This window comes from Nicotiana tabacum, chromosome 6 (genome assembly GCF_000715075.1).
Source record: "Nicotiana tabacum cultivar K326 chromosome 6, ASM71507v2, whole genome shotgun sequence".
Lineage (NCBI taxonomy): Eukaryota > Viridiplantae > Streptophyta > Magnoliopsida > Solanales > Solanaceae > Nicotiana > Nicotiana tabacum.
This window is the reverse complement of record NC_134085.1, coordinates 710-72,798: the sequence shown is the minus strand read 5'-3', so window position 1 is coordinate 72,798 and position 72,089 is coordinate 710. Positions and strand designations below refer to the sequence as shown.

At 37.4% G+C, this 72,089-nt stretch overlaps 3 protein-coding genes across 3 annotated transcripts; 1 reads left to right on the top strand and 2 right to left on the bottom strand.

Moving 5' to 3' along the window:
* Positions 1-42,018: 42,018 nt before the first annotated feature.
* LOC142181500 (uncharacterized) lies at positions 42,019-43,247 on the bottom strand. The gene is made up of 4 exons (XM_075254399.1): positions 43,191-43,247; positions 42,789-42,853; positions 42,629-42,686; positions 42,019-42,459 (listed from the first exon to the last, which is right to left on the bottom strand). The coding sequence occupies exons 1-4, from the start codon at positions 43,245-43,247 to the stop codon at positions 42,019-42,021; spliced, it is 621 nt and encodes a 206-aa protein (XP_075110500.1).
* An 18,300-nt stretch (positions 43,248-61,547) lies between these two features.
* On the top strand, positions 61,548-67,721 carry LOC142181445 (uncharacterized). The gene is made up of 3 exons (XM_075254360.1): positions 61,548-66,484; positions 66,567-66,929; positions 67,099-67,721. The coding sequence occupies exons 1-3, from the start codon at positions 66,329-66,331 to the stop codon at positions 67,111-67,113; spliced, it is 534 nt and encodes a 177-aa protein (XP_075110461.1). The 5' UTR covers positions 61,548-66,328; the 3' UTR covers positions 67,114-67,721.
* Positions 63,226-63,936, bottom strand: LOC142181498 (uncharacterized). Its single transcript, XM_075254395.1, has one exon. It carries the CDS (start codon positions 63,934-63,936, stop codon positions 63,226-63,228), a length of 711 nt encoding a protein of 236 aa, XP_075110496.1.
* Positions 67,722-72,089: the final 4,368 nt, after the last annotated feature.

Here is a 72,089-nt window from a genome sequence, read left to right as displayed (position 1 = left end):
CCATGCCTAATATAAACAAATACAAGATTCCCCCACACTAAAATTTGTCTTGTCCCCCCTTTATATTAAATAACTATATCACAACCCACCCCATTTTATTTTGTCCCTCATGCTTCACATAAAAAATTACAAAATGTTCAATTACCAAACTACCCCATCAGCTATAACAATCAATTAATCAAACTTAACCAAAATATAGACAATATGATAAATTTCTAACAATGTTCAAACAATGAATCACATGAACATGATTTCTTCAATATTTCAACAACAAATCACATGAACATGATTTCTTCAACATTTCAACAACAAATCACATGAACACAAATTGAACAACAAAGAACAACTAAAATTTGATTGAACAATATTTTAGCAACAAACAAACCTATTTTCAGATTCAACAACAATAACAACAAACAAGTATATTCAAATTTCTAAATTCAACAATATTGAACTTAAAATCAACTCTAACAACATGACAACAAACAATTCCTATATTAAACTTAAACAAGATTATAAGACAAATTCAAGAAATAATCATAAATGATAAACAAGAAATCAAGTTATACAAATTTCGGATTCAAGATCAACCAACAAAGTATGAACTTGAAAGAGTCTATTTTAAAAACGACGGATTCAAATGATTAAACCAACAACTTCCCTATTACAAATAAATTATTTTAGGCAAATAACAAAACAAACTTAAGAAGAAATAATTATTAATTTAAACTTCAACTTAACAATATTAACAATTTATGAAAAAAATACATAGAACACATGAAACAAATTAATTAAACTTCAATTTGTATCTAACCAACATTAAACTAACAACTTTTAACTAAACAATAAACAAGAACGATAAAACAAACATGAAACAAATTGAAAAATTAATTAATCAAAGTTCCATTTGAATCTGAAAATTTAATCAACAAAACATATGAACAAACTAGAAAATTATTTCAACGATGAACAAACAAAACAAAAATTGAATCATTTATCGATTTCGGATCCAAAAAATAGCAAACAAAATATGGACAGAAACAAAACTTAGAACAACTAACCGTAAATGACCAACGACGAACTCGAACGAACTTTAAACGAATCCAACGAAACTTTGACATAAACGGACTTGAAGACGACGAAGCGACAACGAAACAATAGCAGCGAAGAGGACGATGAAGTGAAGCAGCAAATAGCTGGAAGAAAAACACAGCAGCAGTGGCGACGCGGGCAGCAGTAGCAACGCTACTCAACTAGTGGCAGCGATGGAGACGACGATGCTCGTTTGGACGAAGCTTTTGCTTAAACAGTAGCAGCTGTGGTGAAGAAGGTTGCAGCAGACAACAATGGCGGAGCAGGCAGCAACATGAAGAGAAGAGACGCAGCAACGCTGTAATGCAGCAGCAAACGCAACAAGAAGGAGAAGCAACTGATCGCATCAAGAAAGAGTAGACGATGCACGATGGATGAGCTCAAACTTGACGATGACGAAGCTCGATGGATGAGGGCAGCTATGGAGGTGTTGGTGCGTGTGTGTGTGAGTGTGACGGGGTGAGGGGGAAGGGCTGGAGGGGGTGGTCGTTGGGGGTAGGGCAGCCATGGATGGAGCTTGAAGATGGTGAAGGAGAAGAGAGAAAGAGAGAGGGGGGTGGCGGATGGGTTAGTATTTTTTAGAGTTTTCTTCTTCTTTTTTTTTTGTTTTGTGTTATTTGTAAGATAATAGGGGTGTTGGGTTATGGACTGGGTCGACCCAGTTAGAAATGGACTGGGTCGTTTGGGAAGATTGGGCCATTTTTTGGGCCTATGGCTTGAAATCGAAGAAGAGGCCCAATTCCGACTTTCTTTATATTTTCGCTCTCTTTTCTTCTTTTATTTCTCTAAAACTAAATTATAAAAAATACTTAAATTATTATTAAGAAACTAAATTAAGTTATAAAAGCGCAAATTAACTCCCAATAACAATTAACGCACAATTAAGTAATAATTAAGCATAAAATTGTATATTTGGACATTAAATGCTAAAAATGCAAACGATGCCTATTTTTGTAAATTTTTATTTTTTTTAAACAAACTTAATTACTAACAAATTGTAGAATTAAATCCTACATGCAAAATGCAACATATTTTTGTATTTTTTATTAATTTAGCAAATAAACATGCACAGACAAATACGAATAAATACAAATAATTATTCAAAATATCACAAAATTGCACACCAAGGAAAATTATTTTATTTTTTTGAATTTTTTGGGAGTAATTCTCATATAGGGCAAAAATCATGTGCTTACAGCTGCCCCTCTTTGCCCGAAGACACGAAGGGTTTTCGTGCAAAGATAAAGCGAGCGATTTTTGCCCATCCGAGTACTCCGTGTGAAGCATTTTTTTTTTGAAAACGATTTGACCGAACCTTTGCTTCAAAGGTTTCCTACATATCCTGGGCTAAACAAGAATCAGGTCAATGTAGTTCGGGAAGTTTTGGTAGTTGGGACTACCGTGGGACTGCAATGTTACTGTTGTTGCATGCTATTACCACTGCTTACCGATCTCCTTGTTACACCGTGCTTAAAAGAAAACAAGAAGCTAGGCTATACTGCAATTTTTCTTGTTGCCTTGCTTTTTTGTCTGCTTGCATTTTTTCCGGTGCTTTTCTTCTTTTTGACACATGCACGTGAGTTTGTGCTCGGACCTTTTGTTGCAACCTTCTGCTTCCCGGAACCGGGGATTTTTATTGTTTCCTGCTGGGGATTCATATTGTAACCCTCTGTTTTATTGTCCTCTGACTTGATCTTGAAATGTATGCCTCTGTTCTATGGGCGGGGCTCCCAACTTCAATACTTGAAATTAAAGACTGAAATGTATGCCTATGTTATCTGGGCGGGCTCCCAACTTCAACTCTTGAAATGTAAAGACTGGAATGTATGCCTCTGTTATCTGGGCGGGCTCCCAACTTCAATGCTTGAAATGTAAAGACTGAAATGTATTCCTCTGTTCTATGGGCGGGCTACCAACTTTAACACTTGAAATGAAAAGACTGAATGTATGCCTCTGGTATCTGGGCGGGCTCCCAACTTCAACACTTGAAATGAAAAGACTGAAATGTATGCCTCTGTTATCTATGCGGGCTCCCAACTTCAATGCTTGAAATGAAAAGACTGAAATGTATTCCTCTGTTATCTGGGCGGGCTCCCAACTTCAACTCTTGAAATGAAAAGACTGAAATGTATGCCTCTGTTATCTGGGCGGGCTCCCAACTTCAACGCTTGAAATGTAAAGACTAAAATGTATGCCTCTGTTATCTGGGCGGGCTCCCAACTTCAACACTTGAAATGAAAAGACTGAATGTATGCCTCTGTTCTATGGGCGGGCTCCCAACTTCAACACTTGAAATAAAAACACTGAATGTATGCCTCTGTTATCTAGGCGGGCTCCCAACTTCAATGCTTGAATTGAAAAGACTGAAATGTATGCCTCTGTTATCTAGGCGGGCTCCCAACTTCAATGCTTGAAATGAAAAGACTGAAATGTATTCCTCTGTTATCTGGGCGGGCTCCCAACTTCAACTCTTGAAATGAAAAGACTGAAATGTATGCCTCTGTTATCTGGGCGGGCTCCCAACTTCAACGCTTGAAATGTAAAGACTAAAATGTATGCCTCTGTTATCTGGGCGGGCTCCCAACTTCAACACTTGAAATGAAAAGACTGAATGTATGCCTCTGTTCTATGGGCGGGCTCCCAACTTCAACACTTGAAATGAAAACACTGAATGTATGCCTCTGTTATCTAGGCGGGCTCCCAACTTCAATGCTTGAATTGAAAAGACTGAAATGTATTCCTCTATTATCTGGACGGGCTCCCAACTTCAACACTTGAAATGAAAAGACTGAATGTATGCCTCTGTTATCTGGGCGGTCTCCCAACTTCAACACTTGAAATGAAAAGACTGAAATGTATGCCTCTGTTATCTGGGCGGGCTCCCAACTTCAACACTTGGGATGTAAAGATTGAAATGTATGCCTCTATTATCTGGGCGGGCTCCCAACATCAACACTTGAAATGAAAAGACTGAAATGTATGCCTCTGTTATCTGGGCGGGCTCCCAACTTCAACGCTTGAAATGAAAAAACTGAAATGTATTCCTCTGTTATCTGGGCGGGCTCCAAACTTCAACTCTTGAAATGTAAAGACTGAATGTATGCCTCTGTTATCTGGGTGGGCTCCCAACTTCAACACTTGAAATGAAAAGACTGAAATGTATGCCTCTGTTATCTGGGCGGGCTCCCAACTTCAATGTTTGAAATGAAAAGACTGAAATGTATTCCTCTATTATCTGGGCGGGCTCCCAACTTCAACTCTTGAAATGTAAAGACTGAAATGTATGCCTCTGTTATCTGGGCGGGCTCCCAATTGCTAACTTTGAAATGGAATATCTCTATTCTCCAGGCAGACTTCTGACTTTTAAAATTTAAACTATGTGTCTCTGTTCTTCAGGCGGACTCCTGACATCAAACTTTAAAAGTATGTCTCTGTTCTCCAGGCGGACTCCTGACTTTTAAAATATAAGCTGTATGTCTCCGTTCTTCAGGCGGACTCCTGACGTCAATCTTGAAAAGTACGTCTCTGTTCTCCAGGAGGACTCCTGATTGCTAAATTTGAAATGAATGTCTCTATTCTCCAGGCGGACTCCTGATTTTTGAAATTTAAACTGTATGTCTCCGTTCTTCAGGCGGACTCCTGACGTCAAACTTGAAAAGTATGTCTCTGTTCTCCAGGCGGACTCCTGATTGCTAAATTTGAAATTGAATGTCTCTATTCTCCAGGCGGACTCCTGACTTTTAAAATTTAAGCTATAGGTCTCCGTTCTTCAGGCGGACTCCTGACATCAAACTTGAAAAGTACGTCTCTGTTCTCCAGGCGGATTCCTGATTGCTAAATTTGAAATTGAATGTCTCTATTCTCCAGGCGGACTCCTGATTTTTGAAATTTAAACTGTATGTCTCCGTTCTTCAGGCGGACTCCTGACGTCAAACTTGAAAAGTACGTCTCTATTCTCCAGGCGGACTCCTGATTTTTGAAATTTAAACTGTATGTCTCCGTTCTTCAGGCGGACTCCTGACGGCAAACTTGAAAAGTATGTCTCTGTTCTCCAGGCGGACTCCTAATTGCTAAATTTGAAATTGAATGTCTCTATTCTCCAGGCGGACTCCTGACTTTTAAAATTTAAGTTGTATGTCTCCGTTCTTCAAGCGGACTCCTGATTTCAACAACAACTTAGGAGGAAATGCCTCTCCTATGGGTAAAATAAACTTAGGAGGAAATGCCTCTCCTATGGGGTGAAACTAAAACAAACTTAGGAGGAAATGCATCTCCTATGGGTGAAACTAAAACAAACTTAGGAGGAAATGCATCTCCTATGGGTAAAACTAAACGTAGGAGGAAATGCGTCTCCTATGGGTAAAAATAAACTTAGGAGGAAATGCATCTCATATGGGTGAAACTAAATTTAGGAGGAAATGCCTCTCCTATGGGTGAAACTAAACTTAGGAGGAAATTCCTCTCCTATGGGTAAAAACAAACTTAGGAGAAAATGCATCTCCTATGGGTGAAACTAAACTTAGGAGGAAATGCGTCTCCTATGGGTAAAAGTAAACTTAGGAGGAAATGCATCTCCTATGGGTGAAACTAAAACAAACTTAGGAGGAAATGCCTCTCCTATGGGTGAAACTAAACAAACTTAGGAGGAAATGCATCTCCTATGGGTGAAACTTTAATGATTTCAAACTAGGAAGTGCGTCTCCTATTAATGAAATCTTCACTTAGGAAGTGTGTCTCCTATGCGTGAACCATTTCCTTCTTCCTGAATTATTTACTTACCTTGTGTTGTCTTCCCTCGAAACTGCTGGGGATTATTTTGCTGGGGATGACTTTTCCTTTTCTTCCTTACCCACTCTGGGTTGCCCGAAACTCTGTCGAGGATGCTTCTACATCTCGATGATCCACTGGGGATAACACTGTTGTGGATAACTCTGTTGAGTAAATATGTCATCTTACTCCTTCCAAAATTACTTCCTTTTGAGTAGGATGTTTCATTCCTCTGCAAACTACTTCCCCCTTTTTCTTTCTTTTTTCGTTTTTTTTTCTCTTTTTTTTTTTCTTCTTTTTTTTTTGAAATGAAAAGACTGAATGTATTCCTCTGTTATATGGGCGGGCTCCCAACTTCAACCAACAAATCACCATTCTGTTCTTCAGGGGGGCTCCTGACTTCAACCAATAATGTCAAAAATAAAACGCCATTCTGATTTTCAGGGGGGGGCTCCTGATTACTTAAAATTTGAATTGTATTCCCTTATTCTCCAGGTGGGCTCCTGATTGCTGATACTTCTATTGTATTCCCTTATTCTCCAGGTGGGCTCCTGATTGCTGATACTTCCATTGTATTCCCTTATTCTCCAGGTGGGCTCCTGATTGCTGGGGATAATACTACTGGGGAAGTCTCATTTCTTCCCCTCCTTCAAATTCAATTTTTTTTTTTTTGTTTTTTTCAACACTGCTGGGGATAAAAGTGTTATCTTCTCGGGATAACGTTGTTGAGGATAACGCTGCTGGGGAATTTTATCCCTTCAAATTGATGTTTCATTCTTCTGGAAGCTGTTGGGGATGATAATGGCTTTTTGCTTTTCTGAGCACAAGTGTCATCCTTTTATTCTGTCTGCTGGGGAATACTTCCTCCATTGAAACTTATTATGTTGGGGCTGGTTCAAACACCACTTCCCTTGAGACTGGTGCTATCTTTATTCTTCCTCGAATGGGTACCTGACTTCCAGAAAATTTTCCAAATGAAAGGAAAATTTTCTGCCCCAGTTTGACAGTCTCCCTTATGGCATGCATTTCTGTCATCAATGCCATTTCCTTTACCTGTTTCAAGTCAAACAAAATTTGTTAGTTTAAAACGTGGTGGTTGGTTGTGATACTCCTACTAGGATGGCTTTTCCTTTTCTCCTTCCTTGCTCTGCGCTCCACAACTTGTTGGGGATGATATTATTTGCTGGGGATAATCCCTTTCTGCTGGGGATATCCCTCTTCTTTTGTGGCATAGCTCGGAAACTTGCATTTTTCCGACCTTTTAGTCTCGCATGAATTTCTCCAAATCATGCTCACTGCTTTCCTTGCTTTGTTCATGGGCCTTGGCCTTGAGGTTTATAACCTTGGTTTTGGCAAGGATATCCCTCTTGACACTCGTCAATCCTTTTGCCAATTCCCTTTTGCTGGGGATATCTTTTTTGACACTGGCCTCGCGCTTGTTCCTTGCTGACTATACCACTTGGATGTACTAGTCAGATCTCATCTTGCATATTTGGAAAGCTGATGGCATATTTTGAAGTCAATTCACACTTGTTCTGACCAAACAGACTCTATTGGGGATTTTTCTATGAAAGGAAAAAGATAAAAGGGAACAGAATAAAAAGACAAAGGAAAAAGGAAAAAATGACTCTTTAACAAAAGAATAAAAATCTATCAAATGCAGATACCGACTCTAATGGTCATGACATGCGCATGTGGCCTATCCTCTACCGCCAATCATCTTTCAAGATCTTCAATTGGAAATTCCCCATCTGATTCTCAATCTTATTCGACTTGTAGTGCCCGAAGGATTTTCACTATCAAGTCTCTCTCATTTTGGGTTTTTTCTCAGCTTTCATCGCCTTATGGTGTCCGTGAAATTTTTCACCGATAAGACTCACTCATTTGTATCACTTTCCAGCTGGGGATTTGGAGTGTTGCCAGTATGACTCTCTCTGCTGGAGATTAGAGTCCTTTCTGCTGTGGAACAGAATGTTATGTTCGCCGGTAAGACTCTCATTTGTCTGACTTGGCATCTTTTGCAGACTGGTCAGAAGGTCTTTCTTTGGACCGTAATGTGGGTTTTTGGATAGGCTAGAAATAAAGGGTATTAAAGGCTCAAAAACAAAATAAATTTGGGGTTTTAAAATTACAACCTTCGGAACCAATTTGTTTACAACAAGCGCAACCCTTGCCCCAGTTTCTTGCCTGGGGATTATTTAAAAAAAAGTTTAATTTATTACACCATGCATACCATGCACATTATGACCATTATGCACCCTATGACCGAGCCATGAAGCGCCTACGTATCCTCTTTGAGGAATCAGGTCAAACGTAGTTCCCAATTCCTCTGTTTTCATTTGACTTTTTTTTTTTGTTATCATTTTTCTCTTCTTCTTTTTTTCGTTTTTTTTTTTGATTTTTTTTTCTTTACCTTCCATGCTCGTATTTCCTAGTCGTTGCTATTGATTCCGAATGAGGGGTATGAAAGAAAATAAATAAGGCTCAAAGGGGGGTAACGAAGGATAAAGTGTTTAGATAGCAGAACAAAATGCCTTCGTCATTCCAGTCTTCAAAACATGCCAAGTGCAAACAACACAATTGATCATAGATTTATAGTCTCTTCCGATGGTGCTGGACTTGACAATTATGTTAAACACTTGCTTTTTCATTTGTCATTTCTAAAGCACCGTTGGGCGACACTCTCACTCTCATGAACGACCCTCATGCCAATTTGGCGAATCTTGCATTTAACGATTTTCTTTATGTTTTACTTGCAACAGTTCCACATGACTCGGGCTTCAAATAATCTCAAACCGTTCTTATTTTCTTTAAATGTTCTGATTGCCTTTCCGGGGTTTTATGATTAACTTTAAAGACTAAGCCCAAACTGTGTGCGCATGTCATGTTACTAGAATCGGCGCTGAACAAAATGATAAAAGGATCAAACAAAAAGATGAATGGAAATAAAAAGGACCGGATTTTGCATTAGATTACCGGTGAAATGGTTTGATTGACAAGACAAACAAAACAAACCAGAATAAAATTTTAAACAAACTGGACAAAACTTAAACAGACCGCTTTGACGAAATGAAAAGATAAGAAGGTTTGACACAAGACAATATCCGGATTACAACCCTAAGAATAATCCAGACAACAGAAATGACAACAAAATACGCCACCACAAGCTTCTCTCTTGCTAACCAAGGAACGGAGCGTCCTCCTACTTTATCAAAATTGGCATCTTAGCCACTGAGCTTCGCATCAGTATTGTCCAGACCATTGCCAGCTTCAATATCATCAACTTTAGTCAACAAGTCCCAATAGGATTCGAGTGCTTCTATTATCAGGCCTGATCCCCACAAAGTGAGATTTTGGGTCTTGTATTTCCGGCTTACCACAAACCAACCACCTTAACTTTCTTTGTGATTCAAAACAAAATAGGTTAGAATGGACTAAGTCGGTCCTCATTATTAACAACATCTTTTCCTCTCTTTTTTTCATTTTCTTTTTCATTTTTTTTTTCGATTTTTTTTCTTCATTTTTTCTTTTCTTTTATTTTTTGATTTTTTCATTTTTTTCTCATTTTTTGTTGTGGTCGAATCTTATGGAGATTGCCTACGTATCATGACCCCGCATGAATCAGACCGAGCGTAGTTCGTGACCAATAAAGATAAACAATACTCAACATTTTTTTTAATTTTCATATTAAAACAAACTGGGCTTCAAAGGTTTAAAGATGACCTACAAACTTGAAAATCAAACAACCCGCATATTCTAATCAAAAGATTTACAAACTCAAAAACAAACGGCCAGCTTCCTTTCCCCGTTTGTCAAATGCAACCAAACGGCTATTTTTGCAAATGTGGCCCCTTCCAATTCTCACATGAATTTTGAGGCCGGAGAGGATTATTTTATGACACTTTACCAACTTGTCCATTCTTTTACGAAAATAACCTTTTGACAACTGAAAGATACTCTAAGGCTATTTCGGCAAGAACGGTTTAAGACGCGGCCGAAGCTGGCTCGGCTTATTATGACAAAATTCAAACGGTATTCACCTGACCGCCGACTCTTTGTTTTTTTTTTCTTTTCAAATTATAATAAAAACCTGGTGTTGCAAACACGGCCCTTCAGCGCCTTGGGGACGAAGATTTATAGGGTTGTGTGGGTCAACTAGACCAAAATTCCTAAACATGACCCAAAAGTGGTTGTTATGCAAAGTCAGCCTTCCGGCGTCCCCTTCGGGAACATTCAGCTATGTCTTGATAAAACAGCGTCACCCGACTTCTTAGAAATTTGACATATATATTTTTGCTATTTTTTTTTTGTAAAAGGGGAAGTTGGACATCACCCGACTTATTTACGACAAAATTAAAAATCTTGACATGTTTTTTTTTTGTTTTTTTTTTATTTGTTTTTGGCTTTTTTAGCAAAAAGGGGGTTGGACCCGATGAGGGTTGCCTACGTATCTCACATCCGGTGAGAATCAAACCTGCGTAGTTCGGGCAGATTAACCGAACTATTTTAAAACATGACTCTTTTCCATTTTTAATTTTTCCTGGCAAGACAATCTATTTTCCTTTGCTATTTTTGAAAAAGACAAAATAACGATTTTTTTTTTCATTTTCAACAAACAATAAAACAATCTATTTTTCCAAAAATAAAAGACTCTTTTTTTTCAATATTTTTAGTAAAACAAAATAAAATATTTTTCTCTTTTTTTTTCTTCAAAATTTCGGCAGAGTTTCGCCAGTAATTGGTCATTGATTTTTTCTAAAATAATCAATTAACCCTCTAACTGATATATTCTTTTTCCTTTTTTTTTCTTTTTTTTCCTTCAATTTTCCAACATTCCCGAGATTCAGAAACTGGTCAACATGCAAGTTCGAAACAAATATATATACAGAGCAAGTAGGATGCATCAGAATGGTCTTTTCATTTCAGGTTGCTAGTCCTAGACGGACCCAACCTCTGTGTTGAGTCCCCTAAGTCAAATGCAACGTGATGCAAATAAGCGTTCCTACTAGAGATCCGTCATGAGGTTTCGTTATACTAGGTTTATAACCTGGGTATATGTTCTAGACTGTGTACCCGAGCGGACAACTCGAGTCGAGGAGGGGGCAACTTACCGGGAACCAAAAGGCCATCCGGCTTCGTAACTTGTCCGACCTCTTTCTTATTTCAGGGTATAACACTAACAGAATAGGGAGTCTCAACCAGTAAGCACATCCCCGGAGGTGAAGAGAGAAGGGTTCGGCACAGTTTATATATACAGTCAAATAATATCAAAGCGGTAAAAGCAGCATTTAACACATTAGGCTCAAACATGTAAAAATCAGATAAAGCCAAATATAACAATTTATCTAAGCTCGAATCTCTAACCCCGAACCAGTGGTTCTGGGTTACCAATAAAACTTTTATCCCCAGGAGAGTCGCCAGAGCTGTCACACCTCCTTTTTCCATACCTGCGAGGGTATAAGGGAGTTTTTTCCAATTAAAGGACAATCGAAACGAGATTTGTTTATTTATTTCAGAGTCGCCACTTGGGAGATTTAGGGTGTCCCAAGTCACCAATTTAATCCCGAATCGAGGAAAATATTCGACTTTCCAAATGAAGTCTGCGAACCAGAAATTCTAAGTAAGGAATTCTGTTGACCCAAGGGAAGGTGTTAGGCACCCCCGAATCTCGTGGTTCTAGCACGGTCGCATAAACTGTTGTAATGGCTAAAATATCTTATTTTAATACATGTTCAAAAACTATTATTATTATTATTATTATTATTATTATTATTATTATTATTATTATAATTATTATTATTATTATTATTATTATTATTATTATTATTATTATTATTATAAGAATGTGAACATTGTTTAAAACATGTCTTTGGATTACATCACATGAAATGTACCCGCAATCTGGAACACATTTTATTTAATGTTTTGGGATTTGGATTTGGGTCGCAAAAATGCGCACCCGTGTTTAAGAATGTATTATTATTAACATCGTGCCTAAAGCGATTAACGTATTATTATTCATGGTTAAGACCGTGGAATTCACTAAACAGTCCATCCCGAATTCTAAATACTCAATTAAACATTTATTGAGGTCCCCGCAATTGGTTCATTTTATTGGGCGAGGCTCATCTCATTTATTTTTAAAAGACAATCCTAAAATGCCTACATTATTTTCTATTAAATTTGTCTCTACAAAATAAAATAAAAAAAATTTTAATTTATTTACATGCTGAAATTAACCAATAATATTTACTCTAAACAATATTTCTACCAAGTTCCTACTAAATGGCATATTCGTTTGATTTTTGACTCGACGAAGTTACTACACCATTTATTTATTTAGGCAATATATGCAGATAGTTCAACTGTTAAGCTATCGTCGAATGTTCCACTATGTGTATTAAATAGCTACATGATTCTGATTTTTTGCAAGCTAAATAATTTGTACATACAAATAAAAATCAGAATATAATTAAAGCTAATTCAGAATTTCAACTCTTCATTTTTCGTATTCATGCTTCATATTCGGATTACAATAACCAGCTTTTCAGTTGTGTACCTGATATTGGAAGCAAAAGAAAATGAAGATGAGAATCAGCAGCAGTAATAACAATACAACACAGCAACAACAGCCCAACAACAGTAACAATCCAGTAACAGACCGGTGGAGTAGTAATCCCAAAACAAATGCTTCCAACTTTTATGAAACCACAACAATTAATGCTGATTTCAAACAATGAAAGAAAGCAGAATATTTTTTTTTGTTTTGTTTTTGTTATTTGAAAGATTAAATATTTTTCGGAATTTTTCTTTCTCTTAAATGTTCAGCCTTTTTTTCTCTCTTATTTTCTTTTTGTTCCAGATTCGTTCCTCTCTTTTTTCTCTATCTGTGTCCTCCCCAAAATCTGATTTCAAGACTTCTACTTATATCTCATCCCATAAATCTTTTAATCAATTAAAATCAACCCATTTTCTCTACCAAACCCATTATCTTCCCACTCATCCCCATTACATTAAATAAATATATCACACCACCCCATTATATTTTGTCCCCCATGCCTAATATAAACAAATACAAGATTCCCCCACACTAAAATTTGTCTTGTCCCCCCTTTATATTAAATAACTATATCACAACCCACCCCATTTTATTTTGTCCCTCATGCTTCACATAAAAAATTACAAAATGTTCAATTACCAAACTACCCCATCAGCTATAACAATCAATTAATCAAACTTAACCAAAATATAGACAATATGATAAATTTCTAACAATGTTCAAACAATGAATCACATGAACATGATTTCTTCAATATTTCAACAACAAATCACATGAACATGATTTCTTCAACATTTCAACAACAAATCACATGAACACAAATTGAATAACAAAGAACAACTAAAATTTGATTGAACAATATTTTAGCAACAAATAAACCTATTTTCAGATTCAACAACAACAACAACAAACAAGTATATTCAAATTTCTAAATTCAATAATATTGAACATAAAATCAACTCTAACAACATGACAACAAACAATTCCTATATTAAACTTAAATAAGATTATAAGACAAATTCAAGAAATAATCATAAATGATAAACAAGAAATCAAGTTATACAAATTTCGGATTCAAGATCAACCAACAAAGTATGAACATGAATGAGTCTATTTTAAAAACGACGGATTCAAATGATTAAACCAACAACTTCCCTATTACAAATAAATTATTTTAGGCAAATAACAAAACAAACTTAAGAAGAAACAATTATGAATTTAAACTTCAACTTAACAATATTAACAATTTCTGAAAAAAATACATAGAACACATGAAACAAATTAATTAAACTTCAATTTGTATCTAACCAACATTAAACTAACAACTTTTAACTAAACAATAAACAAGAACGATAAAACAAACATGAAACAAATTGAAAAATTAATTAATCAAAGTTCCATTTGAATCTTAAAATTTAATCAACAAAACATATGAACAAACTAGAAAATTATTTCAACGATGAACAAACAAAACAAAAATTGAATCATTTATCGATTTCGGATCCGAAAAATAGCAAACAAAATATGGACAGAAACAAAACTTAGAACAACTAACCGTAAATGACCAACGACGAACTCGAACGAACTTTAAACGAATCCAACGAAACTTTGAAATAAACGGACTTGAAGACGACGAAGCGACAACGAAACAATAGCAGCGAAGAGGACAATGAAGTGAAGCAGCAAATAGCTGGAAGAAAAACGCAGCAGCAGTGGTGACGCAGGCAGCAGTAGCAACGCTACTCAACTAGTGGCAGCGATGGAGACGACGATGCTCATTTGGACGAAGCTTTTGCTTAAACAGTAACAGCTGTGGTGAAGAAGGTTGCAGCGGACAACAATGGCGGAGCAGGCAGCAGCATGAAGAGAAGAGACGCAGCAACGCTGTAGTGTAGCAGCAAACGCAACAAGAAGGAGAAGCAACTGATCGCATTAAGAAAGAGTAGACGATGCACGATGGATGAGCTCAAACTTAACGATGACGAAGCTCGATGGATGAGGGCAGCTATGGAGGTGTTGGTGCGTGTGTGTGTGAGTGTGACGGGGTGAGGGGGAAGGGCTGGAGGGGGTGGTCGTTGGGGGTAGGGCAGCCATGGATGGAGCTTGAAGATGGTGAAGGAGAAGAGAGAAAGAGAGAGGGGGGGGGGGTGGCGGATGGGTTAGTATTTTTTAGTGTTTTCTTCTTCTTCTTTTTTTTGTTTTGTGTTGTTTGTAAGATAATAGGGGTGTTGGGTTATGGACTGGGTCGACCCAGTTAGAAATGGACTGGGTCGTTTGGGAAGATTGGGCCATTTTTTGGGCCTATGGCTTGAAATCGAAGAAGAGGCCCAATTCCGACTTTCTTTATATTTTCGCTCTCTTTTTTTCTTTTATTTCTCTAAAACTAAATTATAAAAAATACTTAAATTATTATTAAGAAACTAAATTAAGTTATAAAAGCGCAAATTAACTCCCAATAACAATTAACGCACAATTAAGTAATAATTAAGCATAAAATTGTATATTTGGACATTAAATGCTAAAAATGCAAACGATGCCTATTTTTGTAAATTTTTATTTTTTTTAAACAAATTTAATTACTAATAAATTGTAGAATTAAATACTACATGCAAAATGCGACATTTTTTGTATTTTTATTAATTTAACAAATAAACATGCACAGGCAAATACAAATAATTACACAAAAATACCACAAAATATCACCAAAATTGCACACCAAGAAAAATTATTTTATTTTTGAATTTTTTGGGAGTAATTCTCATATAGGGCAAAAATCACGTGCTTACAAAACTCATTTGCAACCAATAGGTTTACATCCAGGAGGAAGATCCGATAAAATCCACGTGTTATTTGACATGATAGAATGCATTTCATCTTCAATAGTTTCACGCCAAAAAGTGGCATTATGTGAAGATATTGCTTCAGCATAACTTTTAGGATCTTTTTCTATCAAATAGACTTGAAAATCAGGTCCAAAATCTCTTGGTTTAATTGATCTAGAACTACGTCTTGGTTGACTTTCTTCCAATGATTCAACTACTTTTCTTTTAAGAGGAGGTGTAGAAGAACATGTATCTTGTTTTGGAGATCCTTCTTACTTAGGAAAAATATGCTCAAAAGGTTAGCATGTACAGATTCAACAATTGTTCGTGGACTTGGAGTTTCAAGATTTAAGAATCTATAAGCCTTACTGGTTAACGAATAACCATTAAACATATAATCAATTCCTCTATAGCCAACCTTAGTCATATGTTGATCTGCTAATTTAACATGAGCCAAACAACCCCACACTTTAAAATAATTAATATTTGGCTTTCGATTCTTCCAAAGTTCATAAGGTGATGTATCAAATTTCTTGGAAGGAATTCGGTTTAAAATATGACAGGCTGAAAATGAAGCTTCAGTCCACAAATTTTCAGGCACATCCGATCCATAAAGCATAGAATTAACCATTTCTATGAAAGTCCTATTTTTTTCTTTCAGCTATACCATTTTGTTGTGGTGTGTAGGATGTAGTCAATTGTTTCTCAATACCTTCTCTTTCACAAAAATTAATTAAATCTGAACTCAAGTACTCCCTACCTCTATCAGATCTAATTGATTTAATTTTCGAACTCAATTTATTCTCAACTTCTGCTTTATATGTTTTGAAAGTCTCAAAGGCATCATCTTTTGTTCTTAATGAAAAGACATATGTATATCTGGAATAATAATCAATAAAAGTAATAAAGTATCTCTTTCCATTACGTGACAAACAATCCATCTCACGAATATCAGTATAGATTAATTTCAAAAGTGTGGATTTTCTTTGAACCGACTTAAAAGGCTTTTTTGTTATCTTGCAATTACTACAAGTAAGACACTTAGCAATATGATTTTTTCCACAAGTTTTAATTAGTCCATGATTTACCATAAGTTGAATGGATCTAAAATTCACGTGACCTAGACGTTTATGCCATAAATCCAAAGACTCCACAATATAAGCAGGAATATTTTCATTATCAATATTAAGTTTGAACATGGCATTTGTGGCATAGCCTTTTCCCTCAAACATACCATTTTTAGATAAAATAAATTTATCTGACTCAAAAATTATTTTAAAACCATGCTTCGAAAGTAGTGTACCTAACACCAAGTTCTTCCGAATGTCAGGAACATGCAATACGTGTTTCAACGTGACCATCTTTCCGGAAGTAAACTTCAACTCAACAGTTCCTTTTCCTACAATCTTAGTAGAGGACGTGTTTCCCATATACATGACTTTATCGTCCCCCACTAATTCATAGGTCTTAAAAAATATTTTGATCACCTAATATGTGAAGATTGCACCGGTATCTATCCACCATTCGACTTGATTTTCTGCTACAAATGCTTTTGTGACCATCGCTACAAGTTCATCATTTATATGGTTGTTGACTTTTCCTTTCTTCTTTTCAGCTTTAAGAATTTTACAATCACCAGCATAGTCACCAATTTTATGACAATGATAACACTCACTTGACTTAGAATTAGCACTAGTACGCTTAAAATTTTTACTTTTCTTTATCTTTGTAAATTTCTTGTTATCTGGTTCCCTTTTGGTTGTTTTCTCTTCAACCACATGAGCTTTCATGACAGGTTGCTTGAAAATATTAGTGTCACGATTTCTAGTCTCTTGTTCAATTTGCAAATGTTGCAACAATTGTTCAAGAGTCAAATCTTCCTTCTTATGTAAAAATTTACTTCTGTACTCTTTCCAGAGTAAGCTTTGAAATAATAGCACTGACATGAAAGTTTTCATCAAGATTAATTCCAGAAATAGCAATTTTATTAGCGATAAACTGGAATTCTTGCACTTGATCAGTGATTGACTTGTCATCAATCATCTAGAATTCCATATAATTGGAAACAAGAAACTTCTTTGAGCTCGCCTTTTCTGCCAAATAAATAGCTTGAATAATATCCCAAAGTTCTTTGGTAGATTTGCACTTGGCAGAATATTGATCATAATATTTGTTGGTCATTGCTCCAAGAATATAATTGCATAAATAATCATCATCTTGCCACTTAAGATTTTGTTCTCTAATCGAAGTAGCCTCATTAGTTGCTACCTCAGAATTAGGAGTATTGGGATACGGTTGTTCAAGAACATATGTTAACTTCAAACGCCGTAGAAAGAATTCCATCTTTCCACGCCATCTAGGAAGTCTTTGCCATCAAATATTTCAAAATTTGGATGTGACAAAGATGGAACACCATTCGAAATTGATGTAGTAGCCATAGAGACAACTATCTTCAAATTGTTAGAACAAGAATTACAATAATATTAGAAAATAAACTTGCTTGGCTTAGACGCACGTAGAGAAAATGTTTCTTGAAGATAGTTGGAGTCTCTTCCACGAGCAAACGGAAGAATAAATAACAACTCTATCTCTGGGATACAACTAAGCCACATAACAAGTAGCATTCAAGAATGTTGCTCTTCTTTTCATGAATCTATGATTTCACCATTTGATCTATGTCTAATATAGTATTTTAAGGGAAAAGTAGTTTGTGAATTGCTTGTCTTTTTCAAAGAAAATCAGCCCTATTTATAGGCTAAAAACTCTTGAAAGATAAGTTTATCATTTAATAAGTTTATGAATATATTCATGAATTTGGAAGATCAAATGTATTTGCTAAAACCAAAACGTATGTAGTAAATCAACAATGAATTCACATTTATTCACTTTAAAAAATAAGAGCCTTTTGTAAATACATTAATTTATCAAATACATTGTTTCAAATTTATTGAAATACTTATTCCAACGCATCTAACATGTGGTGAATTGGTCTCGTAAAGAAGAAGAAAAAGATGAAAGGCACATAAGTTGGATTAAAAAGCATTATACCTACATGGAACCTTTTGTTTCTGAGTCCCCAAGAGCTAAGCTATCCGACAGGACGGGACGGCCCAGTCCCCGCCCGGCCCACTAAAAAATAAAGGGACGGGTTTTATGCTAAAAGGGACATGGGATGGAACAGGCTTCTGATTTTGTTCTGGTGGGCCGGCTTGTTAAGGGCCCGGTCCCGTCCCGTCCCGGCAGCCCGCTAATTATTAATTTTATTTTAAAAAGTGCCCGTTGGCAACGGCCAAAAATAGCCCCTACTCCCTCTAAATACCACTACCTACCCAAACTTTTAATTTAACCCCTAAGTTGATTAAATTATACTTTGGTCCTATTTTAACTATAAATACCCTCATTCTTCTTTATTTTTCCCCACAAAAATCTATCATTCTCTCTCAAATCTCTTACATTCTATCTATCTTCTTCTCTTAATTTTCTCATAATCAACTACATTTCAAGTATTTGCGCAAATTTTCGGAACAAGTTTTTCAAGCTTCAAATTAATTCGTCAAGTATTTGGAGCAATTTTTTGGGCAATTTCTTCAAATTTTAATATTTAATCAAAATGAACTCATTCCATCTCTTAATGTTTATATTTAATTTTGGCATATCTTTTAGTGCTTAATTTTTGTGTTTACGTGTTTAATTAATGTGTCTAATCTTTGCATTAATTTTTGCATATATTTTCGTGTTTAAACTGTGGCTCCTAAAAAAGTATTTGGCATAACCAATCTATTTGAAAAAGTAGTAAAGGTGCTAGTTGTAGTAATCATAATCCTCCTCTCAGAGTTAGAAGATATATAAATGAAATGACTCATTTTGATGAAGTTTTATTTATCCAACCCTTGTATTTTATGATATTAATCTAGGAGAACAAATAGATCATGAAACTTTACGAAGACAATTTGCCAGATATTAATTTTAATAAGGAAGAAGAATTAGGTAAAACATCCACTAGTCCAGCAACACAAGCTCCAACTCAGAAATAATATCGGTCTGGAGCTTTACCCCTTGTACCTCCTATAAGGGGTGAGGCGAAGGCTGAACGTAAAAAAACATCACTGATATTTGAACATGATAAAGTTGATTTAGTTGCAACTTGTGTAAAATGTAAAGCACAATTTGCACATGGTAGAGGTGGAAAATAATGATGATCCGATAGGTCATTTTGAGTTCTAACCTTTATTTTCATGTTCCGAGATCTTGATTAGCTCTGTTTAGTATTTTTCGATTTACGTGTGCAATCTGTGTATTTTTACGGAATGTTTTTATGTGAAAAATTAAAGAAAATATGAATTTTAGTTTTAAAAATGAGTTGAGTTGACTACGGTCACATTTTGTATAAACGATCCCGGATCGGTATTTTGATGATCCTGGTGGGTCCGTATCGTAATTTTGGACTTAGGTTGTGATGACCCAAATGGTCATCTTGTATTTTAGAATCCGAATCCGGGTTTCGACACATTGAAAACTACATTTTCTTTTTCCTCGATTTGTGTGCGTTTTGGAAAACTTTTATATGAAATTTAAGAATAATATTGAATTTGGCCTTTAAAATTGATTAAATCTGACTTCGATCATCAATTTTGGTAAATGAATTCGGACCCGTGATTTGATAGTCCCTAGGGTCCGTAGTAAAATATAGGACTTGGGCATATGCCCGGAATTGAATTCCTAGGTCCCTAGTCCGAGAAAAGAATTTTTAAAGAAAATTATTTGCTGGAAAACACAAAGATTTTTAAAAATTGAATAATGTTGGAACTTGATGGCATCGGGCCGGTATTTTGGTTCTGGAGCCCGGTACAGGTCCATTATAATAATTAAACCTTGCCAGTAAAATTTGGTAAGAATCGGAGTTGATTTGACGTGATTCGGACGTCCGGTTGTGAAAATAGAAAATTTGAAGTGTTCTTGAGGAAAATCATGAGTTTGAGGTTAAATTCGTAGTTGTTGATGTTATTTTGATGATTTGATCGCACGAGCAAGTCCGTATGATATTTTTAGACTTGTGTGCATGTTTGGTTTGGAGCCCCGAGGGATCGGGTGAGATTTGGATAGGCCACACAGTGAGTTTGGACTTAGAGAATCGGCTGTTGCAGGTTCAGTTTTGTTGCAGGCTCTGATCTCTCAATTGCAAGGTCAGGCTTCACAATTGCGAGCCTGTGAGGCTTGGCAATTGCGAGGGGCTTATCGCAATTTCGAAGAAGCCCTGGCCAACTTTGTTCGCATTTGCGAGCATTTCCTTCGCATTTGCGAAGTCAACAGTGCAAGGAGGAACTTCACATTTGCGACCAAAAGGTCGCATTTGCGATTGCAACAGATATGTGAGGGGTTCGCATTTGCGAAACTTTCCTCGCATTTGCGTTCAGGTCGCAAATGCGACATCTGCAGCAGTTAAGTTCGGACTTAGACGGGATTTTCACTTTATTCTTCAAAATTTTAAAACCTAAACTCCAAAGGGCAATTTTTCTAGAGCAAGTTCTTCCCCAAATAATAAGTAAATGAATCTTAACTCTTTTTCATCAATCTATTTTATCTTTTTACATGAGTTCACTTCAAAATCAAGAGTTTTTCATGGGAAATTGGGTGTTCTTGGGTAGAAATTAGGATTTTTGAATTTTGGGGTTTGGACCTCAATTAGAGGTCGGATTTCAAAACCAATTGCATATTTGGGTTAGTGGGTGAATGGGTAGTCGGGTTTTGGTTCGAACTTCGAGTTTTGACCAAGGGGGCCCGATGTCGGATTTTGACTTTTGGGGGAAAACATCGGGAAATCTATATTTATGCATTAGAATTGGTTTATTTTGCATTTATTGATGTTATTAAGTAAACTATGACTAGATACAAGCGGATTGGAAGTGGAACCAAGAGGTAAATTGGTAATTGAAGCTTGATTTTGTCCGTGGAATTGAGGTAAGTATTTGGCCCAACCTTAGATTGAGGGAATAGGTGTTGTGGTCTTATTTTCTACGTGTTAGTGTTGAGTAGGACGTATTGGTGACGAGTATCTATATGTTGGTGTCAAGCATGCCCGTGAGTCTTATACATGATTGTGGTGACTCTTATTATGTACTGTCCATGCTTAAATTGATGATTATCACTATTGAACTAGACTTATGATGATTTCTTGGTAATTGACCATTGTTGAGTATTGGCTCAAGTTAAGATTTATTTAGTGAAGTAACTGTCAAAATGAGATTGGTTATAACTGATTCCCTTGCCGGGATGTATTTGTTTCTAATATTGATTCCCGTGCCGGGATGTATTGCTTCTATTGTTTAGGTGAGGAAGAGCGTAAAGCATGAAGGGTGATGTCGTGCACGATATTGTGAGTGTTAATGCATGAAGGGTGATGTCGTGTTGATATTGTGAGTGTTAATGCACGAAGGGTGATGTCGTGCCGATATTGTGAGTTAATGCACGAAGGGTGATGTTGTGATATGATTATGAGAGTTAATGCATGAAGGGTGATGTCGTGTCATTTCTGTTTTTCCTTACAGTGAAATCGAGAGTATAAGCACGAATGGTGATGACGTGCCCGTGTTACTGTTTCATTATTTCTGTTAATACAAGTATGGTGTTCATTATTGATTTTCTATTGAATTACTATTAGAATCTGATTTTCCCTGCAGCATGTTCCCCTTCCCATCTTTATCTGTTATTTTCTATTATTATTGTTCTATTCGTATATGATTTAACTACACAGATTTATATGGTCTTCGTGTCCTAGCCTCGTCACTACTTCGCCGAGGTTAGGCTTGACACTTACTAGTACATGGGGTCGGTTGTACTGATACTGCACTCTGCACTTTCTGTGCAGATTTTGGTACCGGATCCTGTGAGTAGCTTGAGGTAGCTGCCTTCAGTCCAGGGAGACCAAGGTAGATTTGTTGACATTCACAGAACCTGAAGTCCCCCTTCCCCGCTTTAGTTTTTTGATGTCTCTTCTATTTCGAGTACAGTTATATTTCTTTCAAACTTATATTTGTAGTAAATCTTAGTCGTTCATGGATTGTGACACCAGATCTCTGGGGAGTTATGTACTTGAGTTGTGGCACTTTATATCATTTCCGCACTTTCTTAATTATCTTGTCTTAACTAATATCTGTTCTTGTTTGAATTAATAATAATGGTATTAAATCTATAATTGTCGTCTTGCCTAACTTTCACGAGTAGGCGCCATCACAATCCCCAAAGGTGGGAAGAATTCGGGTCGTGACAAGTTGGTATCAGATCACTAGGTTGCCTAGGTTTCATAATTCACAAACAAGCCAGGTAGATTCTGAGGGATCGGTACGGAGACGTCTGTGCTTATCCCCTAGAGGCTAGAGAGTTTAGGAACAATTTCCATTCGATTCATCTATGTCTTGTGCGATTTGATTTCTCAATGCTAATTGAACTTCTACTCTACTATTACGCAGATGGTGAGGACACGTACCGCTTCATCTGCTGATCAGTAGCCCGAGCCCCTAGTGGCAGCTCCTATGAGGGGTAGAGGACGAGGTCGAGGCCGTGCTATATGCCGAGGCAGGGGAAAGGTTTAGCCCAGAGCAGTAGCACCAGCGGCGGAGCCTCAGTTAGAGTTTGATGATGAGGTTCCAACCCAGGTCATTCTAGCAGGGCCAGCTAAGATTCCGGAGGGGTTCATCGCCACCTCGGTACTCCAAGATGCCCTGGTCCGTCTAATTTACCTTATGGAGAGTGTCACTCAGGCAGGAATACTTCATGTAGCACCAGTCGTCTCTCGGGCTAGGGGAGGAGCACAGACTCCCGCTACTCGCACTCTAGAGCAGATGGCTCATCAGTTTCAGACTCCAGCAACTCAGCCAATTGGGTTAGTTCCGCCGGGTGTTGTAGCTCAGACCAGTCATAGAGAAGCTATGCCTGCTTATCCCTTGTGGAGATTGGACATGTTCAACAAGATTTTTACTACAACCTACGGCGGTATATCTTTAGAGGATCCCCAGGACTATTTGGACAGTTGTCATGAGGTTCTACGGAACATGGGGATAGTGGAGACCAATGGGGTCGACTGTGCTGCTTTTCGTCTGTCAGGTTTTGCCAAGACTTGGTGGAGGGATTATTGTTTCGCTTGACCAGCTAGGTCACTGGCTTTGACTTAGGATCAGTTCTCTCAGCTATTTCTGGAGAATTTTCTTCCTATCGCTCAGAGGGAGGACTATTAAAAGCAGTTGGAGCATCTCCAACAGGGTTCTATGACCATCACTTAGTGCGAGACCAGGTTTATTGACTTGGCCCATCATGCTCTTCTTATACTTCCCACCGAGAGAGGGTGTGAGGAGGTTTATTGAGGGATTAGCTCAGCCTATCTATTTTATCTTTTTACATGATTTCACTTCAAAATCAAGAGTTTTTCATGGGAAATTAGGCGTTCTTGGGTTGAAATTAGGATTTTCGAATTTTGGGGATTTGGACCTCAATTAGAGGTCGAATTTCAAAACCAATTGCATATTTAGGTTAGTGGGTAAATGGGTAGTCGGGTTTTGGTTCGAACTTCGAGTTTTGACCAAGGGGGCCCGAGGTCGGGTTTTGACTTTTTGGGGAAAACATTGGGAAATCTATATTTATGCATTAGAATTGGTTTATTTTGCATTTATTGATGTTATTAAGTAAATTATGACTAGATACAAGCGGATTGGAAGTGGAACCGAGAGGTAAAGTGGTAATTGAAGCTTTATTTTGTCCATGAAATTGAGGTAAGTATTTGGCCCAACCTTAGCTTGAGGGAATAGGTGTTGTGGTCTTATTTTCTACGTGTTAGTGTTGAGTACGACGTACAAGTGTGGTGACGAGTATCTATATGTTGGTGTCAAGCATGCCCGTGAGTCTTATACATGATTGTGGTGACTCTTATTATGTATTGTCCATGCTTAAATTGATGATTATCACTATTGAACTAGACTTATGATGATTTCTTGGTAATTGACCATTGTTGAGTATTGGCTCAAGTTAAGATTTATTTTGTGAAGTAACTGTCAAAATGAGATTGGTTATAACTGATTCCCTTGCCGGGATGTATTTTTTTCTAATATTGATTCCCCTGCCGGGATGTATTGCTTCTATTGTTTAGTTGAGGAAGAGCGTAAAGCACGAAGGGTGATGCTGTGCACGATATTGTGAGTGTTAATGCACGAAGGGTGATGTCGTGTTGATATTGTGAGTGTTAATGCACGAAGGGTGATGCCGTGCCGATATTGTTAGTTAATACACGAATGTGATGTTGTGCCATGATTATGAGAGTTAATGCCTGAAGGGTGATGTTATGTCATTTCTGTTTTTCCTTACAGTGAAAACAAGAGTATAAGCACGAATGGTGATGACGTGCCTGTGTTACTGTTTCATTATTTCTGTTAATACAAGTATGGTGTTCATTATTGATTCTCTATTGAATTACTATTAGAATCTGATTTTCCCTGCAGCATGTTCCCCTTCCCATCTTTATCTGTTATTTTCTGTTATTATTGTTCTGTTCGTATATGATTTAACTACACAGATTTATATGGTCTTCGTGTCCTAGCCTCGTCACTACTTCGCCGAGGTTAGGCATGACACTTACTAGTACATGGGGTCGGTTGTACTGATATTGCACTCTGCACTTTCTGTGCAGATTTTGGTACCGGATCCTGTGAGTAGCTTGAGGTAGCTGCCTTCAGTCCAGGGAGACCAAGGTAGATCTGTTGGCATTCACAGAACCTGAAGTCCCCCTTCCCTGCTTTAGTTTTTTGATGTCTCTTCTATTTCGAGTAGAGTTATATTTGTTTCAAACTTATATTTTTGGTAAATCTTAGTCGTTCATGGATTGTGACACCAGATCTATGAGGAGTTATGTACTTGAGTTATGGCACTGTTATATCATTTCCGCACTTTCATAATTATCTTGTCTTAACTAATATCTGTTCTTGTTTGAATTAATAATAATGGTATTAAATCTAAATTGTCGGCTTGCCTAACTTTCACGAGTAGGCGACATCACAATCCCCAAAGGTGGGAAGAATCCGGGTCGTGACAAGTTGGTATCAGATCACTAGGTTGCCTAGGTTTCATAATTCACAAACAAGCTAGGTAGATTCTGAGGGATTGGTACGGAGACGTCTGTGCTTATCCCCTAGAGGCTATTGAGTTTAGGAACAATTTCCCTTCGATTCATCTATGTCTTGTGTGTGATTTGATTTCTCAATGCTAATTGAACTTCTACTCTATTCTTACACAGATGGTGAGGACACATACCACTTCATCAGCTGATCAGTAGCCCGAGCCCCTAGTGGAAGCTCCTACGAGGGGTAGGGGATGAGGCCGAGGCCGTGATAGATGCCGAGGCAGAGGCAAGGCTCAGCCCAGAGCAGTAGCACCAGCGGCGGAGCCTCAGTTAGAGTTTGATGATGAGGTACTAGCCCAGGTCATTCTAGTAGGGCCAGCTAAGATTTCGGAGGGGTTCATCGCCACCTCGGTACTCAAAGATGCTCTGGTCCGTCTAGTTTACCTTATGGAGAGTGTCACTCAGGCAGGAATACTTCATGTAGCACCAGTCGTCTCTCGGGCTAGGGGAGGAGCACATACTCCTGCTACTCGCACTCTAGAGCAGATGACTCATCAGTTTCAGACTCCAGCAAATCAGCCAATTGGGTTAGTTCCGCCGGGTGTCGTAGCTCAGACCAGTCATGGAGAAGCCATGCCTGCTTATGCCTTGTGAAGATTGGACATATTCAACAAGATTTTTACTACAACCTACGACGGTATATCTTTAGAGGATCCCCAGGACTATTTGGACAGTTGTCATGAGGTTCTACGGAACATGGGGATAGTGGAGACCAATGGGGTCGACTTTGCTGCTTTTCGTCTGTCAAGTTTCGCCAAGACTTGGTGGAGGGATTATTGTTTGGCTAGACCAGCTGGGTCACTGGCAATGGCTTAGGATCAGTTCTCTCAGCTATTTCTGGAGAATTTTCTTCCTATCGCTCAGAGGGAGGACTATTAAAGGCAGTTTGAGCATCTCCAATAGGGTTCTATGACCATCACTTAGTGCGAGACCAGGTTTATTGACTTGGCCCGTCATACTCTTCTTATACTTCCCTCCGAGAGAGGGTGTGAGGAGGTTTATTGAGTGATTAGCTCAGCCTATCTATTTTATCTTTTTACATGATTACACTTCAAAATCAAGAATATTTCATGGGAAATTAGGCGTTCTTGGGTTGAAAGTAGGATTTTTGAATTTTAGGGATTTGGACTTCAATTAGAGGTCAAATTTCAAAACCAATTGCATATTTGGGTTAGTGGGTGAATGGGTAGTCGGGTTTTTGGTTCGAACTTCGAGTTTTGACCAGGGGGGCCCGAGGTCGGGTTTTGACTTTTTGGGGAAAACATTGGGAAATCTATATTTATGCATTAGAATTGGTTTATTTTGCATTTATTGATGTTATTAAGTAAATTATGACTAGATACAAGCGGATTGGAAGTGGAACCGAGAGGTAAAGTGGTAATTGAAGCTTTATTTTGTCCATGGAATTGAGGTAAGTATTTGGCCCAACCTTAGCTTGAGGGAATAGGTGTTGTGGTCTTATTTTCTACGTGTTAGTGTTGAGTACGACGTACAGGTGTGGTGACGAGTATCTGTATGTTGGTGTCAAGCATGCCCGTGAGTCTTATACATGATTGTGGTGACTCTTATTATGTATTGTCCATGCTTAAATTGATGATTATCACTATTGAACTAGACTTATGATGATTTCTTGGTAATTGACCATTGTTGAGTATTGGCTCAAGTTAAGATTTATTTTGTGAAGTAACTGTCAAAATGAGATTGGTTATAACTGATTCCCTTGCCGGGATGTATTTGTTTCTAATATTGATTCCCCTACCGGGATGTATTGCTTCTATTGTTTAGGTGAGGAAGAGCTTAAAGCACGAAGGGTGATGCCGTGCACGATATTGTGAGTGTTAATGCATGAAGGGTGATGTCGTGTTGATATTGTGAGTGTTAATGCACGAAGGGTGATGCCGTGTCGATATTATGAGTTAATGAACGAAGGGTGATGTTGTGCCATGATTATGAGAGTTAATGCATGAAGGGTGATGTCGTGTCATTTCTGTTTTTCCTTACAGTGAAATCGAGAGTATAAGCACGAATGGTGATGACGTGCCCGTGTTACTGTTTCATTATTTCTGTTAATACAAGTATGGTGTTCATTATTGATTCTCTATTGAATTACTATTAGAATCTGATTTTCCCTGTAGCATGTTCCCCTTCTCATCTTTATCTGTTATTTTCTGTTATTATTGTTCTGTTCGTATATGATTTAACTACACAGATTTATATGGTCTTCGTGTCCTAGCCTCGTCACTACTTCGCCGAGGTTAGGCTTGACACTTAATAGTACATGGGGTCGGTTGTACTGATACTGCACTCTGCACTTTCTGTGCAGATTTTGGTACCGGATCCTGTGAGTAGCTTGAGGTAGCTGCCTTCAGTCCAGGGAGACCAAGGTAGATCTACTGGCATTCGCAGAACCTGAAGTCCCCCTTCCCCGCTTTAGTTTTTTGATGTCTTTTCTATTTTGAGTACAGTTATACTTCTTTCAAACTTATATTTGTAGTAAATCTTAGTCGTTCATGGATTGTGACACCAGATCTATGGGGAGTTATGTACTTGAGTTATGGCACTGTTATATTATTTCCGCACTTTTATAATTATCTTGTCTTAACTAATATCTGTTCATGTTTGAATTAATAATAATGGTATTAAATCTATAATTGTCGGCTTGCCTAACTTTCACGAGTAGGCGCCATCACAATCCCCAAAGGTGGGAAGAATCCGAGTCGTGACAAGTTGGTATCAGATCACTAGGTTGCCTAGGTTTCACAATTCACGAACAAGCTAGGTAGATTCTGAGGGATCGGTACGGAGACGTTTGTGCTTATCCCCCAGAGGCTATAGAGTTTAGAAATAATTTCCCTTTTATTCATCTATGTCTTGTGTGATTTGATTTCTCAATGCTAATTGAACTTCTACTCTATTCTTACACAGATGGTGAGGACACGTACCGCTTCATCTGCTGATCAGTAGCTCGATCCCCTAGTGGCAGCTCCTACGAGGGGTAGAGGACGAGGCCGAGGCCGTGCTAGATGCAGAAGCAGGGGTAGGGCTCAGCCCAGAGCAGTAGCACCAGCGGCGGAGCCTCAGGTAGAGTTTGATGATGAGGTTCCAGCCTAGGTCGTTCTAGCAGGGCCAGCTAAGATTCCGGAGGGGTTCATCGCCACCTCGGTACTCCAAGATGCTCTGGTCCGTCTAGTTTACCTTATGGAGAGTGTCATTCAGGAAGGAATACTTCATGTAGCACCAGCCATCTCTCGGGCTAGGAGAGAAGCACATACTCCCGCTACTCACACTCTTGAGTAGATGGCTCATCAGTTTCAAACTCCAGCAGCTCAACCAGTTGGGTTAATTCTGTCGGGTGTTGTAGCTCAGACCAGTCATGGAGAAGCTATGTCTACTTATGCCTTGTGGATATTGGATATGTTCAACAAGCTTTTTACTACAACCTACGGCGGTATATCTTTAGAGGATCCCCAAGACTATTTGGACGACTGTCATGAGGTTCTACGGAACATGGGGATAGTGGAGACCAATGGGGTCGACTTTCCTGCTTTTCGTCTGTCAGGTTCCGCCAAGACTTGGTGGAGGGATTATTGTTTGGCTAGACCAACTGGGTCACCAGCTTTGACTTAGGATCAGTTCTCTCAGCTATTTCTGGAAAAGTTTCTTCCTATCGCTCAGAGGGAGGACTATTAAAGGCAGTTTGAGCATCTCTAACAGGGTTCTATGACCATCACTTAGTGCGAGACCAGGTTTATTAACTTGGCCCGTCATGCTCTTCTTATACTTCCCACCGAGAGAGGGTTTGAGTAGGTTTATTGAGGGATTAGCTCAGCCTATGTATTTTATCTTTTTACATGATTTCACTTCAAAATCAAGAGTTTTTCATGGGATATTGGGTGTTCTTGGGTAGAAATTAGGATTTTCGAATTTTGGGAATTTGGACCTCAATTAGAGGTCGGATTTTAAGACCAATTGCATATTTGGGTTAGTGGATGAATGGGTAGTCGGGTTTTGGTTCGAACTTCGAGTTTTGACCAAGGGAGCCCGAGGTCGGATTTTGACTTTTTGGGGAAAATATTGGGAAATCTACATTTATGCATTAGAATTGGTTTATTTTGCATTTATTGATGTTATTAAGTAAATTATGACTAGATACAAGTGGATTGGAAGAGGAACCGAGAGGTAAAGTGGTAATTGAAGCTTGATTTTGTCCATGGAATTGAGGTAAGTATTTGGCCCAACCTAGCTTGAGGGAATATGTGTTGTGGTCTTATTTTCTACATGTTAGTGTTGAGTACGACGTACAGGTGTGGTGACGAGTATCTATATGTTGGTGTCAAGCATGCCCGTGAGTCTTATACATGATTGTGGTGACTCTTATTATGTATTGTCCATGCTTAAATTGATGATTATCACTATTGAACTAGACTTATGATGATTTCTTGGTAATTGACCATTGTTGAGTATTGGCTCAAATTAAGATTTATTTTGTGAAGTAATTGTCGGAATGAGATTGGTTATAACTGATTCCCTTGCCGGGATGTATTTGTTTCTAATGTTGATTCCCCTACCGGGATGTATTGCTTCTATTGTTTAGGTGAGGAAGAGCGTAAAGCATAAAGGGTGATGTCGTGCACGATATTGTGAGTGTTAATGCATGAAGGGTGATATTATATTATGAGTGTTAATGCACGAAGGGTGATGTCGTGTCGATATTGTGAGTTAATGCACGAAGGGTGATGTTGTACCATGATTATGAGAGTTAATGCATGAAGGGTGATGCCGTGTTATTTCTGTTGGTCCTTACAGTGAAAACGAGAGTATAAGCACGAATGGTGATGACGTGCCCGTGTTACTGTTTTATTATTTCTGTTAATACAAGTATGGTGTTCATTATTGATTCTCTATTGAATTACTATTAGAATCTGATTTTCCCTGCAGCATGTTCCCCTTCCCATCTTTATCTGTTATTTTCTGTTATTATTGTTCTGTTCGTATATGATTTAACTACACAGATTTATATGGTCTTCGTGTCCTAGCCTCGTCACTACTTCGCCGAGGTTAGGCTTGACACTTACTAGTACATGGGGTCGGTTGTACTGATACTGCACTCTGCACTTTTTATGCAAATTTCGATACCGGATCCTGCGAATAGCTTGAGGTAGCTGCCTTCAGTCCAGGGAGACCAAGGTAGATCTACTGGCATTTGTAGAACCTGAAGTCCCCCTTCCCCGCTTTAGTTTTTTGATGTCTCTTCTATTTCGAGTACAGTTATACTTCTTTCAAACTTATATTTGTAGTAAATCTTAATCGTTCATGGATTGTGACACCAGATCTATGGGGAGTTATGTACTTGAGTTGTGGCACTGTTATATTATTCCCGCACTTTCTTAATTATCTTGTCTTAACTAATATATGTTCTTGTTTGAATTAATAATAATGGTATTAAATCTATAATTGTCGATTTACCTAACTTTCACGAGTAGGCGCCATCACAATCCCCAAAGGTGGGAAGAATCCGGGTCGGGACAAGCTGGTATCAGATCACTAGGTTGCCTAGGTTTGACAATTCACGAACAAGCTAGGTAGATTCCGATGGATCGGTACGGAGACGTCTGTGCTTATCCCCCAGAGTCTATAGAGTTTAGATACAATTTCCCTTCTATTCATCTATGTCTTATGCGATTTGATTTATCAATGCTAATTGAACTTCTACTCTATTCTTAAGCAGATGGTGAGGACGCGTACCGCTTCATCTGCTGATTAGTAGCACGAGCCCCTAGTGGCAGCTCCTACAAGGGGTAGAGGACGAGGCCGAGGCCGTGCTAGATGCCGAGGTAGGGGCAGGGCTCAGCCCAGAGCAGTAGCACCAGCGGCGGAGCCTCAGGTAGAGTTTGATGATGAGGTTCCAGCCTAGGTCGTTCTAGCAGGGCCAGCTAAGATTCCGGAGGGGTTCATCGCCACCTCGGTACTCCAAGATGCTCTGGTCCGTCTAGTTTACCTTATGGAGAGTGTCATTCAGGAAGGAATACTTCATGTAGCACCAGCCGTCTCTCGGGCTATGGGAGGAGCACAAACTCCCACTACTCGCACTCTAGAGTAGATGGCTCATCGGTTTCAGACCCTAGCAGCTCAGCCAGTTGGGTTAGTTCCATCGAGTGTTGTAGCTCAGACCAGTCATGGAGAAGCTATGTCTTCTTATGCCTTGTGGAGATTGGACATGTTCAACAAGCTTTTTACTACAACCTACGACGGTATATCTTTAGAGGATCCCCAAGACTATTTGGACAGCTGTCATGAGGTTCTATGGAACATGGGGATAGTGGAGACCAATGGGGTCGAGTTTCCTGCTTTTTGTCTGTCAGGTTCCTCCAAGACTTGGTGGAGGGATTATTGTTTGGTTAGACCAGCTGGGTTACCGGCTTTGGCTTAGGATCAGTTCTCTCAGCTATTTCTGGAGAAGTTTCTTCCTATTGCTCAGAGGGAGGACTATTAAAGGCAGTTTGAGCATCTCCAACAGGGTTCTATGACCATCACTTAGTGCGAGACCAGGTTTATTAACTTGGCCCGTCATGCTCTTCTTATACTTCCCATCGAGAGAGGGTGTGAGGAGGTTTATTGAGGGATTAGCTCAGCCTATCAGATTGTAGATGGCTAAGGAGACAGGGAGTGAGATTTCTTTCCAAGATGTAGCCAATGTGTCCAAACGAGTTGAGATGGTTCTATCACAGGGGAGGGGTCAGGGGTCTGACAAAAGGCCCCGTCATTCGGGCAGGTTCAGTGGTTCCTCATCTGGATGCAGGGATTCTTTTGTTAGGGGCCATCCTTCCAGGCCGTTTCATTCAGCACTTCAGACTTCTCACAGTGCTCCAGCTGGCCGTGGTTCTTTTATGCAGTATTCTGATTAGCTACCCTACAGTGCACCACCAGCTCCTCTTAGTGCACCTCCGTTCCAGATTTTTGAGGGTGGTTACTCAGGCCGTCAAGGTCTATTTCAGGGTCAGCAGTCTCAGCAGCCGAGGTCTTATTATACATGTAGTGATTCGAGGCACATTGCTAGATTCTTCCCTCGAGCATCGAGCAGTTCTCAGCATCAGGGTTCTCGTGCCATAGTTCCGGCACTGGGTGTTCCACCGCCTGCTTGGCCAGCTATAGGTAGGGGTCAGGAAGCTAGAGGTGGAGGCCGAGGTGTTAGAGGTGGAGGTCAGGCCGCTAGAGGTGAAGGTTAGACAGCAGGAGGCCGTCCCATGGAGGTAGTTCAGAGTGGTGGGGCCTAGCCCTGATTTTATGCTTTTCTAGCCAGGCCTGAGGCTGAGGCATCGGATGTCACTATCACAGGTACGGTTTTAGTTTGCAGTAGAGATGATTCAGTTTTGTTTGATCCAGGGTATACATACTCCTATGTGTTACCCTATTTTGCTACGTATATGGTTGTGCCTCATGATTCTTTGAGTGCTCCTGTATATATGTCCACATCGATGGGTGATCCTATTATTGTAGATCGCGTCTATCGCTCGTGCGTAGTTATTATTGGGGGTCTTGAGACTCGTGTAGATCTCATATTTCTTGATATGGTCGATTTTGATGTCATTTTGGGGATGGATTGGTTATCACCTTATTATGCCATATTGGATTGTCACGCCAAGACTGTGACCTTAGCCTTGCCAGGGTTGCCTCAATTAGAGTGGAGAGGGACTCCTGGTCATTCTCCCAGCAGGTTTATTTCTTATATGAAGGCTCAACATATGGTCGTCAAGGGGTGTTTGGCTTATTTGGCTTATGTTCGTGATTCTAGTGCTGAGATTCCTTCTATGGATTCTGTGCCAGTTGTTCGGGAGTTTTTAGAGGTCTTTCCTGCAGACCTATCAGGGATGCCACCCGATAGGGATATTGACTTTTGCATTGATTTGGCTCCAGGCACTCAGCCCATTTCGATTCTGCCATATTATATGGCCCCGCTAGAGTTGAAATAAATGAAGGAGCAATTGCAAGATTTGCTTGATAAGGGCTTTATTAGACCTATTGTCTTGCCCTAGGGTGCGCCAGTGTTGTTTGTTAAGAAGAAGGATGGATCTGTGAGGATGCGTATAGATTATCGACAGTTGAACAAAGTCACCATCAAGAACAAGTATCTATTGCTGAGGATTGATGATTTATTTGATTAGATTCAGGGTGCCAAAGTATTTTTGAAGATTGATTTAAGATCTGGATACCATCAATTGAGGATTAGGGCATCCGATGTCCCTAAGACATCTTTTCGGACTCCCTATGGGCATTATGAGTTCCTAGTGATGTCATTTGGGTTGACAAATGCCCCAGCAGCATTTATGGATTTGATGAAGCAAGTGTTCAAGCCCTATCTAGATTTCTTTGTGATCGTTTTCATTGATGATATCTTGGTCTACTCTCGCAGCCGAGAGGAGCATGAGCATCATCTTCGAGTCATTCTCTAGACTTTGAGGGACAACCAGTTATATGCTAAGTTTTCGAAATGTGAGTTGTGGTTGAGTTCAGTTGCATTCTTGGGTCATGTTGTATCAGCAGAGGGTATTCAGGTGGATTCTAAGAAGATTGAGGTAGTCAAGGACTGGCCTAGACCCACATCAGCTACAGAGATCTGGAGTTTCTTGGGTTTGGCGGGTTATTACCATCGGTTTGTGGAGGGGTTTTCATCTATAGTATCCCCGATGAGTAGGTTGACCCAGAAGGGTTCCCAGTTCAGGTGGTCGGACGAGTGTGAGGCGAGCTTTCATAATCTCAAGGCAACTTTGACTACGGTGTCGGTGTTGGTATTGCCCATAGGTTCAAGGCTATATACAGTATATTGTGATGCCTCTCGCATTGGACTTGGTATGATGTTGATGTAGAATGGCAAGGTTATTGCATATGCTTCGCGTCAGTTGAAGATACACAAGAAGAATTATCCAGTTCATGATTTGGAGCTAGCAGCCATTGTTCATGAGCTGAAGATTTGGAGACATTATCTATACAACGGGTCGTGTGAGGTGTTCATGGATCATAAGAGTTTGCAGTATTTTTTCAAGCAGAGAGAGCTAAATATGAGGCAGAGGAGGAGGTTGGAGCTATTGAAAGACTATGATATCACCATCTTGTATCATCCTGGGAAGGCCAATGTAGTGGCTGATGTTGTGGGTAGGACGTCAGCCAGTATGGGTAGCCTTGCATATATTCGAGTCGGTGAGAGACCGCTTGCTTTGGATGTTTAGGCTTTAGCCAATCAGTTCATGAGGTTGGATGTTTTTTAGCCCAGCCGTGTTCTAGCTTGCACAGTTGCTCGTTCTTCATTATTTGAGCGTATCAGAGATTGGCAGTATGATGATCCTCATTTTTTGTCGTTAGAGACACAGTGCGGAACGGAGGTGCCAAACAGGGTACAGTTGGAGATGATTGAGTTTTGAGGATGCAGGGTCGTATTTGTGTGCCTAATGTGGATGGACTTCGTGAGTTGATTCTAGAAGAAGCCCATAGTTACCGGTACTTTATTCACCCGGGCGTTGCTAAGATGTATCAGGACTTGCAGCAACATTATTGGTGGAGGAGGATGGAGAAGCAACATTATTATCTAGATGGCTCCTTATGAGGCTTTGTATGATAGGAGGTATTGGTCGTCGGTTGGATGGTTCGAGCCAGGCGAGGCTCAATTGTTGGGTATGGATCGGGTTTAGGATGCCTTGGACAAGGTCAAGATTATTCAGGTTAGGCTTCGTACAGCTCAGTCCAGGCAAAAGAGTTATGCCGACCGTAAGTTTCATGATTTGGCTTTCATGGTCGGTGAGCGGGTATTGCTTCGAGTGTCGCCTATGAAGGGCGTGATGAGATTTGGGAAGAAGGGCAAGCTTAGCCATAGGTTCATTGGCCCGTTTAAGATTCTTGATTGAGTGGGAGAGGTGGTTTACAGACTTGCGTTGTCGCCGAGCTCATCAGCCGTGCATCTAGTGTTTCATATATCTTACGAAGTATCATGGCGATCCATCCCACGTGTTGGATTTCAGCACTGTCCAGTTGGACAAGGACTTGTCCTATGAGGAGGAGCCGGTAGCTATTCTAGACCGGCAGGTTCGTCAGTTGAGATCAAAGAGTTTTCCTTCTGTTCGTTTTCAGTGGAGAGGTCAGCCTGTTGAGGCATCAACCTAGGAGTCCGAGTCTGACATGTGGAGCCGTTATCCCCATCTTTTCCCCGACTCAGATACTTCTTTCTTATATCCATTCGAGGACGAACGGTTGTTTTAGAGGTGGAGAATGTGATGACCCAAAAGGTCATCACTTGTTTTAAAAATAAATTCTGCATTCCGAGGCGTTAAAAACCTTTTTCAGCATCCCTTCGATTTGCGTGCGCAGTTTGGGCGCATAGCTGGAAAGCCATTATGTGAACATATGTGAAAAATGATGACTTTTGACTTTAAAATGAATTTAAGTTGACTTCGGTCAAAATTTTGGGTAAACAGACCCGGACACGTGATTTGATGGTCCTGAAGGGTCGGTGGGAAATTTGGGACTTGGGCGTATGCCCGGAATCGAATTCTGAGGTCCCAAGCCCGAGAAATGAACTTTTAAAGAAAATTATTTTCTAGAATTATTTATGAGTTTTGGAAAATGAAATGTGTTTAAAATTTGATGGTATCGGGCCCGTATTCTTGTTTCGGAGCCCGGTACAGGTCTTATATGTGGTTTAAGTCGATTCTGTGATAATTTGGTAAGAAACAGACGTGAAATGACGTGAATCGAACCATATTTGAGAAAATTGGAAAAGTTGAAGTTCTTGAGCAATTTCATGATTTTGATGCTAAATTCATAGTTGTTGATGTTATTTTGGCAATTTGATCACACGAGTAAGTCCGTAGGGTATTTTTGAGGTAGTGTGCATGTTTGGTTTGGAGCACCGAGAGCTCGGGTGAGTTTTGGATAGGCGTCGGAAGGTTTTTCAACTTAGAAAAATTGCAGAAACTGTTGTCTGCTGGTGTCCAGGTCTTTGTGCTATGCGATTTCATAGGAAAGTTCCCGATCAGATAGTGTAATTTCAGGGGGTCCTATTTTGTGCTATGCGATCGCATAGCTCCTTTTTCAATCACGTAGAGTAAATTCTGTGGGTCACCAATTTTTCTATGTGATTGCATTGCTTCTTCCGCTATCGCAATAGGTTAAACCAAGCCTGGGAAGAGAATCATTTTTCTTCTATGCGATCGCACAGCCTAGTCCGCGATCGCAGTTCCCAATCCCCTTACCCTATGCGATCGCATACCCTTGTTTGTGATCGCAGAGACCAATTTTGCTTAGTCATTTAAACAATAACAGAACACATAAGGGATTAAACCCAAAATTCATAACTTCTTCTTTCAGCTACAAATTAGGCGATTTTTGAAAGAGAACTTCACCACAAATTCATAGGTATGTAATCTTAGACTCATTTTCTTCAATTTTCATTAACACCCATTAGATTTCTAGGCCTAAATCATGTTCTTAAAGGTAGAAAATTAGGGATTTGAGTAGAGTTAGGGCTTTTTGTATAATTGGGATTTAGATCTCGTTTTGGGATCGGATTTTGAAACTAATTACATATTCGGGCTCGTGGGTGAATGGGTGATCGGGTTTTGGTCTAAACCTCGTGTTTTGACCATACGGGCCCAGGGTCGATTTTTGACTTTTTGGAAAGAATGATAGGAAATCTATAATTGAGCATCGGAATTGGATTGTTTAGCGTTTATTGATGTTATTAAGTCGATTATGTCTATATACAATTGATTTGGAGCCAAATTCAAAAGGAAAAGCGGTGTTTGAGGCTTGAGTTGGCCGTGGAAGTTTGAGGTAAGTGTTTGGTCTAACCTTTGCTTGAGGGATTAGGAGTCGTGTCTTATTTGCTACGTGTTAAATGTTGAGTACGACGTATAGGCATGGTGACGAGTATCTATACGTCGGTGTCAAGCATGCCCATGAGTCTTGTAATGTAATTGTTATGACTCTGTTGTGGTTTATTGTGCTTTATATGAGGATTATCATTATTGTTCTCTTGCCAGGATGTTATTATCATTATTGTTCCCTTGCCGGGATGTTATTATCATTATTATTCCCTTGCCGGGATATTATTATTATTATTGTTCATGCCGGGATGTTATTGCCATATTATTGTTCCCTTGCCGGGATGTTTGTTTTCATATTATTGTTCCCTTGATGGGATCCTTTTAGGATTGATGTTGATAAAAGAAATGGGAGCGGGTTGTATGCCTGCAACGGTAATATATGAAATGGGAGCGGGTTGTGTCACACCTCCTTTTCACTACCCTCGAAAGGGAGTAAGGGAGTTTTTTTCAATGTAAGTGACAATCGAAACAGGATTATTTATTTAGAAATCAGAGTCGCCACTTGAGATAATTATGGTGTCCCAAGTCACTAGTTTAAAATCTCGAATCGAGGAAGTTGACTCTTATTTATGGTATGCGAACATAGAAATCCGGGTAAGAAATTCTGTTAACCCGGGAGAAGGTGTTAAGCATTCCCGAGTTCTGTGGTTCTAGCACGGTCGCTTTGATCATACTTGGCTTATTAAATTGTCTAATTATTTATTTAAGAACCTAGTGCTTTTACCTTTTACCGCCTTTTCATTAAGAAATTATCTTAAAACGGGTCACGCGCACGTGTACCCATTTGTTTGGCACGTCAAAAATCATGTCACGCGAACGTATCCACAATTAATAACGCTTTATTATTATTAAGAAAATTTTAGCTAAAGTTGCGCGAACGCATACTCCGGTTTTGTTTTTAGGAATCGTAATCATGTCACGCAAACGTGTCCACAACCACGATAGTATATTAAACGTGCCTAAAGCAAACTACGAGCATTTGTCATTTTTATATCTAAGTCATGGAGTTAATACGAGGGCCATGTATGACTAAATTGTGGATGGCGCACCTCGAACTACATAATCCTAAATTAGTTAGTAGCCTATGAAAACCCATTTGTTATTAAGAGAAGTCTGATAGAAGTTGCGCAAACGCATACCTCGATTTATTTTTAGAATTATAATTATGTCACGCAAACATGTACACAATCATTATATATACATATATATATTTAAAAACACGTGCCTAAAGGCCTTTCTACGAGTGTTCATTTTCCTTCATAAAACCTTATACGAAACCCGTTAATGTAGTGATAGCCCGTCACGATTCATAAAGCCAAACCTACATAATTCCCACAATTCAATTTACCAAAATGGGAATTCAAATGCTAAAGAACCAAATAATGCAATTTACAAGACACGCTATTTTAGCACTACGTAGGGACCCCCTTAAAGACAAAAAAAAAAACAGGCAGCTTTTCCCTTCACAAAATCGAAAAAGACGAATGTTTAGTCATCGAGAAAAAAACTGAGAAAAAAAATAATAATAATAAAATAAATCCAGTGCATCATATGAATTATACTGATTAAATAGTGGATTCTATATCGAAATACAATTTTTGCAGCACAGAGAACAAGTATTCTATTTCATATGTCTAGTATCAAAAGAAACTGGGGAATGGGGATGAAAATTAGATGAAAACTGAATTAACCCATATTAAGAAAATTTAACGCTTCATATGCAGAAGACAACTAAGAGAGATGGAAGTAGTAGCAGAAGTAGACCTATTGCTGCAAAGTCTTCGTTACAAAAAGCAGAGAATAGCCAAACAATTACTAAATTTTGACCCTATGGAGATAGAAAATTAAATCTGATCTATGGAATCTGACCCTCAACAATATATATATATATATATGCTCTCAAATAAAAAAAATGAAGAAGTAGAAGGAAAGACCTATTTCGAAACCTAATTCTTATCTTCCATTTTTCCGAAAAAAAATCCCCCTTCTTCCGAAAATATCATCTCCTTATATAGAGCCTCGGGCTTCTCGAACCTTCTCCCTTTCTCCCCAAGAAATCACTCCAAAAATATCTTTCCCGAAATCTGAAATTTTTACCCTCTATGATGAAAAACGGACAAATGGAGGGAGTGGATCAAATCGAATTCAATCCAACGCACCCCATTTTCTTATATGTTCATCTCAAAGGTTAAAAATCCGAAATAAATCAAGGAAATGACATGTGAGGGAGAGTAATTTTGTCAAAGACAATTAGAATCTTGATGACATGGTACAGATGGGCCCGTGTGAGTGAACTCGCCTGAGTTTTCAGGCGAGTTAGGGTGAGATCGCGTTGGAGAAGAGGAACAGTAGTCAGGGGTGCCATTTTACCACCTATAGACTAGGTTAGTACCCTATTTATATTCTATAAATACCCTTTAAAATATTACATTCTATAAATACCCTTTTTAGTTTATAGCAAAAAATTTAAATTTAGTTCCATCCTAAAATTAAGGCTTAATATATGCTACAAAATATTTTTCTATATCATTTTTTTTATTTTCTTTCACCTAATTAGCGTATATCTCCTCTCATCAGCTTTTCTCTCTCTTCTTCAATACACTTTTCCCTCTTCTCCCACAAACACACGTTCCATACACTTCAAAAACTTTCCTCTGCCATTATCGCCTATACTTCTCTGCCATTATCACCCCACACGCCATTCTTCTTCGCAACTGTTCTCAAGCGTATTTTGACGGGCAAGTTGGTTCTCAAGTGTTTTTTAGAGCTTCACAGTTATATTTTGGAAATCTTCTCCCCGTAGGTAATTCAACTACTTCAAAATTGCTTTTTCATTAGTTTGTTTCTATAAGTTTTTTTAGCGAATTTACACAATTTTCTGATATATCTTCCATTTGTATTGTTAATCACCAGGATTCTTTGAGTTTTCTCTCTAATGTCGGATGCAACACCACTCAACAGACTACCCAGAGGTATACTTACCAAAATTCTCAATTTTGATGGGCCCTCTTTCTCGTTGCAACTGACTCAAACGGAGAAAGCTTTTGCAGGTTTATCAGCATCCAAAGTTGATGAAAGAAGAAGTAAATTACACAATGACAAGTTGAAAGAAGTCCAAGTTGATGAAGCTTCAAAAGAAACCAAAAATCAAGTTGGCTCAAAGAGGAAAAAACCTATGAAAGATTCAAGAAACTAAAAGGTAATTGGTATTTGTTACGTGTATTCTGTTGTATTCATATGTATCTTCTTGTATTTTTGTACCTTTTTGTATAGTGTATTCTGTTTCTTCTATAGTATGTTTATGTATTCATGTGTATTTGGTTGTTTCCAACAGTTCATTTTTAATGTAATTTTACCTGTATTCATATGTATTCATGTGTATTTAGCGTTTGCTAATGTATATTTGCGATAATTCAATTGTCCAGTTTGACCTCAAATGTATTCATATGTATTCAGGTGTATTCATCTTAAATATTTTGTATTATATCTGTATGTTACAAAGTATGTTAGCATATATTTAGCCTTGTCACTGTATCTAGTCTTCTGTAAGTGTTTGTAGTCGTTTGACATGCATTTAGCCTTGTCACTGTATCATGTCTTACATGTATTCCAAAAAAACTTAATATGTATTTTTGCAATGTATTCATCTGTATTAACATGTATCTTTCAATGTTCATTTCAGGGAATTGATTTGTTTGTGAAACACTAGCCAAAATTAGCACCCCATATTAGTAGTTACACTAACACTGATATAGTATCCTAGCTAAAAGATAAGCTTACTCCCGATCAGTTCCAACAATTCGGCAATACATGCTTTGGCTCATTTCTTCAAATGAAGCGATTTGATGTTCAACATCAACTCTTCAGATGCTTCATGGCTCGATAGTTAAACGGCACTCCAAACAATGTATTTGCAGTATACGTCAATGGTACTGAATTACATTTCACATTAAGGGAGTTTGCGCTTGTGACTGGCCTCAAATGTGTAGGTAAAGATGAAGATTTCGAGTTTAGTGAAACTCCTCCTAACCGGCTTATTGCGACTTATTTTGGAAGTGCTAATACTGTAAAGAAGAAACACTTGAGACAATGCTTCAATGACAAGGTATGGGGCCCCGACAATGATGAGGATGCTTTGAAGATATCTTTGTTGTATTTCATCCACACCTTTATATTTTCATCTGAGAAGAATAATGCAACTATACCGAGGCTAGATTTTGTCTTAGTAGAGAGTGGGCGCTATTCTGAATATCATTGGGGTATTAAAGCATTTGAGCTGTTGATAAACTCGATTAGCAAGAAGATGGATGCTTTGAAGAAGTATTACATGATAGCTGGGATGCCCCTAGCTATGCAGGTGTAGTTTTATGAGTGTTGTTCTTCTGTTGATTCTAAAATTGCAGTTCGAGTCTGCGACGTGGTCCCCAAAATACTCAATTGGAGAACCACCGGAAATCAGCCAACATTTTCTTATCTGACGAACGTCATGTTCAACTATATTCAACATGTTGTATTCACCTGTATTAAGGAATTGATATAGTTGTATTCAACTATACTAAGATACTCTCACAACCACTTCATATATATTTATATATATAAAAATACTTCAACTAAATAAATTCAGAAAATATTAACGAAAGTCATTCCACAATATATTACTTCGAAAAAAGAATTTATTATAGCTGATAATGTCATAATAAGTGTTGAGAAATTGTCGAATCACCAATACATGTCAGAATACAACTATTTATTACGTGGAGCATTCCTACAAGTTCGCTTGTTATGTCCTCCCTGCCCACATATGCTACATGAATGTTGATTTTTCGGCAACAACAATTCACTTAAATTTTTGTCGCGCTTCTTCTTTGGCCTTCCAGGAGGTCTTTTCCATTTGGGTGGTAGTACAACCTCCTCTGCAACATGCTCTGGTATATTCCAGTCATTTTTGTCCGGTAGCGGGTACACTGGCATATCGTATGTCATTACAATTGTACTTGGCTTGTAATAGCTAGAGCAATATTCTTCAGGCATTAAAACCTTGCTCTTCAATACAGCCCAGGCATGTGGGCATGGCAATTCATCAATTTGGAACCTCCCACAAACACATTTTCTCTCGAGCAGGCAGACTGTGTAATTCCTCCCACCATCATTAACAGTATGTAAGTATTCAGTTGAGGGTACCACCTACATTTAAAAACAGAAATATAAGTTTTGAACACATTTACATGAATTAACAAATATATACTACTGAGTTAAATGGTTACTATCAACTTCGAAAATTGCAACTTCATCCAATTTCAGTTAAATTCAGCTGATTCCAGCAACTGTATGCAACTGTATTCAACTGTATTACTGTGTATTCATCTACATTCTGCATTTGTATGCATTTGTATTCAACCTTTTTTGAGCAACTGTATTCAGGTATTTCCAATCAATTAAAACTGTATCAATCACCTGAATTCCATTGTAATCATTATCACGTGCATACAGTCTTAATAATCACATGTATTTACTTGTATTCATCTATATTATTTACTAGTTCAAGCAAATATTCATAAAAATTAACGGGTAGTTCTGCCTAAAAAAAATTGTATTCAGTTGTATACAGCAATGCCATAAAAAATTAACTTACAGTCATACGGGTACACATGGTCTCATTCAACTCCAGCATTTCCTAGTATTTTTTTCCAAGCGTCTTGTATGTCTGAGTAGCTTCTTTACGGTTACTACAATTCCAACGACCAAACATCTTCCTAACTTCTTCGAGGAAGTCATATATTGGCAATTCCCTTGCTGAAACTAGTGTTGCATTGATTGACTCAGCGATATTTGACGCCATTGTCCATCCCCTGTTAACAGGTGCATACAACCTAGCCCACTTTTCGTAACCAGCTAACTCTAAGTATAATATCTACCTTCTCAACCTTCTCCATCAGACTATCAAATTCAGTTTGTGTGTATGCTTTTGCCATCGAGAAGTATATCTCACTCAACTTGGCATGACTCTTTTTGAATTTCTTGTATACGTTATTCCATAGATGCCATATGCAAGCACAATGCGGTACATCCGGATACACTCTCGATACAGATTTAATGATGCTCTCATTTCTATCAGAAACAATGCACATGTTTCCCTTACACCGTATGCTATCTTGAATTGCTCAAAGAACCACGTCCAAGCAGCATCGTTCTCTGAATCAATAACACCGTATGCTAGTGGCAATATATGACCTGTTTAATACAATTGAATATAATTGTTTTTAAATACATGTTTTCCAATGCTTTAAATATTAACAAATTGTATTATTATTGAGGTACTCACCTGCACCATCCAACGTGCTTGCAGAAACGAATGTCCCGGTGTAGTAGGATTTTAGATGACTTCCGTCCACTACAACAATTGGTCTACAATGATCAAACCCCCTTATAAATGCATACAATGATATATACACGTACATGAATTCATTCTTTGACGATTTTTCCATTCTTATGTGAGAACCTGGATATGTCTTATCCATTGTATATAAGTATCCTGGTAATTTTTTGTATGAATCAGCCGGTTCACCTCTAAGAAAATTCATTGCCTTTTCTTTAGCCCTCCACGCCAACATGTAGCTAACATCAACACCTAGATCTGATTTCACGTCATCAATAATGTCCCTCGGAGTGTATTTCCTCTTATGGTTTGTAAGCTTTGTCCTTATAATACCACTTATAAGGCTGCTACTAGCCTGCCACTGCTCGTACACTTTATCCTTCATCGGACATGCATGGTTGTCATTGAATTCTCTCACCTTGAATAATTCCGATTTGTTAATGCTTGAAGCCTTAAACCTCCAATCACAATCTTCTGAAATACATATTAATGCATAGCTGGAAAAAAAAGTTCATACATCAGACAACTTAACGAATCTGACATATATACTTCCTATTCATAAAGTACCAAATTGATATCTGTGTATGTGTAATTTTGTATACTAACGAATTCCAATATTGTTAGATGTGATTAAATACAATAAATACAACTAAATACATTCGTATGAATAATCAAACACTTAATAACATTATAGACATAATATGAAAATAATCATAGCCACTGTTGTATTTTTTCAATAGTAAAATACACCTGAATACATATTATTAAGAATTCTAAACAAATATAAATTTTCAAAAGTGTTCATCATCTGGATGAAACACACAAATACAACTAAATTCAACAAAGTTAAACAAACATCAAACCTGACAGCATTAGACCGATCAACACGGAATTGAAACCTTTGAGCTATAGCATAATTCTTCATCACCTCTTTCAATGTAGCCTTATCCTTATAAACTTGTCCAGCCATAACCTCCTTTTGATTAGTTTTGAAATTATCAAATCCTTGTGGAGTTCGAACACTCCAATCGCTTCTCCTGAATTGGCAAGTTCTATAGCTAGTGTATCATCTGTATCGGAATCGTACATTTGAACAGCTTCGTCTATCTGCACAATGTCGCCTTGATTTAAACCATCTCCGGAGATAAGCTCTTTTTCCATAGTTGTAATGCACAGAGGATACATCCCAAATTCTTTGTTCTCTTTTTTCAATTTTACATACACTTTGTAACCCATATCATTGTGTATTTCCATTGGCGTGTGATTGCCTTCAACATTGTATTGTATTTTAATGGTATTTGTGCTCAAATCTATACCCAGTTGATTAGAAATTGAACCAACTAGATCATTAAAGGAAGCATACTCCTTAATCAGTATTCCCTAAATGGAAAAGTCGATATAATTGCCCTCATCGTTCCACTTTCCAGAATGACGCAGCAAAACTGTCAAGCTTGCCATATATATAGAAGAGTTATACCTTCTTTTGTATATAATTTGTATCAATCGATAAGGAGGAGAAGAAAATCGCACAATATAGAAGCATGTTGCTCTGTTTCTTCGCGTCTTTCACGTTTCTGTATTTCTGACTTTGAGAAGAATACAGATTGATGGGATAACTTTTAAGTTTGTTGAGTAAAATTAGGGAAATCAGAATTGATTTGATTTCCTTCCGTTTTTAACATCTTCGTCGACCCAGATATTGCGCAGATACGTTACGTATTTAGCGCTACATACGTTTGAATACAAGTAAATACATATCAGGATTAGCTGGATTTTCTTTTTGTACGCCGCTAATTTTTGTTGTATTATTAAATACACTACCTTAAATACATTAAATACATTATAAAATTGCATAAAAGATATCTATATGACGTAATATAGCAAAGGGTTTCTATTAATGGCTAATTAGGACTAAAAGATGGTGCTTTGTGAAAAATTCTTAATTTTATTTGGGAATTTAGATTTTGTTAGGGAAATGATTATAAGGTTCTGTTATGTTAGAGGGGGAGTGGGCGAGTCGCGGGTTACGGGTTATATTAATGAATAAATCCTCTTTTCTTCATTTTTAAAAGAATTCTCTTTTTTTTTCTTTTTTTAAAATCTTTCCTTATTCTAATTAACTGGAACTTAAATTTAAAACTCCTGAAAATAATTACTTGGGAAAAACTAAGCTGATCAACTACTAAAATATTTATGAACAAATAATTACTCCTAAATTAAAGGGGAGACTACACATTTTTAAAATTAAAAGACTAAAAATGTAAAAGTAAGCCAATTTTCATGATTTTTATTTTTTAATAAAGCGACTAATTTACTAATTAATCTAAAAATATAAAATAAGTCCTAAACACAAATGCGTGATATTTATGGTATTTTTGATTTTTTAATGGAAATTAAAAATACACAAAAATGCAAATAATTAATAAAATTTCTACAAAAAATCCATAAAATTGCAAATAATGTGAAAATTTTATTTTCTTGAATTTATGGGAGCAATTCGTATAGGGCAAAAATCACGTGCTCACAGGTTGCACGCCTGCAACGGTAATTTGTGAAATAGGAGAGGGTTGCACGCCTACAATGGTAAAAAAGAAATGGGAGCGGGTTGCACGTCTGCAACGGTATTATATGAAATGGGATCGGGTTGCACGCCTGCAACGTTATTACGTGTGTACCTGTTCTTCTGTTTCCTTAATTTTGCTAGTAATTGATTTATGGCATTCCTTATGTTTCTCTACTGACGTTCTGTTGTTACCTGTTACTCCCCGCAGTATTTTCCCCCGCCTAACTTTAACTGTAATTATCTGCTTCTATTTTCGCTGTATATGATTTAACTGCACAGGTTTATTTGGTAGTCTGGTCCTAGCCTCGTCACTACTTCGCCGAGGTTAGGCTAGGCACTTACCAACACATGAGGTCGGTTGTGCTGATACTATACTCTGCACTGTGTGCAGATATTGATACGGGAGCGTTTGGACCGCAGTGAGGGTGCTGTCTTCAGTCCATACAAGCGACCCGAGGTAGTCCTGCAGATGTCCGCGGGCCTTGGCGTCTCCTCCTATCTTTTCTCTTTCTGTTTTTACTTATTCAGAGACAGACTTATGTAATTCATTCAGACTTTGTTTGTAGTTTTCTTAGACTGTCTGTGAAGCTGTGACTCCAGTTCTGGGTAGTATTGTACTTCAACTTATGTAGCAGTGTTTGGTTGAAATATTAAGTTTCGGCTTCCGCATTTCCGATTGTTCAATCTTATTCCGTTGTTTAACTACATAGCCAAAACGGAGGGAATCTTTTGATATAAGACAAGCTATTATTGTTGGCAAGTGGAAATGCAAAATTCTACCGACCCACTAATAATTATTCAATTCTTAACTAAAACACGTTTGTCCATCGTTGTTAAATTTAACCCATATTTTTGTCTTCACAAGTGCAAATGCAAAATTCAACGCTAACAGTTAGAATAGTCAAGGCTATTTACACGGCACAGTCCATGGTGGGCTATTAGTTTTCCCTAGAAATTCAACGCTGCAATTTAATAACAAAACTACTCACAATCATTGCTTTTTAGGTCTTTGCTCTAATACTTATTTTTTTATTGTTATGTCCTCCCCTTGTGAATCATATGAAAATTACTAGTACCATAATTAATTAAATCATAAGAAAGCCTTCCTAAAGTGGGGCCAGGCCACTCCATGTCGTGAAACAAAACATGGGAATGACTAAAATGTTTCTCAATTATAAATAGGCGCAGGTTGCAGATCCAAAAACCCAAACATTAGTAGAAGAAGAAGACCATTCTACCTGAGCAGCATACTACTCCAACTTAGTATCCAAATCGCTTGAAAAAAAGTACCACGATGAGGAGAATCCTCCTGCTCATTAACTGTTTAATATTTGATGTTGGTATCTGCGGTGGTCCTCTAATAATAATATTTGCTGAAGGTATCTGCGGTGGTCCTCTAATGATGCGTCTATATTATGTCGAAGGCGGTTCAAGAGTATGGTTTAGCAGTTGGTTACAAACTGCTGGATGGCCATTCACCCTTGTACCTTTTGCCATCCTATACTTCTATCGCCGAAAAACCGAAGGCTCTAATGCCAAGTTATACTTTATAACACCCTGAATTTTTATCGAATCATTCGCCATTGGCGTTGTCACCGGTGTTGATGATTTTCTCTATTCTTGGGGTGGTTCAAAACTTCCTGTGTCAACCTCTTCACTTCTTCTTGCTGCTCAATTTGCCTTCACGGCAATAGGTGCTTTCTTCATAGTGAAGCTGAAATTCACACCCTACTCTATCAATGCAGTGGTTCTGCTGACAGTTGGTGTTGTTTTATTAGATGTTCGATCTAATGGTGATCGACCAGAAGGTGTGACAAGTAAAGCCTATATTCTTGGTTTTATGATGATACTTTTGGCAACAACTTTATATGGAGTTATTTTGCCTTGAATTGAGTTGATTTACTTGAAGACAAAACAAGCTATTACTGCTATATTGGTATTGGAGATTCGAATGGTCATGTGTTTTGTTGCTACTGTTTTTTGCACTATTAGAATGATCGCCAATAACGACTTTCAGGTATTTTTCCGCCCCTTAAACTCATCACTACCTACGCATTTTACTCCATGTTGCAGTTATCTTACAATATTCTTTTGTGGGTTTAAATTCTATGCATTCTTAATTTTAATTTTTTTAATCATGTTATTTACAAGAAAATTACAGGTAAATTTTAACATATATTAGTAATTGATAACCTTATAAAAAGAACTTTACAGTTTAAGGGTAAATAATTTGAATTTTCAGATAGTCTATTTTTAGATAAAATGACACAATTCTACATTTAAAAGTATTTAACTTTAAACTTCTCATTTTACCCTTAATAAGAAATTTTTTATAACTATACAATATTACGCAAGTTTAAAATTACAGGTTTGAAAAGTCTTAAAGACACACAAATATTTTAAAATATGTCGAAGACCCAAGAATCATAAATTTATTTTTCTTAAATTTCGACAAATTACGTCACATATATTGAAATAGAGATCGTAAAATATTTCTCTTTTATTACCATTAGATACCTAAGGCCTTTAAATGAGAAGTTTATCAACTATAGGTGATGATCTATTGGTTTTCACCATCCTTTAGGGTTTCTTATATTGTTGGGAACCTTTTTTTTTCCCCCGCTTTTCATCTATTTTTCCTCATTTCATTTCCCATAAAATTTTCTGATCTTTATGACAAGAGTGAACAAAAGCCTGTAATAGGACGGTAATAAAGGAACTAGCTCGAAACCCTAAATTATTAATATTCCACATATACGGATGAAGACTCATTTGTCATGTAATTCATTTTTAAAATTCTGAATACATCAATATCGTGGGTTTAGATTGATTAAGATCTTTTGCGTACATGATGTGTTATATCAAAATTTGAATATGTCAAAAATATATAAAAACTGGAACATTAATCGATTCGTACATATTTACCTAATAAATGATATATCATAGATATACTTTCTCGGTTTTAATTTTGTTATCAAGCAAATTAGATCAGACATGGGTTTGAAGGTAAAATGTCTTTAAATCCTTTATATTCCGTTTTCCACTTTTATTTTAATTGGTTTGCTATTTTCGTGGTTTGATAGATCTGTAGTTTTCTTGTTCAGTTATGTTATTTTTGTGAGTACGTCTTGCCAATTAAAAAGCCCCTGACATAATGATTGGACGGTTATTACATAGTTGAAATTTCAGTGGTTGGATTGATCTGTTAATTGACGTTCAACAATTCTCGTTTAGCAAATCGTACACTGGTGATGTGTTTATGATATACTATCACTAATGCTAATGATCAAGATTTAAGCACCTAATTAGATAAAAATAGTTGGATGCAATGGCAGATGAGCCGTGAATTGTCATAGGAATTTGTCCACTACATGTTTGGCTTTCCATATATTGATGTATTCTCTCCGGCACATTTCACTTGTTAGGCAAGCCAACGCTAGAATAGTTTTAAGACATTTTCAACAAATCAAATTAAGTGATGCCAATTAAACTGAAATGACTGAAATAAAGTGCGAAAAGTCATAACAACTTAAATATCAAAATACAACTCTAGATCTGGTGTCGTAAGTGCACGAGCTACTAGAATAATACAGATAATGGTCCGAATGAATGTAAAACTGTCTGAAAAGAATACACATCTAGGATAAGGTAGAAGGGGACTTCAGGGCTGCAAATGCCAAACAATTGTACCTCAAGTCTCCGTCCGATAGTCAACCCGAGCAATCTATTGACCGCCGCAGGGACCGACTCCAAAATCTGCACAAGAAGTGCAGAGTGTAATATGAGTACAACTGACCTCATGTACTCTGTAAGCATCGAGGCTAACCTCGACGAAGTAGTGATGAGGCTAAGGCGGGTCACTTACAATAACCTGTCCACAATATAATAATAATGACAAGAAAGGGAAAAACAGAAAAATAAGGCAGTTAACTCACGAAAATAACTCAATCCTTGAAAAACAGTAAAATCAGAAATACCAATCCTCAAGGTCTCGTACAAAAACACTGAAACCAACACAATACAATAAGGAATATAAAACACATAAACCGTTGCGGCGCGAAACCCGGTCCCATGGTACAAATACGATCCTCCCTTATTCCACCATGTAAATATCAATAATAACAAGCAAAATATGTTGCGGCACACAACCAAATCCCACCATATAATTAGAGTCAATATCATAATTCTCCCTTATTTAACCATGTCAATCCTCCCTTATTCCACATGTTGTGGCATGCAACCCGATCCATAAGCAAAAATCAGTAAATGTAATAAATTTCGCAACTCAATTCACAAGAAGATCTACGAATGAGGAATAGGAAAGCAAAGCCATAAAGGAAATCTCGTACCGAATCAAGAAGTGCAACAATTTACAATAAGCAACAAGACAATCCGAATATATGATAGTTAAAGTATACAAGTAAGGCAATTAAGGCAAGTAGCAATTAAATCATGAAAGCATGGAAGAACCTATTATTATAATACCAGAATAATAAATGGCAAGTAGCAAGTTAAGGCATATGAAGCAATTAAAGCATGTGACAGCTAAGAATAGAATAAAATAATTAATGAAAATAGAAAAGCATGAAAGCAAGTATTTTGACGGCATATATACACTTGTCACCTTGCATATACGCCGCTATACATGTAATTCACATAGCACATAGCTCAAGGGTTCCTAATTTCCTCAAATCAAGGTTAGACCCAACACTTACCTCGCTCTGCATGCAAATCAAAGCTCTACCAGAGCTTTTCTTCTAAAATCCGCGTCCAAACCAATCGAATCTAACCAAAATCCACTCAATTAGGGCTGTGCACAGATCGGATTGGATCGGATTTAGCCTATTTCGGATTCGGATTTCGGATTTCGAATTCTGAAAAGGGCAATCCGAATCCGATCCGAATTAACATTGGATTGGATCGGATTTTAAATTTTGGATCGGATAATTTTTCGGATTGTCGGATCGGATTGTCACAAAAATTTTCAACAATTTAAAGTTCATTCGGTGTCTCTATCTCATCTTCCATCTACCAAAACAAACAAAAAAATCAAAATAAAATCAAAAGTTGAAGAATAGAACATGAAATAGACATAAAAGACAAAAGAGAAAGAAGAGAGGCGGAAGAAAGAGACATAAAATCAAAGTAAAATCGGAAGTTTGAGTCATTGAGACTCTTTTAGTCTTCACTAAAGAGAAGAGAGGTGCAAGAGAGGCGGAAAAATCTAAGTAAGTGAGGGGGTGTGTGAAAAATGAATAAGCATAACCCTAAAATTTTAGTGTGTATTTATATAAGTACATATAATTTCGGATATCGGATCAGATCGGATTAAAATCATACCAATCCGAATCCAATCCGAAAATCCGAAATTTCATAAAACACAATCCGTATTCAATCCGAAAATCCGAAATTTGAAATCCGAAAATCCGAAATAGAGTGTATCGGATCGGATTTCGGATATCCGATCCAAATGCACAGCCCTACACTCAATAACATCAAATAATGATACGGAAATCAATTATAATACATAACCTTAAGATCTTTACACCTTTCCCAAAATAAACTTGTAACTCTATTTTTGTTCTTGCTTTTAGACTTCATCAAGACGATTAATATTATTCTTTTACGATCAAATAGAAGGAAAAGAATAAATACCGAAATATATACGGAAAAGGGCCAGAACTGACCCTGAACTATAGTTTTAGGGTTAAAAATACCCTTCGTCCACTTATTGGGCCATTGGTATCCCTAAAGTTATTTTCCTGGACCTTACATGCCACTCCAACTAACGGGTCATATTTTTTAAAAAAGATAGGTTATTACTAATTACGTGGCAATATCTCATTGGCCTATTTTAAAACAAATGACCCCTTTTACATACCCGATCTGGTGAACCTTACCCACCCCTAAAAAAACCACCCGCTCCGACCCGTAAACAAATAAAACACAGATTTCACCCACTCTAACCTTTATTCTACTCAGCCATCTTCTTCTCTCGTGTTTGGGCAATTTCATAATCCCAAAAATGTTTGTACTTTATAGAGATTGAGTAGTAAAATATTTGTCAAAGTTGAAGCAATGAAGTTAAAATACAAGATTTTCTCTCATTCACGTAAGATTCTATTACTTTTGTGAATAAAATATGTTTAGGGTTTTCTTGAATCTGTCAACTTTTGTTGCTTTTGAGGTTTTAAGAATATTCACTTATTTCTTCCATGCTTTGATTCCTTTGTTTAATCAATTTCACATTGCATGTGGTCCCAATTTATTTTGTGTTGTCCAAAATTTAGGGTTTAAGGAATGGTCTATGGTTTCTTTATTTTTATGTGGTCCCAATTTGAATCTTTTATGTTATATAGCAGTTTATTGGTTGCATGTGGTCCATGCATATTTTATGTTTCTGGTAGGGTTTGGGGAATTGATTTCTTCTGTATTTATTCGTATGGGGTCTCATATGTGGTTAATTCCAGATATCTATTTTAGCTTTTTGTTTGTTATCTCCTTGGTGGTTGCATGTGGACCCTTGCCTTTTTTTATTGTTTGTTTTTTAGGGTCAATAAAGAATGTTAGTTTGTCTTTTATTTTTCTGTTTTTATATGTCGGATGGGTATCTTATTATTGTATGACTTGTATATGACTTTTTTTGTAGAATGCTTGAGAAGGTAGACTTGGTCTTTAATTATAGGGGCAGATAGGTATTGAAGCCTCATGTGATTTACATTAAAAATCTGAATCATGTGTTGCAAGGATATGATGTGGATATGATGTCTTATATTGATATTTGTGTTGAATACACTGAAGTCCTTAAGTTAAGGTAGGTAAAATAGATTTTAGTCACAAGGTCTTTAGGTATATTGTCACGACCCATTTCCATAATAGGTCATGATGGCTCCCAACACCATTGTCGGGCAAGCCAACACGGAAAATACCAAATGAGTTCTCATTTTACTTTTACCAAACAATTTCAATAATTCCTTAAGTTAAGATAGAACGAGTAATAACCAGTAAAGTACCAAAAATAATTATACAATTTCCAAAAGAATAGTCTATTAATGTGTGTGCCAAGACCCGGTGTCACAAGTTGTGGGCAACTAGTAGAGTATACAAAAGAATCAATCTATCCTACTGTCCGAAATAGAATATACATCAAAATAAATAAGTGAGACTTCATCAAGCTGCTGAACGGTACAGGAACGGAAGCAGCTCACCGTAGAAGTCTCGAAATTTGCTCAGGGATACGCACCAGACTGATAGCCATAGGTAGCTGCCTCAGATCCTATACAATTAAGTACAGAAGTGTATTATGAGAACATAAATAATATGTACCCAATAAGTATCCCGTCTAATCTCGAAGAAGTAGAGACGAGAGGTCAACTTGATACTTACTAGGGTCAAACAATATGAGAAAGAATTTATACTAAGCATGGATAGTACAATTTATTTAGCATTTCAAGGCAAGAAATAATAGTTCCTCTTTCCAGATAATATCATGGTTAACCATTTACATTTCAAGGCATATACGAAGTTCAGTCGACAGAAAAATTCTAAGTGAAGCATGCGCAAGTAGTGTCGAGGGTCGTACGGCCCAATCCAACATAAAAATAAATTGTGCACTGCCGAGGGTCGAACGGCACGAACCATAGATGCATCTATTACCCCACTCGCGAATCAAACATGTGACGCGGTCAAATATAAATAAACACAACAACAAGTAGACAATAGTGTATGTCAAGGAAGCAGTTACTCACATAAATAATCAATTTCTCTTTAAACGGCCAAGAAAGATAATGTTCCTCTTACTAGTTGTCGCGCCCCCTTTTTTTACCCTTCCATCGGAGAGAAGTTCCGGGTTTCAACATTTATGGGGTGTGATGACTCATTTCCCTTTTGGGAATTGGGTACTTGAAGAGTCGCCACCTAACGATTTTAAGGTGCGTTAGGGCACCTATAAGGTTCAACTACAACTATGTTTGACAACCAGAGATAGGGTAAGGGTTTGAAATTATCCTAAGGGGAAGGTGTTAGGCACCCCTCAGGATCCACTAGTGTGGTTCCCGGTCAGATAGTTTTTGTGAATTTGTGCAATTAGCAAGTAAACAAATAAGGCTCAAGTAATATGGATTTTGAGTTTAAATACACAAGTGTTTGATGAAAACCATAAAAGCAAGGTTTTGAAAAGAGTTATAGTCTAAGCATACTTATAAAAATAAAGGGGTGTCCTAGGTTTGTTTGTAATATAGATCACGTCAACGCGATACCTGGTATGACACTCCTCAGAAAAGGGGATACACGTGGTATTAGCGCACCGGTCATCATATATCTACCCTTTCCCGCCCCGTTAAGGTAATTAAAGCGAGGGTTGGTCTCGACCTCTATTGCATGCTGTTACCCGTCCCGTTCCTATTAGTCCCGGAGGAATTTAGGACTCCTAATCCTATAAGAAGGAGGAGGCTGACTCTTAGGTTTAAAGGTAAAATACTAAGGCGACATACAAAACAAGTAGAATTGTATTTAAAGGGAGACATATAAGCGAACAGAAGGCTCAGTTATACCTCCGCAAGCAGTGCACATAGACACCACAACTCATACATAGTTAAGGTCTGAATTTTAAATCCTAAGTAAGATGTTTAAGTTAGAACCAGATTCATTAGATAACTCAGAAAAGAAATCCGAATCAGGCCTGCCTGCTGGTTGTAGCGGTTGATATTTATACGACGACAGTTCCAGTTTTGGTTTAAGTAATTACCTAAGGCTTGCCTAGGTGGAAGCGGTACTCAGTAGTTATTCAGAATTACTAAGACAGTTTGGAGCATATTATTACCTAAGACATGTTGTTCTAGGTGTTCAGCACATAAAATTATTGCCAGTTGGTTATAAAGACTAAGTAAAGTTGTTTTATTTATGCTCTCATAATTAACCTAAGTGTGCTCAAGCGAATATAAATGAAATCCTAAAGACATGGTATCTAATTTGCAGAGTGATGTATATGCAGAATCCTAAGCGGGATTTCTATATGCACAAACATTACATCATTTAGACATGATCACCAGAATATGCAGAGATGATATGTTGGTTAGTGTTGTTTAGCCTAAAACAGGATCTTTAAGTGTGCATGGCAGTAGGAGAGCGATCACAGAAAACACTGGTTATTAACACATTTAACGCAGGAATTTCTAAGTGATATGATAGTGAAATGGACATACTGAAAACAATAAGTGTAAATCCTAAGGAGCATGATCTCTAATGCATGAAATGAGTCCTAGGCATGGTTTCTATTGCGCAAGTAGGAATGTAAACCTAGTGACATGCTTTCTACCCTTTTGATAGCTAAAGCGTGCATATTTACCCATTCCCCTTTCACTAGCCAACCCCATACTTGTTTACAAATTATTATAGACCAAATGATTGAATTACAAAAGAAGTGCAAAATAAGAAATTACAACCATATGAAGTCTGATCTTGACTTCCTCTCTGATTTATGTGATGAACCACCTCAATGCCGATATTATTCCAAAGCCTTTCTCATATCTGGGTGTGTCAGAGTTCCCTAAGGACCTCAGGGATCCCAGACAATGCTCACACCCAGATTTGCATAACCAAACAGAATGAGTGCAGTGTGGAAGGGCCAGCTCTTATGTGTTCAAGTTCAGAGGGAGCTCAAGGGTCCCAAGGCAAGGCTCACACAAAAGGGGCAGAACCTAAATTCCAGGAGTAGGTGAGAGTGCTTGACATAGTTTGAAAAAGAGTTTGTTTAAAAACTGGACTGGCAAGTCCATTTTTGAAAGTAACCAGTAACAGAGGTGATTGAAAGCAGTTGTAGTAGTAAACAAAACTATAACTCCCAAGATGGGATTACACACAGAATCAGTAGTCATAAAAAGGGGGTCAAGGGATTTTGGGGAGACATTTGTCTGTAAGCACATGACCCCAGCAGGGGTCTGGTTTAGACATGCACAGCAATAGCTGATACTGGCATGATCACAAACCAGCCAAAAGAACACAAACACATAAAGGGAATAAGGGTTTGGGATTTATAAGATAGCAAGTACACAATAAGTGACTGACGGAGTATGCCTTGAAACACACATAGGGGAGTGCATTAATCTAAAGGGGAAGGGGAAGTATCATAGCATGTTGGTAATGTAACTTGACTGCAGAACCACAAGCAGAAGTAGACAAGAATGAGAGAAACTGAAACAATTAAAGAAGCATGTTGTTGTTGAAGCTTTAAAATTAACTAGAACATACCAGTAGAGAAAGCAAGGTGCAGAAAGGTAAAGCAAGTAGGATTCCACAGTCTAGTCTTGGCTTTCCACTGGCTAAACAAAGCAGTAGCACAAGTAGTAGTAAAGAGAGAGAGAGAGAGAGAGTTTTGAGTGTGTGAGTGTGTGTCTTTGAACTCAGTTGTCCGTGTTTAGAGAAGAGAGGGTAGGATATTTATAGCTTTGAAAACGAGTGAAAAATAAGGTAACAAGTAAAGTTTTAACACAAACATGGAAATAATTACAATCAGAATCATTTAATACAAGTACTTTCCTTTAATTAAGAAATTATTATTCAAACGTATACTGACAGGAATAATTAAGGAAAGAAAACTAATTTGAGAAAGATTGATTTCTGACCATATAGGGGATATTAAAAGTATAGAGTAAATAATTGAGTCTAAGTACAAAAATATACTTAATTGGGGAAAGGATTCAGCAGGGTGAAATATCACAGCAAATAAAGAAAGGAATCAATCACTTAAACAAACAAGTAAAATTAGGGTTTATAAGAAAACCTTTTAATTAAACCGTCACTTAAGGCAATCAAGATTAATCAAGAAGTGGTCATGATTCTGAACTTCATCATATAAATAGAAAGGAATGAACAGGCGTATTAGACATGCAGGGTCAATAATATTGACAACAGGGAACAAACTATATGAACATAAACATACAGGAGTGACATGAATAGGCTAAGGACTATTTGAAGCACGATAATCAGCAAGGACAAGCAGTCATGGCTCACACGTAGAACCAAAGTGAAGAAACCGGTCAAACAAGTAAAGAAAGTCATAAACAAGTAAAGAACTCACAGTAATAAGTGAGGAAAACCTTTTAAGAAATTAGAGTTTTAATAATAGTCGAGTTAAAAATGGTAAGAACTCTGAATCAGTCAACAACAAAGGGAATCTAAACACAAAGAACTTAATCGAAACAAGTATACATACAAAACAAACAAAGATAGTTTCAGAACTCGGATAAAACCAGAAACACCTAGGATTTTAACACGATGAACCAAATAGAAGAAAAACATAAGCAAATCGTTTAAACATAGTAAAACAACACTGAAAATTGGAGAAGAGATCTTTTTTTAAAAAGAGTTTAAAAAACCCTAATTTGAAAACGAAGAGTCACTTTGAAAGAAAATCGAAGAACCTTTGAGAAAACACCAAGAAGTTCATAACATGCACATATCTAAGACAGATCTGAAAGAAAAATCAGAAAGCTCTTAAAGCTAGGGTTTCAGAGAACCTAGAAAAAGTTAGAAAGACCTTGAAAAGTTACCGATCTAGCCGGAAAAGCCATGGATCTGACTCAATCGTCCATGGGTGGCCGGAAAAAGGCCATAGACAGAAATCGAGCAGGATCTGGATTAGATCTCTTTGAGATCTTTCCATGGAATCACGAAAATAGGCCACAAGGAGACATATGAGATGAGTACACATCTCAAATAACCATGTGAGTCCATAGATTGGGTAGGGATTGAAAGGGATTAAGGTGGATTTGGGTGGCAGAGGCTAGGGTTTAGGTGAGGTTGCAGAGAAAATTGGAGAGGAGGGGAATTCAAGGGCGGCGGGTTGGTGGAAATGATTTAGGTTTAAGGGTCATTTGGGTTTATTTTAGGTAGGTGAAACGGTTGTCGTTGATCTGAGTGATCAACGACCTAAATTAAAAGGGGTAAGTGGGGATCCGGCTTTGGGTTGGTTTTAAAAAGGTTAGGGTCGGGTTAAAATTAAAATTGTATTGGGGAATTGGATTTGATTTGTGGTTAGATTTGAAAGCCAATTTGGGCTAAAATTTAAATAGTCACTTCTTCCCCTTTTTAATTTATAAAAATAGTAAATAGCTTCTAAAAATAAATTGAAAATACTAAAATGATTTATAACACATAAATAACAATTTAAAAATATAAGACTCAATTTTATGAATATAAGACAATTCTACCTTAAAATGGCTAATATTGCAATTATGTGCAATTTAGCTTTAAAAATACTAAATGAAATTGTAAAAATATGTAAAAAAAATTATTTTAGCCATATTTTGGCATAAATATAAAAATCAAATAGATGAATTATCAAGATAATAAATTTTGAAAATAATTATTGAGATTTTATGGATAAAAAGGGGGAAAATAAATCAATTTAAACCTTTAAAAATTATGAAAAAAATAATAAAATATTTGAACATGCTTATATATGATATTTTAAAGTTATTTTGCATATGAAAAATATATAGGAAAAAATTGGGTATCAACACCAGTCTCATTTACCCTAATCAACATGATTTATACAAATCCGAATTAAATATAAAGTTACAAGAATATCACATAGAGCATGCTTTTGGGTCCTAAATTACTTGGACTTAGCATAATAGTAGCTACGCATAGACTCTCGTCACCTAGTGCGTACGTAGCACCCGCATATAGTAGCAATTTATTCAATTACTAAACCTATGGGGACAATTCCCTCTTACAAGGACTTACCTCGCTCCAAAGTGTACTTCCAATACCAAGAACGAGCCCAACCCTCAATTTGGAGCTAAACGATCCAAAACTAGTTAAATGAGGTAGGAACTAGTTAATTTAAGCTTATAAGATCGTATTCTAGCTATTTAAGCAATTCCCCAGCCCTTAACACAAGTTTCCTAAAATCCAACCCCAGGCCCACGTGCCTGGATTCCGAAGTTTTTCGAAGAAAGTTGTTCTCTATAACCTAAGGATCAATAATATATGATTTCTAATTCATTTCATAACAAATTTCGTGGTTAAATCTAACTTTTGTCAAAACCCTAGGTTTTGCTCTGACCCCATGATTTTATCTTAATCCTAGTGTTTAATCTACCTAAGACACAATTTTTTTTTTGGTAATTAAATAATTTTATTTACCAATAGCAAATATGTACAATGTCAAAAACTGAAACTAGACACACCCAGTTCCACACAACTTCTACTACAGGTCTTCTATATCAAACTAAGGATAGAAATTCATTTCTTCCATTGTCTTCTCTAACTTTCTGATTCTTAATCCCCTATTTATAACTTCTTGTATAATTTGTCTAACTATCACTTTCATTGTCCTCTGCTCCTCTTGAAATACTCTCCTGTTTCTTTCACTCCATATATGGTATACTGCACCTGCCAAAGTCAGCCTATATACTTGAGCTTTTGCAGTGTTTCCTGTTGCTTTGTCTTCAGCCTATTGTACCTCTCTTTGCCACTCCATCGAGGGTCTTGTTATGCCTTGCCAATGCAGCAACTTGCTCCATATACTTCCAGCAACTCTACATTTAAACATTAAATGATCTATGATCTCATCTTCTTCAGTACACAAGGGGCAACTTACTTCATTTGTAATTCCCCATGCATGGAGTCTACTTCTTGTAAGGAGTCTATTTTGCAGAGCTAGATTCAGCACAAAGATCCATTTTGGAACCCCTAAATTGTTGCACGTTAATCTCCTCCATGATACTTTTTGATATTGTCCTCGCATGACTTTGTACCACTTCTTGATAGAGAAGTAGTTCCATTCTGCCAGTTCTTTCATATCAATCCCTGCTGCCTCTACATATCTTTTTGCCTTAATGATTTTCTGAACTATCCATGATGCATTGCTTGGATTGGTTTCCCACACTTCTTGTTTCTTTCCACAATACAAATGAATCCACTGAACCCACAATTTGTCTTTCTTCTTACACAGATTTCATAGTAATTGCAAATTGCATCTTTATTCGATGTAAGCACATCCATTACATTATATCCACTAGCAGTCTTTGGAGAGCATACTTTGTCCCATGATAGCAAAGCTTTTTTTGAAGCATTTGTTCCACCTGTCCATAGAAATGTTCTACAAACTGCTTCTATCTTCTTCATCATCTTCTTAGGAATTACAAATATCTGCGACCAGTATATTTGGATGGAGAACAACACTGTTTTGATCAATTGCAACCTTCCTGCATAAGATATATACTTTGAAGTCTAGGAGGAAATTCTTCCTAATATTCTCTCCAGGAGTGGCTAGCATTGTATCATAGTAATCCTCTTAGTACTGAGTGGAACTCCAAGGTACTTGAAAGGCAACTCTCCCCTGCTAAAACCAGTTACTTGTACTATGCTCTATGTATATCTTATGGCACTCCCCCAAAGTATATGGAACTCTTTGTTGTGCTTGCTTTTAGTCCAGATGCCTTAGAGAATTCCATGAAACAGTTGAATACCATTTGGATAGAAATAGTATCTCCTCTACAGAACAGCAACAGGTCATCTGCAAACCCCAGTTGAATGATATTTAGTTTATCACATCTAGGATGGAAGTTGAAATCTTGCTTATATTTCAAAGTCTTGAAACTCCTTGTAAGGTACTCCATACCAAGCACAAAAGAAATGGTGATAGGGGATCACCCTGTCTCAATCCTTTTCTAGCTTTGAATGGTTCCATAGGTTTCCCATTAATGAGTATAGAGTAGGATATTGTCTTTACACATACCATTATCCATCTAACAAACTTCTCTGGGATGTTCAAATTATTTAGCACTTGTTCTAAGAATTCCCACTCAATGGAGTCATAGGCCTTCTGCATGTCTATTTTCATCATACATCTAGGTGAGATGCCCTTCCTCCCGTACCCTTTGACCAGTTCATGGCTTAGAATTATGTTGTCAGTGATAACTCTTCCTGGAACAAAGCCAGATTGGCTTTTATCTACTAAATGATCCATCACCCCTTGCAATCTGCTAGTCAAAATTTTAGAAATAATCTTGTATAACACTGTGTAGCAAGAAATAGGCTGGAACTTTTGATTGTTGAAGGATGCTGAACCTTAGGTATCAGTGTAATAGTTGTTACATTAATGGGCAGATGCATTTCAGCTGTATTGAAGAACTGAAGCACTGCCTTAGATATGTCTTGACCTGTGATACTCCATGTCTTCTCAAAAAACTTTGAATTGAATCCATCACATCCTAGAGCCTTTTGATCATCTATCCCTTTTGGAGCATTTTGAATTTTCTCTGCAGTAACAGGTTCTATTAGCTTCAATTGTTGCCTCCTATCTAGTACATTGCCCTCCTTCATAATGGCTGGTTGTATGGTTGGTATGGTTGGTATGGTATCAGCTGCTAGAATTCCACAATTTCTTTTTCTATTGCATTCTCAGACTAAATTATTTCTCCATCATTAGTCTTCAAGCTCCTGATCTTATTGTGGATTATTCTGTTCTTTATGCTGGCAAAGAAGAAAGCAGTATTAGAATCTCCCAACTTCAGCCACTGATTTCTAGATTCCTGTTTATAGATGCTTTCTTCTATAGTAGCCCATTTCACTAGCTGCTTTTTCAGTTCTTTCTCTTCTTAAACTTCTGTAATGATATGCTTGTAGTTCTCATCTGTTGCTGAACTTCCTGTAGGTTTTGTCTAGCATTTTTGACCCTCAAGTCTACTACTTGGAATTCATTTGTATTCAGCCCTTTTAATTCTCTTCTAACATCTTTCAATTTCCTCCAGATTCCTGCCATATTCCTTGCTTGTGATGATTTATTCCATGCTTCTGTCACTATTGGAAGGAAATCCTTGTGTTCAGCCAGACAGTTGAAGAATCTAAATAGCTTTGAGGCCTTTGGTTCTTCTCCAAGCTTAACACATAAAGGGGAATGATCCGAGAAGAGAGGATCCATAATCATAGCACCTACTTGTGGCATGTTATTTACCCATTCTGCATTTACTATTGCCCTGTCTATTCTACTGAACACATGTGAATTAGTCCATGTGTAGTCCCTTCCCACTGTTCTCATCTCACATATTCCTGTATTTATTAGGAATTCTTTGAAGTCTTTAATTTCATTTTCTTGTACTGAGCTACCATTTATTCTATCTTCCACTGCCAGAATAGTATTGTAGTCACCCATGCATAGCCAAGGCTTTGTCTGATATTGGCTCCAGTTTATTAAGCCCCTTCATAAACATTTCCTTGCCTCTATTGTATGCAGCCCATAGATGGCTGTAAATGTAAATTCTAAATTTTGTATCCAACTGAACTACTTCTCCATGAATGTACTGAGTTTTTGCTTCCTTCACAGTGAATCTGATTTCATTTGGATCCCAGATAACTCATACTCTACCCTTCCCTCCACCATCATAGTTTGCACACCATTCCCATGTAGGAGCTATTTTTTGTATGATTTTTTGTGAAAACTTTTCTTGTACTCTATGTTCTATAATAGCCATAATACTAATATGATGTTCTTTAATATACTTCTGCATCTCCTTTTGCTTATATACTTTATTTAACCCTCTAACATTCCAACTGACTAACTTCATTTAAATATATTATATGGTATCCCTTCCTTCATACCTCCCCCATGACTACATTGTCCTCTATCAACCTTCTTTATCATATTACTCTGTGTAGTAGAGAATGAGTAATTAAGAACATTAAATCCATTACCCACTTCAACTCCTCTTGTTGATGCTGTTTGAGTGTTTTTTTTGGCTGATTTCCCCTTTGCTGCTTGCCACCCTTCATCCTCCTCAGTTGTTGTTTCCTGCGTATTGTGCTTTTTGTTATTCCCTGCTGATGTTTGATTCTCATCTTTTGTAAGGCATTGATTCCCCTGCTCCTTTGGTTTCCATTCCTGCTTCTGTTTTTGCTGCTTATTCATCTGTTATTGTGTTTGTTTGACTTGACAATTATGTCCTAGTTGCAAGCAATTGTTACAGTACATAGGCTTCCAGTCATAAGTAACAGGTTGTTCAAATTACCTGCCGCTCAGATCCTTAACTAGTATTCTTGTTGGCAATGGTTTTGTGATGTCAATTTCCACAAGAATTCTAGCATAGGATATCCTTTCTACTTTTGTTGTACACTCATCGGCATATACTGGGATTCCTAATCCACTCCCTATCCGACTCAATGAGTCCATTCCCCAACAATTCAATGGCAAATTTGGTAGTTTAACCCACAATGGCAATGTTTTCAGAACCTCTTCATTGAAATCAAAGTCTGTTGTCCACGCCTTAGTAATTATTGGCTTATTGTTGATTGTGCATGACCCTGAGTATAGGACCTCATTTCTCTCTTCTACATTTCTGAATTTTACCACAAAGAAACCGTCGTTATGATAATACACTTTCGGCCTAGATACGAAGTTCCATTGTGATGCAATGAACCTCTCTATAGCTCCAATACTTGGCGTATCTCCAACTACATACAAAATAACTGCCATTTTCCACTTCTCAATTTCCTTTTCAATTTCATCCTGTTGCAATTCAATAATTTTTTCCCTATTTTGAATTACAGGTGCTACAAATGATAGTCCCATTCCTCTAGCAGCAAAGGTGTTCCTAGCAACCAGATTTGCCCAGGATTTTCCATCCTTAGCCTTCTCTGTACTAGCTTCAATTACAGTTGGTTGCTTCTCACTGTGAGATTCAGCTGCATGTGTTTCTTCAGCCTTTTTACTACCCATATTATTCGAATTTTGTACCTCGATCTGTTGAATTTCAGCTTGTTTGGTCATGTATTGTGAATTCAAGTTTCTATATATACTCGTCGTCGCCGATTTTGAATTCTCCCCCACCTTTGGTGTAATCATCTCCTTTTCGCGATTTTGATTTCCTTGAACTGGCGTGGCCTTGCTTGAATCACCATTCCTTCTTGTTGATGCTATGAATTCACCTAATTAAATCTTCGTTACATTTTTCTTAGGTCTGCCTCTTCCTCCCATGGCTGATGGCGTACTTTAGTATATCACGCTAAGATGCGCCGAGAGTATTTCTAGTATTGTTGTTACCTCTGTTAACTCCTTCTAGCTCAATTGTGTGGGTTAAAAATTAAGACACAATTATTAGAATTAGGAATAAGTGGGATAAACTTACCTCAAGGTGCTAGGTGGAAGTCTTCTCTCAAAAGCTCCCAAAATCGTCAATGGAGGAGTGAAAAGTGGCAAAAGTGACTTAGAACCCGTATTAAATGAAGCTCACTACTTCAGTGATTTTTGCATCTACGGTCAGGGGACCGCATCTGCGGTACCGCCTGCGAGGAAGAGACCGCATCTGCAGTATTGGCCAAGCGGGCTGGGACCGCTTCTGCAGTCTGGAAGCCTCTCTTGCAGTTTCTGGCCAGGCCTGCCTTGGTCGCATCTGCGATAGGGCGACCGCTTCTGCGGTCTTGCACCTGCGGCTGACCAACTGCAGGTGCGGTTATGACAAATACCAGATGCTTCAGTCCTTTTCAACTTTTCCAACTTCACTCGAGCCTCGTCCGACTCAGGGCTCCTAAGCCCCACCCGAACATACTGACAAGTCTGAAATCATGAAATGGAGTCGCTCGAACCTTCGGAACACCCGAAACAACGTTAAATCTATGAATCATCCCCTCAAACCAATTGAATAAAACTTATGAACTTCAAGTTCTTAAATTTACTTCTAATGTGCCGAAACGTACTTATACTACTAGAATTGACATCAAAATTTGTGGGTAGGTCTTAAATGTTATATTGGACCTGTACTAGGCTCCGGAACCAACATACGAGCCCGATACCAACATGATCAATCATTTATTAGTTTCTTTAAATCCTAAGAATTTCAGTTTAACAATTTCTAATAAAATTCATTACTCGGGTTAGGGACCTCGGAATTCGATTCCGGGCATACGTCCAGGCCCATATTTTCCTAGACACCTCCAGGACCGTCAATATACAAATTCGGGTCCGTTTGCTAAAAATATTGACCAAAGTCAAATTTAGCCTTTTAAGAAAATTTTAAGGAATCAAATGAGTATATTTCAACCCAAGCTCTTCCAAATCTCAAACCAACCATCCCCGCAGGGCGTAAATTAGTTAAAGCAAGCGTGAGAAGTTTTATTTAAAGGAACAGGGTTCTAAAAAGCAAAGCGATCAGTCGGGTTGTTACATATATACTATGTGGTTGAGGGTGATGAGGGCATTAGAAAATTAATATCTATACTATCTGCCAAGTTCAATGTGGTTCAGTTATTTGTTGTACGTGAAGGTGAAGAACAAGTAATAGCTCCTAACATTATTCAGTATAATGAACAAAATATTGGCACATTAGAAATTGGTACTGATTGTGACTCCTCTGATGAAGAGGTTGCTAGCAAAACTGATTCTACTGATTATGATAATGAACAGTTGGAACTTTTCAGGAAGGAAATGACTAAAGAAGTAAATAAAAAACTAGAAAAATACAAAGAACTAGAAAAGGGAATGAGTTTTAAAAGCTTGGCTGAAGCTAAAAGAGTTGTGGGATTTTGTGCAGTTGCTACTAGAATGAGCATTAAAGTAAAGAAGAGTGACACTACTAGGGTGAGATATAAATGTGACATAGGATGTCCTTTTGGGCGCCATATATCCAAGGATCAAAAATCAGGGATTTAAAATAAAGACCTTAAACTTGGAACATAACTATGACCCAGCTTATAAAAATAGAAGAGCTACTGTAAATACTTTAGCACACTGTTTCAAGAACAATGTTCAAAATAATCCAAAGTATAAATTAAAATACATGAAAATGGATCTGGAGTATCAATTCAAACTTAATGTTAGCTATTCTACAATGAAGAGGGTTAAATGACTTGTGTTAGAAAAATTAGAGGATAGCTACATTGATGATTACAACAGATTAGAGGCTTATGCTCAAGAGTTGAGGGATAGCAATCCTGGATTTGATGTGGTGATAAACATATCCAAAGATACTTTGGAACAAGGAAAAAGAAAATTTCTCAGAATGTATATTTGCTTCCATACTTTGAAAAATGGTCGGAAAGGAGGATTGAGACCTTTAATAGGTTTGGATGGCACTTTTTAAAATGGAAAGTGTAAGGGAATATTACTTGTTACTATGGCACAAAATTCAGTGAAACACATTCATCCCCTGGCTTGGGCAGTGGTTGATAAAGAAACTGGTAGGACTTGGAAGTGGTTTCTAGAGTTGCTAAGAAGTTCCTCGGATTTACAAGAGGGTGAAGGAGTGACATTTATGTCCGATATGCAAAAGGTAATAGCTAACTGTTTTTATCCACATGTTTCTTTGTACTAGTTTGACTATATGTTTAACTGCTTGTTTTCATTTTTTTTAGGGTCTGCTTGATGTTGCTTCTACTATGCTTCCCAGTGCAAATCACAGAAGGTGTGTTAGGCATATAGAAGCTAATTGGAGCAAGAAGTGGAGGGGTTTGGAGTTAAAGAAGTTGTTGTGGTGCTGTGCTTGGAGCACATATGAAGAAGAATTTAAAAATCATTTGAAGTCCATGGGTGATGTGACTGAAGAAGCTGCTAAGACCTTAGTAGGATATCCACCCCAAAATTGGTGTAGAGCATACTTTGACACCATTTGCAAGAACAACATGGTGGACAATAACTTTACAGAATCTTTCAACAAATGGACTTTAGAGGCAAGACAAAATCCTATAATCAAGATGCTGGAAGAGATTAGAGTTAAGGTAAAAATTTGATGTTTAACTATTTCTTTCATCTGTTAACTATTTTTCCACTTCTTATTTGTTTCTTTCATTTGCTTGACCGTTTCTTTCATTTGTTAAATATTTGTTTCACCTGTTAGCTATTTTTTTTTACTTCTTAACTGTTTTCATTTGAACTTCTTATTGGAAGGTGATGAACTTGTAAAAAATCGTGAAGAAGAGTGTAGAAACTGGAAAGGAGACATCAACCCATATGCCATGGAATTATATAGTAATTATAGAGTTATTGCTGCAGAATGTGAAGTTGACTCTAATGGAGATTTTGGATATGAAGTGATTGAAGGTCCAGACAAGCATGCAGTGAACCTGGAATTGAAGAGATGTACATGCAGGGCATGGGACTTAACTGGAATACCATGCCCTCATGCCATCAAAGCTTTACTCCATAAAAAGCTTGATCCTTTAAGTGAGGTGCATTTGTGGTATTCCAAAGAAGCTTACATGATGGTATATATGCATAAGATACAACCTATTAGAGGTGATTAATTCTGGAAAATTGAGCCAGAACATGCTATGTGTCACACCTCCTTTTTCCTACCCCGGAAAGAGTATTAGGGAGTTTTTTCTAATTTAAGTGACAATCGAAACATGATTATTTATTAAAATTCAGATCGCCACTTGGGATAATTTATGGTGTCCCAAGTCACCGGTTTAAAATTCTGAATCGAGGAAGTTTGACTCTAATCACGGTCTGCGAATACAGAAATCCGGGCAAGGAATTATGTTAACCCGGAAGAAGGTATTAGGCATTCCCGGGTTCCGTGGTTTTAACACGGTCGCCTTAATCATACTTGGCTAAATCAAATTGTCTAATTACATGTTTAAGAACCTATGTGCATTTGCCTCTTTTAATTAAGAAATTATCTTGCAACGGGTCACGCGTACGTGTACCCATTTGTTTGGTGCGTCAAAAATCATGTCACGCGAACGTGTCCACAATTAATAACGCTTTATTATTATTAAGAAAGTTTGGTCGAAGTTGTGCGAACGCATACTTTGGTTTTGTTTTTAAAAATCGCAATCATGTCACGCGAACGTGTACGCAATCACGATGGTATATTAAACACGCCTAAAAACTTTTCTACGAATATTTATGAATTGTATCTAAATTATAAAATTAAAGACATACCAACAGAAATTCTATGAACCCATAAAATTGACATACTAAGATAACATCAACAGGATCAAATAAGCTCCAAAAAAATCCACTCGTTTTTAATATTAGTCACAGCTTTGAATTTTTCCGAGAATAACTATGGAGGTCACGTCCATTTCTCATCCACAAACTCACAATAGCAGCTACATACAAAATTTTCACACAAAATTGCTACAAGTTCAGAATTCTCAACAATCCAACAAATTGATAATGGAATTTAAACCAACAAATCCTCCAAAACAAGTAGGCACAAAGTATTACAATAAAATTCATACTCAACAAAGCTAACGAGAAATATACAATTTAAAGAATTGCGACTTAATCATGACCATAAACATCACGGATACTAGCAAAAAGGGAACGGACCTTTGAACAAATTGAAACTCAACCTCAAATCGGAATCAAAGAGCAACGATTTCAAATCGAACCTCGACGGCGCCGGAAAACTCTAGGAATTTTCTGCTCAAAGCTTCTATTGGATTTTCGCCTACTTCTGATAGCTCGCCGGTCTGGTTAGGTGGTTTCCGGCGAACTGTGGTGGCTGGTTTAGCGACTGGGGGGCGGTCACGAACGTGCTAAAAAACAGCTAATGGAAGGTGCTAATTTGAATGCTCATATGAAGAGTCCAGTATTACCACTAGGCCATAAGTCCTAGTCAAACAATCTAGATTTCAGTGTTTGATTTCTGATTTTCCAAATAGTTACAATATCTTATATCTTAAAATCCGATTAAGTTTTGTAACTCAGTAATTCAAGAAGAAAAAATAGGATTTAACTCTCCGTAATAGGTGAAACGAAATAAGACAGTGTTCAGCGACTGGTCTTGTTTGCTTGGGGGGTGGTGAAGAAGACAATCTTCAGGGTGGGGTTTTAGGATGAAAACGGCGCTCCTTGTGTGTTAGGCATCTAGGTCCATTTTTTTGTTGTCCTTTTCGGCTGATTGTAGAGCGTAGGGATACAGGTCTTTGTTGGGGTTTTTAGGTTAAGGGGTATGAGTCTAGGAATTATAGGCTTGAGAATTATGGATTAGATCCGAAAATTAGGCTTAAAAATAGGCCGTTTGAGCCCAAATTTTATTCTTTCAATGCGAACGAGACTAAAAATACGATCTCATTTATTAATTAATCCTACTTAAGTAAAATAACTATTAAAATAAGACTGACCGTTAAAACAAAACTATTTTTTGTATTTTTCAAGATTAAAAATGACTGCAAAACATTAATAAAACTATTTTTTGTAATTTTCATTTTCTTGTAATAAAATAAAGTAAAAGAGTCAAAATTAGTTGAAATAGCGATATTAGGCCTAAATTAAATATTTACATGCTAAAATATAAAAAATCTTGGGGAGAGTCAAAAATTACATGGCTACACTATGGAGCAAAATGGTTGGTAGACCAAAAAGAGAACAAGAGAAAAGGATGATGCTAGGAAGAGAGAGGGGTTATGTTCTGCTTCAAGGAAAAGACTACTTTCATGTGAGTACTGTAGTGAACCTGGTCACAATATTAGAACTTGTCCATTGGTAATCTTTTATTCCTTACTAAAATTTGTTTGTAGTTGAACAATTTTAGTTCCATAGTAAACATATGTTTTATGTCTTGTAGGTTCATGGTAAGCACAAGCATTTGTTCTAAGGAGAATGTTCTCAAACAGTGGAAGATGTGCCCTTGACAGCACCTGAAGACAATCAAAATTCATATTTTGCCTTCATGCATACCCTTGGATACAATGTTTCTTTTAGTGAACCACCAGCTCAACTGCCTATTCAAGCAAAGAAATCTACCCAACAAACCAGTCAAGCAAAAAAATCTGCTCAACAAACCAGTCAACCAAACAAAGCTACTCAACACAAACCTTCTGCAACTAAGAAGACAAGTAAACAAGCTGCTACACCTTCAAATATACTAGTAGATGAAGATGATATTGATGATGTTACTGGAGATGGAGATGATGATGAAGATCCGGATTTGAGGCCAGTGCTGATATCTGAAGCTTGGACTATGCTTCAACAAAGAAAGTTGCACCAAATACCTACTGATACCAGGAATATTAGTTTTAAGGGAGATGAAACTGGTGTAAATTGCCAACTAATCTACCCTATTAACCCAAAAAGGTGACTTGGAAAGGTAAAACAGCTGTGACTCCTAACCAATTGATAGCCGAAAAGGAAGCAAGAGTTGGAAAGCTAAAGGCTAAGAGAGCTAAAACTTCCTCTAAGTAGCAGCCACTTCATTTAGATCCTTGAATGTTTTGTAATGACTAATTCAAACTTCACATTTTTTTGTTATTTTGTGGTGAATCAGTTATGAATGGTGTTGTGTTGATTCAATCCAAATTATTTTTGATGGGCTTAATTTGTGGTGAAACAATGTAACAACATTCATAAGTCTTTATGGTTGTTAATTATCATGTCTTATGTCCTCTAATTATCTATCTTTGATGAATCTCTTATGTGGTTGTTGCATAGTGTTTTTAGTACACTTCACGTATGTTTGAAGTGCAATTCCAATGACTTTATAATATTTCCTATCTATTCATATGCCTTAGTGTATCAAAAACCAAAAACAGATGATCCAAAAAAAAAAAGACAGAGAGATTATAATGGACAATAGTCAAAATTCTTGATTGAACACAACAAGAATTACTACAAAAATTGCATATTTGTTCATTGACAAACAAAAAACTAACTGAGTTGGGTACATTGCAGTGCACCTGCAAATATTTCTATTACATCCACAACAACAAAGTTGTTAAAACTGGATACCAACTAACATTTAACAGCCACACAACTTCATTTGACCCAGCCATTAACGTAATACAACAAAAGAAAATGCAATTTCAATTTCAGCACATGGTCATCAAGGATACAAAACAAACAAAAAGATGCCCATGACAACAACAAATTTTTTTTTCATCGTTTCAAATTTGATTCCAAATTCGACACTTTCTTCTCCAAGCAAATCACTTTGTTCATATCTGCAGTATTACTACCTAAGAATTTATCTAAGGTCTTCTTCAAACTGTTCCTTTCTTTATGAAGGGCATTCAATGAAATCTTTTGAGTATGGATAAACATTGACACATGGGGCGGAAGATCTTCATCGCAACATTCCAAATAACGACAAACAATGTCTTCAGGACGAGGACATTTGAAGAATGTACGACCACCATTCATAGGCGGCGTAGCAGTAAACTGGTTAGCAGTCAATCCGCAAAAACTTATGCGGGACTGACCTGATTCACGAAAAGAAGTAGAAGATTTCGACATTATAGAGGACTCCAACTTGATTTTGTTGAATTTGAGAATTCAATTTGAGAGGTGAGAGATGGGGAATTTTGGTCTGCAAAGAGGAGAGAAGAACGATGGCTAACAGATAAGATACAATCAGTGTTTTATTTAGGTTATTTGTTTATAGGTCGGAGCGGGTGGTTTTTTTTGGGGCGGGTAAGATTCACCAGACCGGATATGTAAAAGGGGTCTTTTGTTTTAATATAGGGCAATGAGAAATTGCAACGTAATTAGTAATTAAACTTTCTTTCTTTTTTTAGATATGAGCCGTTAGTTGGAGTGACATGTAAAAGCCAGGAAAATAACGTTAGGAATACCAATGGCTCAATAGGTGGATGGAGGGTATTTTTAACCCTGAAACTATAGTTCAGGGTCAGTTCTAGCCATTTTCCAAAATATATATATTTAGTATATGCTACACTTAGAGAATCATGTATTCAAACTATGTATATTCGTATGTCTATAAATAAAAAATTTACTCTAATGCTCTTTTCTTTTTCATCATTTTAAAAGAAAATCATATAATTCATCTAATTAAGCTCTAATTCAATTAAAACTGTTTTTTATTTGTAATGTAGCCAAGATAGAATCATTTTGTATGGAAATACATAAAAAAAAATAACTCCTCTATCTCTATTAAATTATATAAAAAATTATTTCAAAATTCACTAATA

Excerpts from the sequence above, each read along its gene's own strand:
- LOC142181498 (XM_075254395.1), bottom strand. The coding sequence starts at position 63,936 with ATGGGTAGTAAAAAGGCTGAAGAAACACATGCAGCTGAATCTCACAGT.
- LOC142181445 (XM_075254360.1), top strand. The coding sequence starts at position 66,329 with ATGGCACAAAATTCAGTGAAACACATTCATCCCCTGGCTTGGGCAGTG. Across the intron at positions 66,485-66,566 it reads TTATGTCCGATATGCAAAAG|GGTCTGCTTGATGTTGCTTC; the intron begins GTAATAGCTAAC and ends CATTTTTTTTAG.
- LOC142181500 (XM_075254399.1), bottom strand. The coding sequence starts at position 43,247 with ATGGCAAAAGCATACACACAAACTGAATTTGATAGTCTGATGGAGAAG. Across the intron at positions 42,854-43,190 it reads TGATGGAGAAGGTTGAGAAG|GCAGAACTACCCGTTAATTT; the intron begins GTAGATATTATA and ends AATTTTTTTTAG. Across the intron at positions 42,687-42,788 it reads AATAATATAGATGAATACAA|TTGCTCAAAAAAGGTTGAAT; the intron begins GTAAATACATGT and ends ACCTGAATACAG.